At 39.2% G+C, this 72,089-nt stretch overlaps 2 protein-coding genes across 6 annotated transcripts in view; both read right to left on the bottom strand.

Moving 5' to 3' along the window:
* LOC306853987 (E3 ubiquitin-protein ligase RBBP6-like) overlaps positions 1-1,575 on the bottom strand; it is a 13,379-nt gene extending 11,804 nt beyond the window's left edge. For all 5 annotated transcript variants that reach the window (XM_079391742.1, XM_079391744.1, XM_079391745.1 and 2 more), the window contains exons 1-2: positions 617-1,575; positions 128-227 (exon numbers count right to left, since the gene is read on the bottom strand). In XM_079391742.1, the coding sequence (XP_079247868.1) occupies positions 128-227; positions 617-782 (266 nt within the window). In that variant the 5' untranslated portion in view covers positions 783-1,575. The remainder of the gene's footprint in view (positions 1-127; positions 228-616) is intronic.
* Positions 1,576-27,174: 25,599 nt separating this feature from the next.
* cacng3b (calcium channel, voltage-dependent, gamma subunit 3b) lies at positions 27,175-71,519 on the bottom strand. The gene is made up of 4 exons (XM_079401543.1): positions 70,466-71,519; positions 50,704-50,787; positions 29,826-29,966; positions 27,175-29,044 (listed from the first exon to the last, which is right to left on the bottom strand). Exons 1-4 carry the CDS (start codon positions 70,674-70,676, stop codon positions 28,551-28,553), a joined length of 930 nt encoding a protein of 309 aa, XP_079257669.1. The 5' UTR covers positions 70,677-71,519; the 3' UTR covers positions 27,175-28,550.
* Between the last annotated feature and the right edge of the window lie 570 nt (positions 71,520-72,089).

The following is a 72,089-nucleotide window of genomic DNA, read 5'->3' as shown; positions in this document are numbered from 1 at the left end:
GGACCAATTTTAGTTTAGGGTTGTTTTATCAGACCTAGAGGCTCAGCTTTGAGAACACACTCCAAACTGAACTAAATATATACACAGTGCAGATGTTAACAGTGAGATTAAGTATTAATGTACTTACATGACAAATGTTTTGCTTGTCGACTTCAGCCCTCCAATAGGAATTCGTCTGATGATGACAGACGAGTTTTTAGGGATGAGGGCTCCATCATCAGTGTATTCTGCAAACAAGGGCAAGAACGACATTAATCAACGTGGCACATTTTCCATTCATGTGTCTATATACAAGTGCAAGAAACCCAAACATGCAAACGGAGCCTTCACAACACAAGTGAAGTTTAGTCAACGTTAACATTTAATTAATATTCACAAATTTACTAGCAACAGACAATTTACTTGGCAAACAAAACTCAATGTTTGAATACAATGATTGCTGGTGGCTGCCTAACGTTAGTTACGTTAAGTCAGTTAGCAAACATTAGCTTCGAGCTAGCACTGATAACAAAACACTTTATCCAAACAAATATACGTACTCTTTCAAGCCTCGCAAACATTTTAGCTTCAATTAACTCTTAAAATGGTGAATAAACATGGCATTCGTCCAGCTTACCTTCTTTAGTCTGAGCGTTGGTGATTTGCAGGTCGCAATCCGCGGCCTTCAGCTTTTCTCGCCCCATGATCTGGCGTTTCAAGTCACTGAGCGTGATGTGAAGGCCATCAAAGGTGACCGTGTCGTAGTTCAGTTTAGAAGAAAACTTGTAATGGACACAAGACATGTTTAAACAATCCTCGTGGTCAGACACCACCACACACAATCAAACTCAACTACAATTCGCACGATCACCCTTTACTCAATGTCAGTTTATCAGCTGAACAGTTTAATAATAGCCATGTTTGCTCATCATCTCAACACTCTTTTAAATTAAGAGAGTCACCACTAAAGGGGGTCGTGTGGATTCTGTCTCACGTGAATAACTGCGAATTGAAAATATCAAGTGTGATCAAAGTGTAACACGCAATCTTAAAGACGCAAGTGACTTTCAGTCCCGGGAGAAGCCAGAAATACTCCTGCTGTTTCTCAATGTCCCAGGACCATATGGCGGTTAGCCGCGAGCTGTCCAACTCTCTGATTAGGAAATATACAGTTCAAGCAGTGTCCGTATGGGTGAACGTGTAGAGTCCGGTCAAACACGTCTCCCCAATGTCCGCATCAAAATCCCTCCGAAATGTTTGTTCGGTGTAGTCCAAATCTCAACAAAACCGACGTAGTTTGAAGCAAGGCCTGAAACAATGTGGCTAGCAGCTAGTAAGTGTGATCAACCTAAAATGGCGTCCATCACAGCTACAAAAACAAAAGACTACAGCAAAACCATTAGAAACAAAATGATCAAGCAAAACGGGTCTCCTTTTATCAAAATAAAAGGAGAAAATACTGCCGCGGTAATCCAGTCGCCCCGTCCTCAACTCTGATGACCACTCAGATGTATAAAGCACACTTTGATCGTAGTGACTACGTTGGGTTGCGAAAACAACCTAAAGACTCTGCACGCGCACTCAAGGGGTTTCCGCAGAAAGCGCAGGGGCAAAGAATAAAGACGTTACTAGGAGGAGCCACGAGTGCGCATGCGCAGATGCAACCAATTGCGGGAGGTCAACATGAAGGCTAATAAAACAATATATTAATACAAAACAACAGATATAAACTTTACACATAGATTGTATGTTTTTAAATGCACTGATCGTTTTCAGTTTGCTTGGTTTCATTAAAAAAAGCCGGATTTTTAAAAAAAAATTTTTGGTGAATTTACATTATGTGCCACTTTGATAAACGTATTAAAAGATAAATAGGCCTAACATTAAAAATAAATATGTATATAAATATGATAACATTGCTTTTTACGCATCTGTACTTCAGTCATCAAAAATGAAAATAAAACAGGCAAAAAAGTTCATGAATCAAAATAGATCAGCCCACACTTTTTGACTAAATAACAATTTCAAACTAAATGTACAGCCGTCTTACAAAATCTTACAAAAGTCACACTTTGTATAAATCTTTGGGTGATTCTTTGCTTGAAATTTAACAACAGGCTAGTTATTACATTTAATTTGTAATTTTAAAAAAACGCGTCCCTTTTACACGTGCATTCTATTAATTTACTGCTTGTTCTCTTAAAAAAAACCCTACCTAATACTTGCTTTTCTATATATATATTTTAGTATTCTATCTGTTTCTTTTATTTATTATACAATTAACAAAAACAAAAAAGGCCTCTAACACTAGCTTGCTCTATTCTTTTTCTATTCTATCTGTTTTCTTTTTATTTATTATATAATAATAATAAAAAACCTTGCTGTGTACTGCGTTAAGCTGAGACTTGTTATAGCACTTACATATCATTGCTCTTTTGATGATTTTGATTGCTTTCTTTGTCAAGTCGCTTTGGATAAAAGCATCTGCTAAATAACTAAATGTAAATGTAATTATTTCATTAATTAATTTGAAATAAATTGCTTTAATTATATTATTATTTTTATCCTTTAATTATATATTATATTTCTACAATAATAACCTAACCTTCTTCAGTTTACATTACTTCACTTTACTGTTTTAAGGACTTATGATTTATGACCACCAGATGGCGGTCTATATTTACAAATTCTCCTTTTTTTTTTGCTGTTTGTAGCATTATTATTATTATTTTTATTTTTATTTTTATTTTTTTTTGCTTGTAGCATTATACTAGCAGATGCAGACAGACTGCTGACGTGTCTGTCATCTTAATACGTTCAATCAGAAACCAACAAATGAAAGCTGTTTCTATTATAACGCTTATGGTTTTATTATAGTTCTTTGTCAATCATAGGCTACACTGTTAGCAAAATACATAGGAATAGACTTCATTTTTTTAGGCCATTTACAGACAAAGAGAATTCATCTTCATTTTTTCTTTATCAAAATACAAAACTGTTGCACTAGAAACAATGAGTCCCTAACTCTAATATTGTTTTGAGAACATTACAGTAATTTTAGCTCAACAATCTCTGTTCATATGTGGGACTGAATCACAGTCGTGATAAGAAAGCTAAGTCGACCAGCGCCAGCAAATGTTTATTTTCAGAAAGCATCTGTGCACTATTATTCTTCTGCATGTCTCTGCAGTATGGAGATTTACTCAGGCTTAGGCTTATTGTGTTCTTGAGGCATAAGTAAAATATAGAACATAAATGAGAATAGTTTTATTCCCTCTTGTGTGCTGTGATCTGATAAATTACAAATGTGTTCGACTTATAAAGAACCCTTGGGTAAATCAGTCCGAATTAGAGCTTATGCAACTAGTGTTTATATGTGTGTAAATCCATTTATGCATTTGGAGAACACATTTAAAGGTGTAGTACCATTATTGGCGAGTTTCTGTTGGATGCTTCCAAATAGGTGTATAGGCTACTAATGCAGCTAAATACTGGCTACAAGAGCATGAGCACAATACTTTGCTAAACTATCGCAGCCAAACAGCTCTGGCCACATTTGAATGTCTTCAGCATTTATCCCAATACTTTCATTAACACTTCAACTTGGTATCATTCATTTCTTTTGGTAAAGGCTGAATAAAACCAGTCATATTTTCTCTCTACCTCCCTCTTTCTCCAAAGGTCGATATTATCTGCTTGGGGCAGTCTTGACCTATGGTATAACTCATGAATATATGATCTACCTGAACCAAAAAATAAATAAAAAATACTTCACCCACTCTCTGGGTTCACTCAGGCTGCTCACTCATACTTACCCAGATAAACGCGTGAGATTTCTGCAGTGATGCGCTCTCTTCTGTTACCCCTGAGCATAGGAACATTTGGCTCTCTGCTATCACATCAAACTCTAATTTTCTCAGAAGGAAGGAGTGACTGATGGTCACCTACTTGTCTGCCATTTATTATCTGCTCCCCAGCAGCCCCGAACAGCCTTTCAATCCTCTGGTTTCACCTCAGACTGCTTTGCCCAGACAATTCAGTTAATTTTGCTCAAACACTGGCCTTCAGGGGACATAGTGCGTGGATGTGCTCTGAGCTTTAACACATACATGAATTTGATTGTTTGGTTTTTGACTTAGGAAGCCCTGGGAGGGGAAATTTAAATCATTCCACTTCAAAGAATGACATGTTTTTTTTCCTTTTTTTTTTACATTTCATTTACTTTCACTACATATCTTTTAATGGGGTGAGTGGAGTTCCCTGTAGAAAAGAAAGTTTTACTGTAATATATCAGTTGTTTCTGTGTACAGGCAGCAATGAGATTAAATGGAAAGCCGTTTTTTCACTTCTCCTGAGAAAAAGACCTCAATAAAACTAAAGTTAGAAATCAAAAGTAACATTTCTAATCAGATTCTTCCAAAATCAAATGATCTGTGCTGTTACCCAAAATAATTGAATGGTTCTTTACTTTTACTTTATTCCAATAATTGGTATTTGTTTTTAGCTTTATTTACGGAATTTTAGGATAAATGTTGACACAAAATAAATGAGATGTTGATACGCTACACTTCAAAAGTTTGGGGTCAGTAAGATTTTTTTTTCAAAATAAATTAATATTTTTATTCAGCAAGGATGCATTAAAGTGATCAAAAGTGTCAGCAAAGACATTTATTTCATGAATAAAATACATGTATAATATGTAAATATATTTCAAAATATTTATTTCAAAGAAATGCTGTTCTGTTTAACTTTCTGTTCCTCAAAGAATATTGAAAAAATTCAAGGTTTCCAAAAAAAAATTCAAAATCCAGCACTGATAATAATAATTAATGTTTGTTGAACAGCAAATCAGCATATCAGAGTGATTTCTGAAGGATCATGTGACACTGAAGACTGTAGTAATGATGCTGAAAAGAATATAGTAAAATAGAAACTGATATTTTATTAATATCTGACAGTATTATTGTTTTCACTGTATTTTTGTTCAAATACAACCTTGATGAGACATTTCAAAAACATCAAAAATTCCTACAGCATGATAATTTAATAAAATAAATATTTTTGCCATTGTGTCAACCTACGTTGGTTTACTGCTTGTTATGTAACACTTCAGCTAATCCACGTCATCACGCATTTGCAAGATTTCCTTAAAGTTGAGTGTTTCCATTTGTGCGTCTCTTGCTTTGAAGACAGCAGCAGGGTTTGATGAGGTGAAGGGTCCCGAACGCATCCCCCAGAGGCTCTTGTGAAGGGCACCCATATGGCATAACGTTCCAAGAAGAACCTTATCATGCCAACTAATTTGTTTGAGCAGGTGTTTACACAAAAAGGGAAGACAAAAAGGGGGTAGACTTGTTATGTCTTATATAACACACTGGCAGATGACTGTAATTATCGTTATATGTATATAAATACCTTTGCAGTGTTAGTTTTAGTAGAACTCGATTTGTATTACCATTTCCTATTCAGACTTCAGAGACATTAAGTATTGCTTAGAGGAGATGACCGAACACATCTGTCTAGGAGGGAGAGAGAGCAAAAGCATGCAGGTGTTTCCAGAGATAAATCTAAAAGATCCTCCCTGCTGTGCGTCAGGCAGCCACAACCTCGGCAGTCATGAGAGGTAATTAAAATCAGCGCTATCATTGCATGTTTGGAGAGGTGCACTTTGGGGAGGAAGGATGCTCTGGCACTTCAGCGGAGGAGGGAACAGAGTAAAATCATCAGCCATTGTGTACAGAGGCTGCCTCCCACTCAACTGCCTCACAAAGCTCTAATTTACTCGCATGTCGATGAGAGTACCAATGCAAACGCAAACACAAATGCGTGGAAATGATCGCACATGATGTGGACATCTCTGACGTGATGCGGGACAAGCGCAGTGTCCTTGTTGCACATCTTATATTTACATGTTCCGATACGGATGCACAAAAAGGGAGAGGAGACACGAGGAGATTTTGTGCTCAAGGAGGGAGTTTTTAGGTCACTGGCTCTCTCTTGGTTCCCCACTTGGTAGTGACAGCTGGCAGCTGGGAGCCAGCTTTGCCCCTTGGTGAACACCTGGGTAAAATCCCCCTTGGCCCGTTATAAAATCCCAGAAGCTCCTTCTCACCTCCTGAGGGAGGACAATTTTCTCTCCTCTGCTTTTGCCTGTGGGTTTTTATCTGAAGTGAAGATTTCAACTCACTTGTATTTTAAAACAAAATGATTCCCAACATGAAGAATTGGGAGTAGAAGCAATTCTATTGAGATGCACAGATAAATTCCTGCAATAAGCTGATAACTATTTTCATGTAAATGATAAAAAAAATCTATGAAACTTTAACAAAATAAATAAATTAATTAACCTTTGTGTCATTTTTACATGGTTTACCCCTTGTTACGCAACACTTTAGTTTATATTAACATATTATTTATATTGTTATTACTCTCCTTAACTGAGAAGATGTATTTTATGTATTTAATAGAAACATGTGATCATTTTAGCATCCGACAGGAAGAAATACATAGCCAAATCAATAGCTGGTTCCTGAAAACCTGAGCATTTTATCACGCAGACTCATATAGTCTGAAGAGTGGGGCTGCGGGATAACTCCCAGACATGATGTGCATTCCTCCACTTTATCACACCTTGAGAAATATATCTGTGACAAACTTGACAAGAGGAGCCATGAGGGGTCTCATATATATTCATACGCAGCCCAGTGAGAATGGAGATACCTTCAAGCCCTTCATAGCTGAGTGGGATGAAATATAGCTCTGATTCATTGTGGTGTGCTATGTGTGTTGGCAGCTGACATTAACCCATACAGTGAATCATGTGTGTCAGTGTCACATTCCTTGGTGGCTTCAGAAGCCTGTGAGAGAGGAGCAGGACTATGTGGACGGGAGTGATAGAGGGGTCTGGCCCGCTGGAAAATGCGCTGAGAAAACGGCTGCTCAAGGGCACCTCAGTCGTGGTATTGAGGGTGGAGAGAGCGCTGGACATTCACTCCCCCCACCTACAATCCCTGCCGGCCCGAGACTCGAACCCACAACCTTTGGATTACGAGTCCGACTCTCTAACCATTAGGCCACGACTTCCCCCTGTTGAGGAAGGGGTAAACACTGTTGAGTAAGGGTAATCCAGTGTTTATAGGAGAAAATCTGCTCTTGGCATTGTGAAAGTTAATAATTTTTTTGGCCCATGTTCATTGGCATATTTGGAGCCCAGAGCTTGTCATCTTGCTCTTGAGATTTCGCTAACAGCCTTGGATAAGACGGCCGTCTCATAAGACAGATGAATTTGTATCTAGAATAACAAATTACTGTGTCTAACTCACCATGATACAGGCTGTTAAAGACTTGATTTAGTTTGTGTGACAAACATATGATGCCGTAGTCTTGGTCTGTTTATCTTCATTAGTACTTAAGTCCAAAAACCTGTTCCATGTGACTGTTTTGACTGAAAACAAATTGATAATTAACAACTAGTTCACACAGAACGCATCCCACTGAGCTGTTTTGTTCTCTATGTAAACACACAGTCTTTTATCGCGTCTTTCACAGCATCTCACCACTCAAAGTAAAATAAGTTCAACTTAAAAAATGCATCTGAAACCTTGGGTGTGCGGTGTCACACTGCGTCTTGCGACCTTTTGATTGCCTGATGGGACACACTTAAGGCGTTTGCACTACGTAGGTTTGGTTTGATTAAAATGAACTGTGGTGTAACTGCACTATTTGTGTGGTTTATTTGAATAAGTGTGAATGCTGCCTTCTGAACCTTGGTGCGCAACAAACAAGTGTACCGAGACCCTTCTTTTCCAGGGGTCTCTGTCCACATCCAAACAAGCTCTAATGAGGTTCGACTGATATATGAATGCAACCCGGACCAAAGATATCAGAACAAACCAAAAACAGGTTGTGATGTCACAAAGATGTGACCCTAAAAAAGACAAAATGCTTACCTGCATACCTGGTTCTTATCATCATAAGAGCTATTGTTGCCCATTACAGTCAATACAGGCGTTGGTACAGCCGTCTACCTACAGCAGATCTACACACAACAAGCATATTTAACCCAGCACACAGCAGCTTTGGATGTTCGGTAAGTTCCCAAAATACACATCATAACAGCTGTCCAGTCAAGTTGTGAACATATCTTTATGCTTTTTGTTTTATATCTCTATGGTTTGGTGTTAAAAAAATGACAACAACAAGTGAACCATTTATTGTACTTTTTTTTTTATTACCAAAAAAAGCAAGAAAATCAAACTACAAGTGTAAGCACACCCTTATAGAGATGTGAAAATGCAATAAAGTTTTACATATTTTGATTTTTAATACTTTGCAATTTAAAATAAAACTTTTAAAAGTATGTTAAGGCGAGACACTGCAGGTGAATAGGATAAAAAAATTAATAGTTATCACCTTACTTACCTAGTTGATTGATTACATTGATAATTGCAAACATTTTTTTGTATTACAAGCTTTCTAAAATGTTAGGTTTAAATATGCAAATGAGGCATTATTTAATTAAATATGCGCTAATTTGCATACATTTCTAGAACAAAAAATCTAAACACTGGATGAAGTTGGTTTCAAAGTTCTTATTTCATTTTACTGACATATTCGAGTCAAAAGTTTTTACAGAGGGAATTTTGGGTATCTCATTTTGCCACTCCATAATTCAGAAAATACTTAGAACAGACAATACATTTTCACAATTTTGGGGGAAATAAAATGTTGTATATAATCAAGCAAATTATATATGAACAAATCCCTCTGTAAAATCCTTCAGGATATAGACAGGAATAAAGATGAAGTGGAGTGGAGAAGGTGGAGGTGAAGAAGGTGAAGTGGCTACTGAAGTGGAGATATATGGCTCAATGTAGGAGACAAAACTAATTTTGAGAAAACGGCCTTTAAAAATATGTATTGTAATTGAAATCTATTGACACAAATAGATAAAGTGCTATAAAAGAAACACTTAACAGTGTCTTTTGGATGTTTTCTTTCCACTAGTCTGAAAAAATACTTTATGAAAAACCAAAAAGCCCAAAATCTCAAATTTGACAGGTGCATGAAAAACTGTGTTTTTGCCTGCAGTGTCTCCCCTTAAGTAGTCCCTATGTAACAGCCACTATTTGGTAATTGATGCTTCTAAATAAGTGATAAAAAGTCTCAAGTGGCCAAGACTACAAGTGTGGGTACTGGCACAGGCCCTTGGCATCTTTCTCAAGAGTGACGAGTTTTGAAGACACCGTCAATCTAAAAGTTTCGAGACCCTGTGTTCTTTCCATCCTGCTGCGCAGCATCTTTCATTTTTATTCACATATTCTGTGTGAAATAATTGCCATCAAATTGTTTTCTCTGTTTTCTAGGTAACCCCCCCCCCCCTGTGGTTTTTTGTATTGAAACCTATTAGTTGTTTGCTATGGCTCTGATTTTCTCTGATGCAAGTTGAATATTCAGTTTGGAAGTGAGCAGTTTGACAGCATTTCACTCGGTTCAAGGAACTTAAAAAGGGCCTGAAAAGATGCAAATTGGTATATCAAAGTGAATGGGTTGTCCACTGGCTTTTGGGAAAGAGCCAGCCAGATGTTAGGCTAGTATTTTTTTCAATGAGCGAGACCTTCACTTGTTTATGCAGCCCAATAAACCTTGTTAAATGGGATCACTGATTGCAGTGGGGAGTAGAATGAGTGAGTGCATGTGTCTTTTCGAGGCTGGAAGAGTCAGACACCCACAATGTATGCATCCGTGTTCTCCTCACACATCTATGCAGTTGTTCTCAACTTAGCAATCCACTCACACACTCTGTTTAACCTCGGAGGTATATAAGCCTTGTGCACGCAGTGGGGTAACAGGCCCAGGTGTCTCTATCATCTTTCATGGTATGGTGACAGCTGGCTTGAGACTACTGGGTGGAGACAGATGCGAACCCCACCTTGTTTTCCCTCATCCAGATGCTCTGTCAGCTTCTCTAATTCTCATTGACTTGGAAATACTATGAAGTTTTGGGGTCATGCAGTTTATGTGCCTGAGTGATCTGCACATCTAATTAGAATTTTAGATGACAACTGTAGAATTAATTATTCGGTGTAGTAGTTTCAAAGGTTTCAGTCAACTTAAACCTAACAGACATGATAGGAGTAACATTTAAAGGCAACAAGTGAGCAGTAAATAATTTGTAAAAATTAAAATGTTTTCAGTAACAAATGTAAGAGAACTTAAAGCAAAACTTCATAGGTTTTTTTAAAAGTAAAAATAAAGTGTGTGTGTATATGTACATTTTCATTTTACTTCTGATTTTAGTTTTAAAACACTTATTTGAACTTTAGCATAATTACATTGTAGAATGTTGCATTTTAAGTCTAGACTATGGTCTAGCTATGTCTATAACATCTATACGGTATATACACGCACAGGCCAGTCTTAAAGCTAGGGTGACCACTCTTCCTCTTATTTCTAAATTGCCTAAAATGTCTGGGTTTTGACTTTGATTAACTATTGTTTTCATGCTTGAAGGTAATGTCTGAAAAGTAGTTTGCTCAGTAGCATGCAGGCATTGTACATAATTGACCAATTGTGGTGGGATCTACAGAGAATGGTCAACGCAATAATACATGTGCATTTAATGTATATGTCATTGGCTGATGAGGCACAACTTCAGGAAGACGAAGAAGATCAAACAAAAGGTATTTTAATAAGTAAATCCAACAGGCAGGCAATAACAACAACTTACATAGACGAGAACGGACGAAGACTAAGGGAGAACTGAGGACTTAAAGCATGAACCAAACAAAGGAGACTAATGAGATAATTAAAACAGGTGAACTGAATGACTGATTAAACAATGGGGAAACTAGGTCACAGGGGAAACAGAAAACCAGACATATAACAGTTCGCCCCCTCCTGGAAAGGCGCAACCTTGCGCCGTAATATTCAAACTGAGGAGGGAGGGTGGGGGCTCTGGAGGACGTGGAGCAATAGGGGGGCTGAAATAAAAATAAGTCCAAAAAATAAGTCCATGGGGGAGTGGAGGGTGGGAGGAGCCAAGGGGAAGTCAGGAGCAGGAGGAGCCAGACGAAAATCCAGAGACCAGCCAGGATGAGGCCCCAGGGCGGAGTCGAGGGAGGGAGGAGCCAGGGTGGAGAAGACCTTGACGACACCCTGGGGATGACTGACGGAGATGGAGCCGATGGAAGTGGAGCCCAGGATGGAGCCGAACACACGGAGAGCCAGGGTGACATTGAGGGTCCGGAGGGCCTAGGCGGAGCCAGCGGCTCAGGCGACTAAGGCGGAGGCGGGGATCCGGAATGCCGCTGCGGAGCCGGAGTGATGGAGGACGAAGGTGGAGCTGAAGGGAAGGAGGAGCCTGACAGAGCCGGAAGGGCGGAGTCACGAGGCGTAGCCAGAGGAGTGGAGTCGACGACTGACCAAGGCGGAGCCGGAGGGACGAGGGAGCCCGGTGGAGCTGGTGGGAGGATGGGCCACGGAGGAGACGAGGTAGCTATGAGCCAAGGTGGAGCCGATGGTTCAGAGGACCGAGATGGAGTCCAGGGCTCGGGGGCTGGAGGTGGAGACAGGGGATCCTCACACCTTGGCAGAGCTGGAGGCTGGAAGTCCCGAGGCTATGGATCACAGCGCCCAGCTGGCGCAGACTGAGGGTGAGCTGAGGGGCTGACAGGCACCAGCGGGACTTGGGCTGAGGAACTGACTGGTTTAAGAGGAGGCGGGAGAGGGAGGCTGGGAGGGAACACAGGAAGACTTGAGCTGGATGGAACCAGCGGAGACGCAGGAGATTCTGGGCTGGACGGAACCAGAGGAGACACAGGAGATTCAGGGCTGGACGGAACCAGCAGAGACACAGGAGATTCAGGACTGGGTAATACCTCCCCAAACCAGTCTATAAGATCCCTTTAGAAGATGTCCTTAAGTTCCTCAGTATATTTTCCAGTGGCTAGTTGCAGCTCACCCTCAGTGGCAGGAGTGTGGACGGGGCTTCCCACCAAGCCCTCGATCTCCACTAAAACTCCCTCGGGGACGGACGATGTTGCCGGCTCACGCACTTGGTCAGACCACTCCTGAGGCTCAAGCTCCGGGGTGACGATTGGCTCAGTCGTGGGTCTCGGATCTGGCTCATGCGTCACGGCAGGCTCTGGCTCTCCGTCTGGAGTGGGCTCCGGCGAAATTTCCGTGCAGCTGGATGACGGCTGGCCACTGGTTTGGGAGTGGGGCTGGAGATGGCCTCATCAGCGGGACAGACAGAAAAGTATAGTCCATTATTCTCCAGCAACCACTCCACATATGCGGAAAAGTTGTTCCGAGGACCGCTCCCGGGGAGGCATGCCTTAGACCACTCGCTGAGGCTAGAGATGTAGAACACACAAAGCGAGAGGTCTGGATAGTACGCCAATTCCAAAAAAATCCCTGGTGTGAGTCTCTAGGGAGCGGTCCCTCTGCTCCAGGCATAGCAGGGCAACATTGGGATTATCCATGATGACAGGGAGTGGAAAAAAAGGGAACAAAATGCCGCAAAAAAAACCTGTATTGGTCCGTTCTTCTGTCACGGGCTGATGAGGCACAACTTCAGGAAGACGAAGAAGATCAAACAAAAGGTATTTTAATAAGTAAATCCAACAGGCAGGCAATAATAACAATTTACATAGACAAGAACAGACAAAGACTAAGGCTACGTCCACACGAAGCCAGATTTCTCCCTATCCGATCTTTTTTTTTGCCTCAAATTCCGTAAACACGAGTCGTCTCAGGAAATATCTGCGTACACACGGAATCACTGAAACCGACTGAAAACGATGTAGTACACATGCCAGACCAATATGTGGCGCTGTAATTCTGCCATAGAGATACACAAAAAAACAGTGAAGAAGACTTGGACCATGTGCGTAAACCTTGTGCGCTGAATACAAACTAACACACAAAGCAGAAAGTTTTGCTTTAATAAAGTTAATGAGCTCAGTGGGTTCTGCAGCACGAACACATGCACGTAGTCTGACATTGTTGTTGTTGTTGTCGCTATTATGTGACGTAGCGGTGTCTGATTAGGGGCGAGACGTGGGCTGATGACGTCATCGTTTCAGAAAATATACGGATTCGCCATCCACACGAAAACGTGAAAACGGCGTTTTCAAATTTATCCACCCTGGGACCCGGTTTAAAAAATTATCGGTTTCACTCTTCGAAAACGCCGGATTCGTGTGGACGAAACGCCTATACGGTAAAAAATGTATGCGTATACAGCGAAACGCGTCTTCGTGTGGACGGGGCCTAAGGGAGAATTGAGGACTTATAAAGCATGAACCAAACAAAGGAGACTAATGAGATAATTAAAACAACAGGTGAACTGAATGACTAATTAAACAGAATGGGGAAAACTAGGTCACAGGGGAAACAGAAAACCAGACATATAACAGTATAAGGACTGTAAGGCAAGGCAAGGCAAGTTTATTTATATAGCACATTTCATACACCGTGGTAATTCAAAGTGCTTTACATAAAAGAAAGTGAAATAGACATTAAAAATCAATAAAAACATGGAAATAAAAATAATAAAAACAAGGAAATTTAAAATGATATAGAAATTGATTTCAAATGAATTTAAAGAAAATGATTATACATAAAATTCATTGCAGTCAGTTTGGACATATAGCACAGTGCTCATTCAAATGCAGTTAAACAGATGAGTTTTGAGTCTTGATTTAAATGTGGCTAATGTTTTAGCACATCTGATCTCTTCTGGAAGCTGAGAATTTTTACATTTTTTAAATATTGGGTAAAGAAAACAAATGAGTATGTAAAATGTTAGTTGATTAACTTCATTTATCAAATAGATACTGTCAAACCAAAATTTATTCAGACACCTTCAACATTTCTCACATTTTATTTGCTATAGTTTAGAAAATGCTAATAAAATATTACAAGAACTCCAAGTTAAACTGTGTCAGAACAAATTTAGCTTGATAATACCTTTCTATCAATCAATCAAAATTATTCAGACAGCTGTTGGTATGACAATATTTACACAACTATCAATACTTTGTTGGGCCACCCTTAGCCTTAATGGCAGCCTGTAGTTTCCTGGGCATGCTGTCAACCAGGTTCATGAAAGCCTGAATTTCAATTTTTTCCATTACTCGGTCTGAATAATTTTTGGTCTCACTTTTGTATCAATTTTACTGGTAGTCCACTGAATTTTTGGGTATAATTTGTCACAGTTTACTTTATTTTGCTATCCTCAATTACTTAAATTAACTATAGTGTCCTGCACCCACTAGTAAAAAAAAAATAAAAAATAAAAAATTATATCTGGTCTCTGAATAATTTTTGGTTTGACTGTATATCCTTCGGTTATTTTTCAGACTTAATTATGCCCATTAAAATGTAATTTACAATTTTTTGTTACTTTCACTGTTAATTTTTTATTTATTTATTTGCTCTATGATACATCATCTTAAATAGCATTAGAGCTGCTCCATTGCAGCGGCTCAGTGCTGTAACCACGCTTTTTGCTGTAATTATGCAGGGAACCACTCGTTATAAATCAATCATTTTCAGATATAGAATTTTTTTTTTTCTCATCTGAAACATTTAGATTTCAAAGCCATATAATTGCAGAAACACGCATGAATCAAGGAAAACACGCACAGCGCGTGCACTTATGTGTACCGGAGCAGATGAAAGGGACAAGTACAGAACAGCCTATAGCGCATTTCACACAGGCTGATAGTTTCACTTGTGTTTCACTCGTGTTCAATGCTTAAGGTTAAAAATAAATGATGTTTAAAGTGAATGAATGCCCCTATATGTTGTCATATATTTACGATTTAGTTTTAATTCAAATGATGCGTGCTGAGCGAACATCAATAAAGATCACACCACAGAAGTGCGCGCGCGCTCTCTCTATCTCTCTCTCCCTACTGTTAAGTAACTTGTGCATTGTTTTACATACTCGTTTTTGACATTTCCGACCGAAGTACAAACTTTCCAGTGATATCTGTGAGAAAGGGATATTCACTCGACAAGCTCGCACATCTGCGCCGCCGCGCGCTGGAAACACTCAGCGTGTTTTGCTTATCAGTTTGCTCACATCAGCTATAACAGGCATTAATACTGAATGTTTAACATTATATTCATTGCATGTAGATTTTTAGACATCCTTAATCTCTAATATCTACATTCTGCTGTCTGTTTTTCTGTTGTTGGTGTTTCTTTGTCTGAATATGGCACTGATCACATGCGTGGTATCGGCGTTTAGTATCGGGGCATTTTAACGAATACTAGTATGAGTACATGAGCTCAGTATCGACCCGATACCCAATACCAGTATCGGTATCGGTGCATCCCTACTTCTAAGTATGATCTGAACCATTTGAGTGCCATCCCAGAAAGCCCGACCCAGTTTTCCAGTCTCTCTAAGAGTATGTTATGATCGACAGTGTCAAACGCAGCACTAAGAGTACCAGCACTGCTATTTTGCCAGAATCAGAATTGAGGCGAATATCATTTATTATATTAATGAGTGCTGTCTCTGCTGTGATGTGCTCGGAAACCCGATTGAAAATTGTCCAGATATCCATTTGACTTTAAGTAGTTGTTCAGCTGATTAAAAACTACCTTTTCAATAATCTTACCTATGAAAGGAAGATTTGATATGGGTCTATAGTTGCTCAACATGGTGTTATCAAGATTGCGCTTTTTCAGAAAGGGCTTAACAACTGCAGTTTTGAGGGAGTTTGAAAAAGTCCCAGAAAGAAGTGAGGCGTTCACCACTTCTAAGAGATCAGCTTCTAAACAGTAAAGCACATTTTTGAAAAAGGATGTGGGAAGTGTGTCAAGATAGCAGGTTGAAGATTTAAGGTGCTGTACTATTTCTTCCAATTTTGTTATCAATTTTTAAAAAAAACACACATAGTCACTTCTTTTTGAAATTGCGGTCGAATCTGTGTGACCTCTGCATAACTTGAGGATGTGCCAATCTCCTTTCTGATATTATTGATCTTCTCAGAAAAGAAGGAAGCAAACTCATTGCATTTGCTGTCGGAGAGCATTTCACTGGGAATCTGACTTGGGGGGTTTGTCAGTCTCTCAACAGTCGCAAAAAGAGTGCGAGTGTTGTTTAAGTTACTGTTGTTTATAAGGTTAGAAAAGAAAGTCTGTCTAGCTGTGGCTAGTTCCACATTGAAAGCATGAAGGCTGTCTTTATAGACGCTATAGTGAATTTCGCTCAGCTTTTCTGCATTGTCTTTTCATGCTCTGAACTGCTGTTGATTTTCTCCAAATTGATTTCTGTTTCCCCGTCTTCTTGCTGACCTTTATCGGGGCAATATCATCAATAACATTCTTAATTTTTGAGTTAAATGACTCCAGGAGAAGATCAACAGGGTCTGCAGAAATGCTTGGTGTTAATGACATTGCCTTCATAAATAGCGCACTTGTGTTCTCGTTAATGCATCTCTTACTGATAGAGACAGATCTAGATTCAGTGGTGACTGAGATCAATATATCAAAGAAAATACAGAAGTGATCAGATAGTGCTACATCCTTAATAACAATGGATGCAATGTTTAGACCTCTACTGATGAGTAAATCTAGAGTGTGTCCACGATTGTGTGTGGGTCCGCGCACATGCTGACTCAGGTCAAAAGTGTTTAAAATAGTTATAATTTCTTTTGTAGTTTTGATTTCCGCATTATCTATGTGAATATTAAAATCCCCTGCAATAGCAAAACAGTCAAACTCTAAGGAAATCATTGATAACAGTTCAGTGAACTCATCATCAAAGGCTGGAGAATATTTTGGAGGCCTGTAAATAATGATAAACAGGGTGCGTGGAGCACCTTTCAGCACAATACCTAGGTGTTCAAAAGACAAATACTGACCAAATGACATTTGCTTGCACTGATAAACATCTTTAAACAGAGCAGCTACACCTCTACCTCTCCTAACAGTCCTGCAGACACTTATACAATTAAAGTTAGGAGGGGCTGTTTCATTAAGGACTGTTGCACTGCAGCTGTCTTCTAACCATGTTTCATTTAGAAACATAAAATCCAGGTTGTTTGTGGTTATTAATTCGTTGATCAGAAATGATTTATTTTTAAGTGAGCGAATATTTAAAAATGCTAACTTGATGGAATTACATTTTGTCTCTATAGCAGTCTTGGATTGATGCATTATAGGCCGCAGGTTAGATGGGTCAGCCGTACGGCTTGAGAAGGCCTTAGATTTTCTATCACGTGATAAAACAGAAATAGGCATGCTGGGTTCCCGCTTTTTCTGTAAACATTTGTGAATGTTGTGGCTAATATAGCGGGGACCCGACACATATCACTGAGAGCTGTTATCAGTTGTTTTTGGTTCACCTACACCAGATGGAGAGGGGTTTGGGCCCTGGCGTTGTGGCAGCGGCCGGAGAGCTCTCGCAGGAGGAGGAGGGTGAGCTGGGCCTGCAGTTTTTGGTGGTTGTGGGGCCCGCCATTTTTTAGTTGATATCTGGGGGCTTGCAGCGAAAGAGTGGGAGAGTTTGGTCCCAGCATACACCAGTTCCTCCATTTTCTGTGAGAAGCTTCGAAGCGGGGATGCTGGAGAGAGGGAAAGTGTGTCTGGTGAGCCGGGCTCTGGCTCTGGTGTTTCCGGTGACTGTGAGATGTCGTTCTGGCTTCCCTGGCTGTTTTCCAGAAAGTCGTCCTTGGGTGCTGAGTCTTGGAGCTGTTGTAATACGTCACAGTCTGCATGTGATGAGCTCTGTGGGCAGGGTTCAGCTGGGATGTCCATGAGCAGTGCTTGTTGTGGCTGCGTGGTGTTATCAGTGTCCTTGTGGGATTTGTCAACCACATGTTGACTCAAAAGCTGACATGAAGTCCTGTGGTCACTCATATTATGTCCAGGTGTGTGTGTGCCATTCAGGCCGAGTAGATTGGCACATACCGCTGAAGGATGACGGAGGGAGAAATAGATATTGTCTTTTAGCACTCTTGCACCGAGTCTGTTTAGGTGGAGGCCATCCAGTTTAAACAGTTGTCTGTGGCCCCAGAAAAGATTGAAGTTGTCGATGAAGTTGACTCCTTTTATACTGCAGGTTCTTTGTAGCCATGTATTTAGCCCAAGCAACCATGAAAACATGTTAGTTCCCCTTGCTGGGAGTGGTCCACTGATGAACGACTGGACTTCAAGACTTTGAAGAGTTTCAAAGAGTTCACTGAAATCCTTCTTAAGGAGTTCTGACTGCTCCTTCCGAATATCATTCTTCCCCACATGGATGATGACTCGATTTGCAGTCTTGTGCTTCATCAGAATGTTCCGAAGTTCTTTGTTCACATCAGAGACGGTTGCTTGAGGAAAGCAGTATGTAGTTGTAGTCCTGCAACTGATGTTTCTGATAATAGCGTCACCCACTATCAGAGTCCTGGGCTTGGCTGCGCTCTGAGCTGAAAGCCGCTGTCTGCTCGACCTTGAGCGCCTGTTAGTAGCGATGTTAGCTGTTGGCTGATTCGATCCGTGTTTAGGCACATTTGCGGATTCCTCACCCACATTCATTAATGCTTCAAATCTGTTCTCAAGATGTATTGGGGGTGGTAGGATACCAGTGTTTACAAGTCTTGTCATAGCCGTATCTGGGGTAGAGGATGCTACGGCAGCAATACGAGATACTCGTGATAATCTGATGTCTCGATTGCCTTTGGGTCTCGCTCCCTGTTTGTGCCATCGATTTGTCTGTCGATCTGTTTCGGCTTTTTCCTCTACATGTATAAACTGTTGAGATTCACTAGATTCACAGGACTCACCGGCTGTATGCTGAGGGGGTCCGTGATGACCATCTGCTGCGCGTTCCACCTGATTTGGAAGTCCAGCAAGTAACTTTGTTTCAAGAACCACAATCCTTTGTAGAAGTCTGTGACAGTTTCTGCAGCAAGTAGATTCCACGGGAGGCATTTTCTCGCGTCTGTTTGGATGTAGACAGCTGTGTTTTTCCGTCTCTGGAATGTAAACTGCTGGGAAAGAATCTTAATTTTCCCCAAAAAATGTGTTGTCTGAGCACTGTGCTGATCTGCTGAAGTTAAAATCTTAGAGAGATCTGAGAAAAGTGCAAAAATAGGGAGCAAAGCGCAGAGCAAGTGCAAGAGCGTCCGAACAGTAGCAAAGCCTGTAGCGAACACGTCAGTTGGAAAACAAGGCCAAAACCCAGACATTTTAAGCAACTTGGAAATTCCTCATAGGACTTGTATCGGGAAAGGAGGCTGTACAGTCACCCTATTAAAATACAACACTTAGTTTTATAAAATATCTAATTTTATACAGTATGTATCAAGGGATCTTTAGTCTGAAAAAGGTTGAAGACCCTGATGTACACTGATGGATTTGGGTGAAAGATAAGTAGATTCAAAAAGGAAAGTAAAACTCAGGTCTTTGCCCTTTCATATGGGAGTGCTTTTAGTGCTTTATACCTGCCACACACAAAATACAGCAGATGAACTACACTAACAAAATTAGTTCAGTTTGTTCCTACGTCACTCCCATCTTTTTTATTCTGTCTTTAACCATGAACACATGCTTAAGGAGGTCTTTACGCTCAATCACTTTTATCTCTAGCAGGGACCATTACGAGGAAGAACAATTTCACCCTGATTAAACACGTACACTCTAAATTAACTGCTGCTAACCATCGAGCTCTTATCCTAGGAATCATAGAGAGAGAAAGCTTTCATAGAAAACTGTACTGAGAGAAACATCTATCTAGATCAGTGCTTTCCAAACCTGTCCTGGAGGACCCCCTGCCCTGCACATTTTGTATGTCTCCCTAATCAGACACACCCAATTTAGTTCTTGCAGTCTCTACTAACGAGCTGATCAGGTGTGTTAGATAAGGGAGACATACAAAAGGTGCAGGGCAGGGGGGCCTCCAGGACAGGTTTGGGAAGCACTGATTTAGATGTTCCTTGATGCATTCAGTGGGCCCCAAACTTGAAAGCAAAATGACTGCTGTCCTACACAATCACTTCAAACGTTTTACATTTCTAATGAGACAATTAAGAAACTGAGATCCGATCGTACAATTAGCATGCCCACAAAACGGTGTAAATAATTAGATCTAAACGTTATAGTGTGCATTAGTGAGAAAGAATGGAATTAGGCCTAAACTAATTGGGCAAATTAGTCATTCACAAGGAGAATCATGCATTTCAAATTGACCACCCAGTGAGAGCTTCTGTAATTTGGTGTTTTGTTCCTACGTCACCATTTATAAATATGTATACGCTTTTCTCAATGCTTCGCCAAGCTCTCAGCAATTAGCTTTGTTTTCCTTGAATGCCGCGTGATGTCCTACATGTGTGTCTTTGTTCTTTGCCGAGTGTTTGCGAAAGCACACACTTCGCCATTAGGCTTCAAACACGAGTTAGTTCTTGTCTCTTTGCGTGATAAATTTGACGACGCAATTGTTGGCAACATGTGGGTGATTAATCTGAGTGCCGCATCTCGTGTGTTATTTTTTTATTATCCCTGTAAGTGTGCTGTCAGTGCACACGCTACATTGCTCCTACGTCTATACGGTAAGCGGCTCTGGAGCCAGTGGCTCAGTCATTATCTGTTTACACCAATTGACTCTGCCATTTCCTCAGCCCCTTATCTCTCTCCGTAGCAATTCAAGCCGAGTGTGAATAAAATTATTCTGGTAGTTATGAATAGCTGCTCTGAATGTTGCCTTCGTACTAGAGGAAGCCTATTTAAATGAAGTCGTGCTCAGCTGTTCCCCGCATTACTGTCGCTGAAGAAAATGAATAAATAAATAAAAGTCTAGAAATGAGAAAATAAAACGTGGAACTGAAGTGTTACTCAACAAAAAGGAGACGAGAGAGAAGGATGTTCAGCACACCCACCGAACACGAAAATCGGGTGAAATGAAGAGTCACGGTAAAGTCAACAAAGAGTCAAAGCTTTAGCCAACGGCCATGATGAGATCAATCTGAAATAATGGGTTTCCACCACAAGAAAATCATTCCTAAGCCGTTTCCCCATTTTCTGTTAAGACAGCATCACGCAGGGTGGCTTTTATTCATAGATTGACTGCTGTCACAATGAGGGAGTTCATTGGCCTCCGTCTGTGTGCCCTGGCCTGTCTTATAGGAGGAAGTTGAATATGTGATTGAGAAGGTCACGCCAAATCTGATCCTCCCGCTCCTGTCTGGGCCTGTGTGAAATAGTCTGGGCGGATTTGAGTCCGGGCCGGACTCAATCCCTGCACGTTAATAAATTTGGGCAGGGTGGAGAGATAAGGCGTGTTTTTTCGCTAGAAGAGGTTATTTTAAAAATGTTGACACAGCAGCTCAGATTAGAATCTTGCTGGATGAGGCCTGCATTGTCTCTGGCCTGTGATAAAAGGTGCTCTAAATTGTTGTATAATAAAGACTTCAAAAATAGCTGAATTATGGGCAGACACCCTAAATGTTATGATTGCTTAAGTGTGATGTGTTGGAATTTCTGTGGGAGATGTGTTTAGTGTGCATGGGTGTGAAAAAAATTCAGTGGTAAAAAAGTATGCGGACACTTACTGTCAGGCTTGTTTCAATGCATTAGATACAGCATGTCAACCAAATACCATTGGCAAACACTCAGACCTAACCTCACTTTCATATAGGACACTTTTTTTTTTTGTTGATGTTTGAAGTTATCATAGTTCATCATATAAACATGTTCCACAAAGTTTGACAACCAGAAAGTGTCTGAGTTTTTTGAACAATCTATCTATTGCTTAATATTTTGAAAGAGCAAACTGAAATGTGTTTGTGTTAAATGATCACCGATTTACTGATTCACTGACTAACATTTTGGACAGAATGAAACATAATTAAAAGTCGTGACGTATTGTCAAGTATGGTGACCCATACTCGAAATTGGTGCTCTGCGTTTAACCCATCCAAGTGCACACACACAGCAGTGAGTAGTGAACAAATGCACACACACACACACACACACACACACCGTGAACACACACCCGGAGCAGTGGGCAGCCATACACACACACACCGTGAACACACACCCGGAGTGGGCAGCCATGCTGCGGCGCCCGGGGAGCAGTTGGGGGTTCGGTGCCTTGCTCAAGGGTACCTCAGTCGTGGTATTGAGGGTGGAGAGAGCGCTGGACATTCACTCCCCCCACCTACAATTCCTGCCGGACCGGGGACTCGAACTCGCAACCTTTCGATTACGAGTCCGACTCTCTAACCATTAGGCCACGACTTCCCCCTAAATATTACAAAATACAAAAAAAATACAAAATATATTATAATTTCAATTATAATATAGAATATGAATTATATAAATACTGTGTATGTAATTATAAATATATGTATATAAATAAGCCATATGCTTGGGTGGCTACTCAGGTTTATAAAATTGTATTTATATAGATTATATTATATTTAATATAATAATATATAATAATATTTATAATACATTTTTATGATTTGTAACTTCATTACTCTTCTATAGCAGCTATCTACTGCTATCTGTAGACTGCTTGTAATGATTCACTTATTGACAACGTCAGACTTGAGCAGAAACCTCGCCTGTAGAGTTAGTGAGAGTTAAAATGGAGGAAATGGAATTGACAGGCAGAGATTAAAACATTGTTATGGTGAGGATGGCTGACTATCTCCAGACTCAGGCTGAGATGAGCCAATCTGCAGCCTGCACTTGCTCCTGTAGATAACTCACCCAGTGAATCATCAAACCCTGTTTAGAAAGCACACATCCAAAATTCTCTTCATCCTTTTCAGCGCAGAAATGAGGTTTTCATAAATCCTCTTGTTTTAATTTTCATCCATCAGTCTTGCCGCTGCTTAACAGGCATGCTCAGGGAGCAAAACAGTCGCTTTTTCAGACAACAAGAAATTATGGTGTTTCTCAAAGTTTCCACGCCTTTTCTTTTCTTCATTGGAAAAACGTTTCTCTACCTACAGTTTTACAAAACCCCAAAACACATACAGAAAATTCCCTGCAGCTACTCGCTGAAATGAAAATCAGTGGCAGCCGTGTTTCCTTGCATAATCCCACATGAAAACAGTGTTTTTGAACCATACTATAGTGAAGTACTTGAATTAGTTTGTTGTGATAATTTTATAGTTGCTGTGGTAATATAACAACTATTGAAATATAAATAAATTACTTTACCCAATACTGTACTAAGTTTTATACAGGGTATATTATACAGTAAAAACTAAAGTATACTACAGTACTTATTACCGTTTATCAGTTCACTATAGTTAATACTACAGTATGCTGTAGCATTCATTAACAAAGTGTTGTAAATAAATACTATAATATATACAGTATAATACACTTTACTATAGTATGGTTCAAAAAAATTATAGTATTTACTATAAATTACTATAGTATTTTTTCATGTGGTATAGTATGCATGACCTCAAAACAAGTTAATACAGAGCATGATTTGTAAACTAATGCATTGTGCCTTTGCATCAGATAACCGGCTCCATGGCTTTTCTAACATATAAAAGGTAACTCAGTAGCTCACCTGGTACAGCGTTTCACTTGGATGCGGTGCGAACATGGCATTATTGTTTTAGTAAATAGACTACATTTTATCTCACGTTTGCTTTTTTAAAACTATCGGTTAAGTTTGGGCTAGGTTTAATTGGTACGCTATTTTCAGGCACGATAGAACACTAACCTTTTAGTGCCACTCCATATATTTAATTTCTGAACTATCTCGATACCACAACTAATGTAATGAAACGTCACCAGATTCACATTCACTTGTTTCAGATAAAAAGGAAGAGGCTTTTAGCGCCACTCACTTCTACCAAAAAAACCCAAACAAAACAAATTTGGTTATTAAACCATAGTAATTGTAACACCAAACCAGCAGAGGGAGCTCTCACCAGAGTACTGACTGCTTGCCACTCCCTCTGCTTCCTCTACTGCCACTTCCTGTTTGTTGCTTTATAAGCCAGAGACTGAGCACATGTCAAACTGCGAAGTATTGACTCAATGGACTCAACTGTGATACTGGTGTAGACCTCTTACCTGACTTCACGTTTCTGTTTGTTGAAACCCCTTTTAATAAACTTCTGCGAATGGATTCTAACTCTGCCTCAGCGCTATCACTACAGTAACAATAAATTAACCATAGTTTAACCGTCAATAATACCACAGTTTTATTACAAATATTTGGTATTTGTAATAAAACTGTGGTTATACAAATGGTAATCAATCAGCCAAAAAACAAACACTTATAATAAAACTATGGTTACCCATTAAAAGTTATTAATTAAGGGAATGTACAACTCTAATATCATTTTGCAGAACTGTAGCCACAGGCACGTTTTTTCCATTGTGGTTGAGGGTTGCATAAGAATGTAGATGGTGTCAGGTTAAAGGACTCAAAAGGGGCAAACAGGTGAAGAGGGAGGGAAAGGAGAAGCATTGCCTGAAAAACATGACCTTTGTGTCATAGTTATCTGGCTACTGCTAGGTGGGAGTGAGCTGGTGGGCGCCCATGAGGAATAGCAATGCTTTTGTTGGTAATCTTCGCACGATCAACCTGTCCTGTTTTGTGTCTATGACTCAGATCTCCCTGATCTCCAAAAGACACTCACTCAATACTGCCTGCATGGATGCCCTCGCTCACCCCTGCGAGGGACCAACCTTAGGGCCGCAGACCCTCATTCCTTCCTATCCACCAAAACAGCCTCTTGAGAGACTCGCCTCAGGTAATGTCAGTGACAAAAAAGCCCACCTGCATATTCGTATTCAGCCAGTCGCACACCTGAGATCTTCTGTGCTTTTATTTGGCGCCGTGGGATGATTTTCTCTGCAGATGTGAAGCTATCCACTTGTCTGGAGGTCCAATATGCTACTCTGACTCTAAACCTGACCAATGATCTAACAATTACCATCTATATTTATATATAATGTTATAGAAAGAGGGTTATAGCCCTGCAGGCCTCGAGGGAATTCTTCTTCCTGCTGGGATCCAGCTCAAGTCTGTGGTTGACTCTGGCTCAGCTCTCACTCAAACTGGCCTAAATCAAGCGGCACTGCCCTATTGAAGATGAAGAGGTGCAGCCTGGAGCTCATACACCACAGACAGGGCTCCTATTGATTTTATAGCACAAGCTGCTGGTAAGCTGTGCTCTCTCTGGCATACTAAATTCCCTGCCCTTCTAGGAGGGCTTGATGAACTGCCCAGATAGCTCTCACTCATTCCTCTTGTCAGAGGCACTTGAGCTAGATGAATGTCTTACCTGTGACTCATGTGCATGCGACTCACTTAAATGTTACACGGCAACTCTTGAAGCTTTTTACTGCAGTCTCTGATGATGAATAGCTTTTTTTGTAAGAAAATGTTTTAGATGCTTTTCCAGTTTTCGCTGTGGAGGATTTATCTTCTGATGTATGAAGACAGGGCATTTTTAGCTGGCACACATGAACTCAGTCAAGATAGATAGATAACAGTTAAACATCACGAAGCAGGATGCCATTGTTTTGCAAACACACGGAATGGATGTGCCTTCATTGTTAAAGTCAACATGAAATAACTCCAGACTGGGACTAAAATAGTTTTAAAAGTTTTTACATTTAAAAAATTAACATTAGCAATAATAACAACAGCATATGTTTGTTGCATTTCTCCCTCTGAGAGGCAGTTTGCACAGAACTTTCAAAATGTAATGATTATTTCTGACTTAATTATAATTCTCACTTCACTCATAGTTTTGATTAAAATGCATAACATCTGGTTGGGCAGTTGCATATAGTATAGCTGCAAAAGTTCAAATATTTCAGTACACTAAAAGTTCATATCAGATCCAAGAATTTGCATAAGATTTTGCATATGCATGTGATTGGAACATTAGGTCTGTTGTTTGTCAGTTGTCAGAGATAGTGAAAAGGCAACTTCAGAGACAACATCTGAGTTTCATTCACAGCACGAGCCGTGATGTTTGATTCATGAGCAAATGACTCTGATTCTTTTGAAAGAGTCAGCCAAAAAAAAAAAATCCACAAATCAGCCTTTAACTCACTGCCTCACTGAACAACGAGTAATTTTTCCAATTATGTCCAATTTAAAGTGAACTAGGCACTATGCAACATAAGAAATTCTAAAAATATTTTTTAGCATAGTTTAGCAATTGTGGTAAATAGTTTGCTTCTATTAATAACTTTGGAATAAGACTTGGAATGTGTATTAAGAAAGTAATTTGGGTCAAATTTGATTTCATGTTGACTTTGATCTTCTTCCATCCCTGATTCTGAAGCAAAACACTGTAGTTATGATGCATCAATGCCATTGTTTCCTCATTATTTCAAATTTGAAGGTCAGTTTGCACACATTTTGTGAAGAAGACAAAGAGTGCATTGTTGGCATTCTTAAAACTGACTTTATTTTTCTAAATCTTTAAATATCTCTCCGACTATTATCTTTATTGATGTAAACTACTTTATTTAAAAGGTGTGCTTTTTTTCTACAGCATGTTTCAAGCTGAGACTGCTGTTTTCATTGAGAGGTCACATACACAATGTTGCAGGCCTAAGTGGTGAGTGATAGGGCCTAAGACTCTATGGATGTGATTGGCTGAGCAATAACAGTCCTGGTAAGAGGAGCTGATGTGAGGCTGTGATGGAGATGAAGGAGCAAGCGAGCAAAAGTTAGAGACCCGGCGACAGGCACTCGGAGTAGGCAGAAGAGACAGGCACTAGGTGCTCTGAGAGAGACTTGAAGGGTTAAACTGTTCAACTGTGCCCAGTGCACTCCGGTGGACTCCTTCAAATATGAAACACTTAGTTTGGGACCCAGAACAGCACAATTTCACAACATAAAGTGGATCCAAATAAAAGGCAACATTTACAGTTATATTCCCAGTGAGGTGGCAGATCGCTAGCATGACTTTGGTAAGCTGAATGAAATAAAACTGGAGATGAATGACTGGCTTGCATGAATCTGGAGGCTAAAGTACATGCACGTCAGCTCTTGGGTGTTCTGAAATGAGATGAATTTCTGGAAAAACTACACTATTATAGATGTTTCAGGATCTACTTCTGTTTCTACCTAACTGACAAGGGGATTAATAAGTGTGACAGATGCGAAGGAAAACTTACTGTATACATTATATCATTACATCTGGATGTGTTTTGCATACATGGTAAAGAATTTTTCTTTTTTTTTTTCAATGTAACTATTTTGAAGGGCAGATCTGTTGTTTTCTCTGTTGGCTGAACTTCTTTAAAGCCCTTGTATGCTTGTTATTTGAAAACCAAAAGCCCTTGGAGTTTATATTCATCAGTATGATATTATAACATTAACTAAGCAACTAAATTACAGTATACATTTATAAGTTCAGTATAGCATTGATTTAGCATTAATGTAGATAGAATGAGCAGTATATATGTTGTATGCATGTTCATAAACATAGCGTTTGTTGTTGTTTTGTTATTGTGTATAGACTTGAACCTGAAAATCCCATCAGCCCATTTAGAGGCTTGTCTATTCATGATATGTGAATGGTCCAAGTACTCAGGGCAGTTCCTTTTGATTTCATAACATTCTGATTTTTATAAACTCTTGATGCACAGCTTTTGGTAAATGTATGAACAATATTTTCTCCAAAAATATTTTAACTATAGACAGTTAAGAAATCTACATTTGGCAGCCAACTGCTTTTCTTTCGCTAACAGACGAAAAAAAAAGAAAAACCTCTATGGTATAACAATGACCACAGTATCCATATTAATAAGCACAAGAGCCTCCAGTAAACCTCTTATCAAGGATATCTCATTGTAAATCACAGAAAATTGTAACTCATTAAAATCTCAATGAAAACAATGTAATACCAAAAAACTTTGGTGGGCTAAAAGATCATATTTAATAACAAGCATTTTAACCCTGTTATAAAAGTTTCTGCAGGGGTTTTTGCAATGGAAATAATGGGAGTAAATGTAAAAATAAAAAATAACAGAACTGTGTGTATGGCATGCAGAGCCCGGCCAAGTAGCTTGTGGGCAGCGTGTAGGTGGGATGAGTGGGGGGTGATCAGCATGAGACAGTGGCACTAGTTGTGGGCTCAATTGCCGACCCGGGAGAGAAACCAACAATGTATACAATCTTGTGAGTGTGAGGCAGCACTCACCAGCTATGGGCTACTGAGCTGTGCATAAGGCGAGTATGGGGACAGCCTTTCGGTTCATCTGTCAGAAACGTTACAATCCTCCCCCTCAGAGGGCTTCACAGTTTCGCTGGGCTACCACTTCAGGAACTCCAGTCGCAGAACAAATGAGATTGACGAGAGGACTAGAATTCTACTCGAGTAGCCCTTAGGGGGAGGGATGTGTGAGTCAGGTGAAACAACAGAAACAGTGACTGAAAAATGAGGATTAAAAGGAAGCACCAATGATCTAACAATTACCATCTATATTTATATATAATGTTATAGAAAGAGGGTTATAGCCCTGCAGGCCTCGAGGGAATTCTTCTTCCTGCTGGGATCCAGCTCAAGTCTGTGGTTGTAACGTCTTGGCCGTGGCACTTCCTCTGTGCTTAAACTCTCTCAGACTGGAGTGGTCCTCCTGTTGGCCGCATCTTTGAAGTCCTTAGCGTTGGAGTTGTGAGCCTGCAAAAACTCCCTCTCGGAGTTGAGCAAGGCACCCATTGCCGCCTTGGAGGGATCCCTGGACAGGGTGTACATGGAGATGTCTGCCGCAGCGGGGCCCGTGTACCCGCTCTTGCCCATGGGCGAAGCGTCACGCGAGGCAGGCTCGCTGGAGCGGCAGCTGGAGCGCCGGCGGAATCGGTAGCGGTAGCTGGGGATGCGACTGAAGGCCGACTTCTTGATCAGCTCGGTGCGGGACTTGGTGCGCAGCTTCCGGTGTTTCTCGATGAACATGTGCACGGCAAGCACGCCTACCATCTCCGCCATTATGAAGGAGAGTGCGCCGAAGTAGAAGGACCAGCCGTACGAGTAGCTCTTCTTCGAGTCGCTCTGGCCGGGGTCTCCCGAATTGGCAGATATGTACACGATAATGCCGATGATGTTACTTAGGCCTGCGTGAGGAGTAACAGCAGAGGAGAGGGCAAGAGAGAAAAGAGAGAGAGAAAGTTACAGCTCAGCACGCAGCTGTGGCTCATCATTCCGTATCATTACACAAGAATGAATCGCATCTCAGCCATGCAGAACACAGAAAAAAAATAACAATTGAAACATTTTAATTAGCTTTTTATCATCACCATCATTTTGAAGGGTAAATAATTAGCAGTTTGCTGTCAAATATTTAGATCATAACCAATAGGATATAGCGCATTGTTGTGTACAAAGCAACGCTCTGTCATCGGCAGTGCGTTCGCTGCAATCATGAGGACTGATTCACCATAATTCAATTGTAACGGAGGGAGTTGGGCTCATTTGTGTGCTCATGAGGTCCTAATGGGGTCTTCTCTAAATATTTGACCAACATGCAGTTCTGTTTGAGGATCCCCGTCTGTCACCCTTTCCCAGGCCAGAACTACAGCAGTGGGTCAATATGCTCTCCTGCTGTTTATTTACACTGCTCGAGCTGGCCCATCCATTTCCTTTGTCAATAATCAGAGTTAATCTGGGAAGTCAACACGGATCTGCGGAATCTACGGGGAGGATGACATCCTAACCTGTCTGTGAACTAATCCATTCACAACATGCTGTATTCTGAACCCAACGATACTCTTCGTCTTGTGGGGAAACCCTGGTTTGGACAACTGACTGCGGTTCGGAAAGACGGAAGTATGCTAAAGCTAAAAATATAAACAGGCTGAGCACGCTTACACTGATGCAGTGGGTTTAATCTCTTACCAGCAGAGACAAAGAAGATTCCAGCACTGAGGATGACATTGTGTCTGCTCCTGTAAAACTCACTGGCAGCCACACACAAACCTCCCATGAACAGAAGCCCAACGCTCATGATGGGGAAGATGCTGGACGCTCTCACTGCTCCTGAGGGAGATACAAGCAAACCCAACCACATTAGTGTCACTGTAAATAGTACAGAGGGAAACTCGAAAGAAAATATTTTTTATGTGAAAGACAGATCATATTCAAAAGTCCATTTATGCTTAAATTGATTATTTAGAAAACAGAGCATTGGATGCTAGTTGGACGCACACTGTACTAAAATAAACAATATACTGCACCTATGCTCCACCAGCTACTGTTAATCACTGCACAGCACACATACAGGCCAAATATTATCCCTACACTAAAAAAAAAATGTAAAAAAGAAAAATGACTTTATGTAGGGTGAAATTTGGATAAGTGGTAACATCTTAATTTGCTTATTTTATCACTGGGCACTAACAAAAATAAATTTAAGGGTTAGACTGGATAGAAATACATCCTTACCTTAAGGTAATAAGGAGGTATTTTTATGCAATATTAATTGACCGTATATTTAAAATGTCAGGAAATATATTGTATATCTAACAGAAGAATGTCAGATTGAAATAAATCTTTTGTTTTGTCTTTAATATTTTTTATTATATACTAAGCATTTTAAATAAAGCTCTCAAAGGGCTGCAGTTTTGTGAGTATACCATTCAAAAGTTTAGTGCCACATGATTCTTTAGAAATCATTCTAATATGCTGATTTGCTACTCAAGAAACTTTCTTATTATTATCAATGTTGACAAAAGTTGTGCTGCTGAATATATTTGTTGAAACCTTTTTTCAGGATTTTTTTTAAATAGAAAGTTCAATAAGAATATCTTTTTTGCATGTGTTTAGCATTTTCTTGTCACTTTTGGTCAATTTAATTTTTACTGACCTCAAACTTTTGAATAATAGTGTAGAGTCTGCTCCACTGCGTCATGCCTAAAATGGTCTTTATGTAGAAATATTTGTAATATGATGTCCTCTCATACTTTATTTCTTAAATATACATCTGTAATTCTGTGATTGTCAATTTACTTTATGCAAACACATAAATATATATGCCATACTTTGCTGTGTCGAAACCAAAATCAACCTGGACATTATACTCATTTTATGTTTTACTGAATAAAATGGCACGTTGGTGAAAAAATTATGACATTTTTGGTGAACTATGCCTTTTATATTTACTGATACAATGACTTTTAATGGTACACATATGTTTTTTTTGGGGAGGGGCTTATGGTGTAAATCAGTCTGTCTCGTATTTGGTCTAATAACCCGGCATTGGAACATTTCATCCGAGCATCATCTGATGGTGCTCTGCAGATAGAACGTCTCCTTAAAGCGCTGTGTTTAGTTAAGTCTTCAGAGATTTGAGCACTGCAACAGACAGCATCTGTCCAAAATGCTTCGTACTTCCTTCCGATTATTTGCGGACAGTTTTGGATCAGAAAATGCAGCACACACGGGGCTTCTCAGACTGACTGAACTCCTTGTTCCTTCACTCTGCCTCAGATCAAGCTTGATCAGCCTCTTCAGAAATAGGATAAAAGCTAAAGGAGGGGCGTCTGAGAGTGTCAGAATCAATGTCAATAGCCTGGTTGACTGTCCTTATCAGTACGCTATTGCTATGCATACCGCAGCGCTGCAGCATTTGCCCTTCTGTGCGCCTCTCCTTTAAGAAATAAATATTTTGGGACAAGAGGGGCAATCATGTCTACAGATGAAATAACCAGTGAATGTGATAGGAAAATATGTCAGTTTAGCTTTTTCTGAAATTTAGCCTATACATTATCCTTTACCCCAGTGCATGTAAAAACTGACAGTTATGTTTATATAACCAACAAAACACTGGTAGCTATGTAAACCAACTCTTTCTAAAAACAATGCAAATCACTGAACACTCATGCAAGAACATCACGCTTACATGCCTTTTTTGTCCAGTCTTGAAGAAAGAAGTGTTACACAGCCATGCAAAATGTTGTGGGTCAGAAATGAATTTAGAATGCATTATACATAATACATTTTAATTCCTTAATTTAAAATGAGGTTGCAAACAGTAGGTAGAATAGAAATGGAATGAAATTAAATTTAAATTTAAAACATTTAATATACAGGGTGGGCCATTTATATGGATACACCGTAATAACATGGGAATGGTTGGTGATATTAAAGTCCTGTTTGTGGCACATTAGTATATGTGAGGGGGCAAACTCCTCAAGATGGGTGGTGACCATGGTGGCCATTTAGAAGTCGGCCATCTTGGATACAACTTTTGTTTTTTCAATAGGAAGAGGGCCATGTGACACATCAAACTTATTGGTAATGTCACAAGAAAAACAATGGTGTGCTTGGTTTCAACGTAACTTTATTCGTTCATGAGTTATTTACAAGTTTCTGACCACAAATGTGTTCAATGTGCTGCCCATTGTGTTGGATTGTCAATGCAACCCTCTTCTCCCACTCTTCACACACTGATAGCAACACCGCAGGAGAAATGCCAGCACAGGCATCCAGTATCCGTAGTTTCAGGTGCTGCACATCTCGTATCTTCACACCATAGACAATTGCCTTCAGATGACCCCAAAGATAAAAGTCTAAGGGGGTCAGATCGGGAGACCTTGGGGGCCATTCAACTGGCCCACGACGACCAATCCACTTTCCAGGAAACTGTTCATCTAGGAATGCTCGGACCTGGCACCCATAATGTGGTGGTGCACCATCTTGCTGGAAAAACTCAGGGAACGTGCCAGCTTCAGTGCATAAAGAGGGAAACACATCATCATGTAGCAATTTCAAATATCCAGTGGCCTTGAGGTTTCCATTGATGGTGCACCACCACATTATGGGTACCAGGTCCGAGCATTCCTAGATGAACAGTTTCCTGGAAAGTGGATTGGTCGTCGTGGGCCAGTTGAATGGCCCCCAAGGTCTCCCGATCTGACCCCCTTAGAAGAGTGGGAGAAGAGGGTTGCATTGACAATCCAACACAATGGGCAGCACATTGAACACATTTTATAAGTGGTCAGAAACTTGTAAATAACTCATGAACGAATAAAGTTACGTTGAAACCAAGCACACCATTGTTTTTCTTGTGACATTACCAATAAGTTTGATGTGTCACATGGCCCTCTTCCTATTGAAAAAACAAAAGGTGTATCCAAGATGGCCGACTTCTAAATGGCCACCATGGTCACCACCCATCTTGAGGAGTTTGCCCCTCACATATACTAATGTGCCACAAACAGGACTTTAATATCACCAACCATTCCCATGTTATTACGGTGTATCCATATAAATGGCCCACCCTGTATATTTAATTTTTCAGTATGAACTGCTGATTAAACAATCAGTCTTTCTGTAAATATTTATTTCATAAAAATATTTTCATTATATTTCATAAATGATTACATTTATGGTGGAGGTCCATTTAATTTTCAAGGATGCTCTAATTAATACCAAAACATATTTATTTCTATAATATCTGAAATTCACGTGGCAGACATTTTGTGGTGTTTTTTTTTTTTTTGACCATTTAAATGGATAAATGTAAAAAAAGTATTATTCTGTGCATATCATGGAGTGAATAGTTGTAACAAGTCAAAATTAATAGGAAAGCTATCCACTGTAAAACAAATAAATACATGGATGATCTGCTGTGGCGAGCCCTAATGGGGGTTAAATATCATAATAAGTCAAAATGAATGACAAAATTATTAGTTTTCTTGCAAAACTACTAAAATCTCATCGTGTGACTGTGTTGAATATCTTTGAATTGCAATTCATTAATTCCTTTTTTTTGTCATGCCAACTGAAATTTCAATTAAATGGCCTATTCTGAAAAGTAACAAGCAAAAACCTTTGATTTAACCATTTATGAACCATCTCCGATGACTTTAAATATCGTTTGATCATTAAGCAGATGTACAGGTCAACGCATTCATTGACGATCAGTTGGTAAGTTGTTTGCGAAGAAAATTGCACTATGGCTTCATTGTCTTTCTCTAACAAATGCCACTCTCCTTCCCTCTCCTTCATTTCTCTCTCTCTCCTCTGTGGATCAGCAGTCTCCCATGGCACACCTCATTAATATATTCATGCCCAGGGGAAGACAAAATACTCCTCCATCATCCAATTTTCCTGCCATCCTTGAAAAATGGATCAGTGGCCGAGCCGTACTTAATTACAGCTAGAAACGGGAGATATTTATTGAGGAGGATTGTACAGAGCATTAGCATGCAACAAAAAGGATGACATCTGCGTCCTTGATGGGTCCATCCTCTTGCTGACAGTTAAGGTCTGCGTAGGGTAAGACCTCTGTGGGACGACTGAAACATTTTTTCGTGCTTGGCTGAGACTTTTCAGTTTGAAAACTGGACGGATGGGCCTCTCTGGTTAACAAGTTGAGGTTATCAGTCTCGTGAATCCCCTGAAGTCTGTGTGGTGGGCATTTTGCACACAGAGATGTGCAGGGCAGAATGTGAAATGCCCGTCTGAACTTGCATGCAGAGCCTGAACTTGAAGGCCCTCTGCTTCGAACAAATAACAGAGAAATTAGAACAATGCTCACAGGGAGAAACAGCCATCTCAAGGGCAACTAAAGTACGCCATGAGAGAGACAGATAAAGATCGAGAGAATCAAAGGCAGAGAAACAAACAGAGAAGGGAAAAGCTTTTCAACTGCATTTCCCTTCAAAATCTGCTCTATTTTTTACTCAGAAATTTATATTTCTAGTGCTCATGAATGTATTTCATTGCATTGTTCTGAATGACATGCCAATAGCACTATGAACAGGGCAGCAAATGGAGCTGTAGGATTTTCTTAGTCTGGGTAGGATTTTCTTAGTCTGGGTAGGATGGCTGTATCTGTGGCTTCTCGATTATACAAACAGTCAACATGCCGACACCGATCATGTTAGACTTGCCCCCTGTGAAACTTGAGTCTAAGATGTCTAGTGTAAATAGTTATTGGCAGGAACCCGCGGTTCCAACAAGCGTGCTGTGGTTTATTGTTTACATGCAGTATGATCTCACAGTCTCTCCATAAAGCTAAAGTGTGGAAGGCTGCTCTTGGACTTTGTTAAAGGGATATTTCATCCAAAAATAAAAAATTACTTTCTGTCATTCCAAACCCATATGCTTGTATTTTTCCCCATAGAACACAAAGTCTTTTTTTTATTTTAAACTATTTTCACTCTCTACACCTTTCCATACAAAAACAGTGCATAACCACTAACTGAAAAAACACAAAAAGTGCCTTAAAGTCTGTATAAAAATATAAATTCCTATCTATTTTCTAAATGTAAGATTCATCTGTGCATATTTTTCTTTTTGGCTTTTTTGATTTTGAATTAAAAATCACATAACTCAAACACCCCAAATGATCTCAGATCCCCCTGAGCAGACCCAAAAAGAAACCTCAGGAGGTGGTCTGAGTCACTTTTTGGTTCACTTTAACTAAACTTGGTTTGGTTCATTTAAAGTGATAGTTCACCAAAAAAATAAAAATTCTGTCATTAATTACTCATCCTCATGTTGCCCTAAACATGTAAGACCTTTGTTCATCTTCAGAACACAAATTAAGATATTTTTGATGAAATCCAAGAGCTTTCTCACCCTCCATAGACAGCAACACAACTGATATGTTCAAGGCTCAGAGAGGTAGTAAGAACATTATTAAAATGAGGTGCAGGTGTGTGGCGTGATCAGTCCCAGGTATGAGGGATGATGGAAAATGGAGTCCAAATAGAAATTGACTAATACTAAGGTGAAGGTTCCCTCTGGTGGACTGGAGGAGGCAGTACGGGAGCCTCCTCTGTAACAATATCAGTGGTTCGACCTTAATTTTATGAAGCTATGAGAATACTATTTTTGAACAAAGAAAACCAAAATAATGACTTCATTCAACATTTTTTTTTTCTCTTCCAGTCAGTCTCTGCTGCCTACTACGTCTCTGGGTCTTGAACATGGTTGTTTCCTCACTGTCAGTGGAGGGACAGAAAGCTCTTGGGTTTCATCAAAAATATCTTAATTTGTGTTCCGAAGATGAACGAAGGTCTTATGGGATTGGAACAACATGAGGGTGAGTAATTAATTACAGAATTATCATTTTGGGATGAACTGTCCCTTTAAAGTGTAATACCTGTATATATAAAACACCATTAATATGCATAAAACCCCATCCATTCACCATCAGCTGCAAGCTTGCATTATTATTATAATTTTTTTTTCCAGTGAAAGCCCACATCTCAATATCTTCAATCCCATAAACAATTGAAGAATAGAACTCACTGCCCTACATTTTTCCCCCCGATAATCCATTACACTCGGTTGTACATCGTAATATGAAGGAAAAGTTAAAAAATAATCTATACAAGATAAACATCACTACATTCTACACTAACATTTGGGATTAACCCATTATACATTTTACATATCAGAAATAAAAATTTTCCAACCCTGTTGAATGCATAACTCTTACTATTTTCAGGTATGGTCATCATTTGCCCACACTTGACTTGTACAGTATATTCGCCAAAAGTGTATATAATTTAAAAACCATTATTATTAAATAATTATTATGCAAATAACATTCTAATATAATTATAATATAATTTATAATTGTTATTATCTCCAGGCACTTTTGCAAATATCAAATTTGACGAGGGATTAGAACAGATACTGGAAGAGATATGTAAGTCTTTACACTCTTTTCCTATTGAACAGTTTAACATCTAATAACAACGATAATAATAACAATCGTTATCATTTATACAGTTGATGAAGCGCAACTAATCGTTGACGGTGGTGACGTAGGACTTAATGGTGAGTTATACAGACATTAGTTTTTTTTTTTTTTTTTTTATTAACACATTAAAAAGTTCCAGGATCTCAAACAGTATCTGCTAAATTTGACAGACGAGCGTAATGATGATAACGATGGTGTGATAATATTACCTGCAGAGAACATGCAGCAGGAGGTTGTGGCGAGAACGGACTTACATCATGAAACAGACAACGTCACACAGCCCGACCCCACCCACGGCGCATGTTCAGCAGAAAGAGTTCACACGTCTACGGTCTGTGAGAGCACGCACACGATAGAGACCCGTTCTCCCACGCGGCGAATGTACGGCTGCAGACAGGCGGTAAAACGTGTGAGATTACCCGAACAGGAGACGGGCCCGAGCACTAGTCGTTTAAGGACTTCAGAAAATAATGGTACGTATTAAAACAGAAAATCAGATTATTGTGTTTACGTTGGACTTTTATCTAATAAATTAATAAAAGTATTATTGTTATTCTTTTTACAGAACAAGATCATGACAAACGAGCTCTAACAGCGTGGACTGATTCCATGATTAACACTTGGGATCAGGTGTCCTTCACCGATTCGGAGGCCGAGGAAGAGGAGGAATTACCACATGAAATACCTCAGGAACTGTTCCGTGAACGTGATTTAAATAGAAGACTTGATCGCGACGCGCTGAACCGTGTTAACCGGTACTTTGAGAGAGTCTTTGACCTGGCCGGCCAGCCCTTATCTTATCAGGAGGCAGAAGAGATTGTGGTTAACGCGCAAGGTGATGTAATTTCGATTTTAAGAAATATCATAGCGTGTCAACAACAACACACCGAGGCCTTACGACATGCTGCTGAATTTTGGAGAAGTTGTCACGAACAGTTGTATAGCGAATTCAGAGAGTTTCAACAAGCCATGAGAGGTGTACCGGAGGATGTCCGTGAACTGCGAACTGAGCTAAGGCTTTCAGTTAACGCATTATCACTGATTTCTGAACGTTTGAATCTTTTACAAAGAATGTTAGTAGATTTGCATGATCGAATGATGGGTAGGAGATAATTTATTTTTAAATTTTTTTTAATATCTTATATTATTTGTAAGTTACAGGTATTGGATTTTTTTCATTCAATTATTAGTGTTTGTTATCGTTTTATACATGTTATTAGTAGTTCATGTATGTTGATTTCTTCTCATTGCTGATTGTTTGATTATATCATTAGCATTTCATATGTGTTGATTTGTAACTAGTTATTATTGTTTGTTTCTGATTTATATCATTAGTATTTCATATATGTATTGATTCGATTTTACCTGCTGTTGACAAAACATGATTCTGGTTTTATATTGTTTTGACATATCTAGTTATGTTACGTTGTGAACCGCTGTGGTGTTTTCAAGGGACACGTTTGTCTTTAAGGTTGAACTGTTTTTTATTTTTGTATTTTCTGATTTAAAAATAAATTTTCAAAATGGGCAGTAAAAGATGTCACGTCGATTTGCATAACCATGGATCAGAAGATGATCAGAGAGCATCGAGACCTAGACATGATTTTCAAAATAATGCAGATCAGTTACGTGATCTGATTAATAATCAGTTACAGATGTTACAACCAGATTCGCTTAACATGATCGAAAGATTACACAAACTCGTAGATGTACAGGATGAATGGTTAGGAATGTCTATAAATGACTGTGAACAAATTGGTGCAGGACCATCTAATGATGATGCCTCAGGCTATAATCCGTCATCTCCAGAAATGGGTCTCAGTTAAAATTTTAGAGACAGACTAATAAATGAAGGAGGTCGCGTGGGTGATTTTACAATTATGCCTAGACCGAGATTTAATGGTTTAGAAATTCGTAGAACTTTAAATTCCCGCGAAATTGACACAGATGATTATGCTGCTTATAATATCTTTTTGCAAGATATTTTGAATGAGATTGTTGATTTTTCTCAGTTGATGGCTGGCGAAGCCGGATTTATGAACATCTCTCTACAAGGTGAGAGTCTACCCACAGACATTAATGCGGTTCTAACACCGGATAATAATCATGACGTTGCTACATTTGTCGATCAAATCGAACGAGCCGCTCAAAGCAATGCGGATGTGGCTACCGATTCTGCTCTACAGTTATGTGTGTCGGTGGCGAGAAATAATCAAGGCGGCGGCCATAGAAAGTTAAATGATCTGGCACATAACATGGTCATCCAAAAAAATAAGATGAAACTTTTCATCCCAAAAAATATATCAGACAATATGTGTTTCAGTATATGTCTAGCACGTTTTTTAAACCCACATAGTCCCGACATAGTCCTGAAATTGCGTTTCATGATGTATATAAATTCGAAATGAAGTTAGACTTGAAAATAGTCATCTTTCACAGATCGTGCTCAGGTAAATTGGATGTGTATAAAAATACTAATGAAACACATCAGAACACTGTACATTTATATCTGCATGACGAGCATTACTACATGATAAAAAATTTGAAAGCATTCTTAGGATATGGCTATGTCTGCGAGTACTGCTATCAAGGCTTTAACGATCGTAACTTACATTATTGCAAATTTACATGTAATGCGTCTCAGTGCTATACACACCCTAAGAAATGGTTGCAGTGTCACGACTGTGCAAGATATTGCAGATCCGACTTCTGTTATGAAATGCATAAACAATCGCAAACAAGCGGTGTGAGATCTAGGTGTGACCTTGTAAAATACTGTGACAAGTGTTGCAGGCAATACAAAATGGTCAGACGATAAACTATTACCACATGTGTGTGCACCGTCCAAATGTGCGCATTGCAATGAGATTCTGGTAGATGAAGATCATCACGCCTGTTATATTCAACCCCTAAAACCTGACGAGCATAGCGAAAAGTATATCTATTTTGACTTTGAGACGATGCACGAAAACGGAAAGCATGTAGCAAATTACGTGTGTGCTATTTCACAAGACGGCGAGGAGTTTACAGCCGGAGGTGTTGATTGCGTAGACAAACTGGTTAAATATTTCAGACGACCAAAATTTACAGACTTCACATTTATAGCTCACAATGCATCGGGTTTTGATTCTTACATACTGCTAGAGTATTTTACAAATCAGGGATTGACACCAAAAATCATACAGCAAGGATCCAGACTTGTATATATGTACGACTGTGCTTTTAAACAGAGATACATTGACAGTTACAGCTTCTTGCCTATGAAATTGTCAAAAATGCCCTGGCCCTCTGCTCTAAACCTAAACACTGCTCTAAACTAAACACAGACGAAAAAGGTTTCTTTCCCCATCATTTTAATCGTTTGCAAAATGCAAATTATGTGGGTTCGTATCTGCCTAAAGAAGATTACGGATACAGTACCATGTCTGGCTCTGACCAGATAAAATTTGATGGGTGGTACCAGAGCGTAGCAGGACAGGTGTTTGACTTCAAAAAACAACTCGAAATGTATTGCGAGAATTATGTTGTTTTGTTGCGAGAGGGCTGTATGAAATACAGAAACGAATTTATCGAATGTACAAACGTGGACCCCTTTGGGTGCGTAACGCTTGCCGGTTGTGCTATGAAGGTGTTTAAAACGCGTTTCATATCTGGACTTTACGTCGCTGTATCCTTTCGTACAGTCACGTAAAACTTACCCGATCGGTCATCCTGAAATCATTTTTAAAGATTTTGAACCGATCGAGTCGTATTTCGGACTTTAAATGCACCGTACTACCCCCGCATAAACTGTTACATCCGCTCATCCCTTTCAAATCATCACAGGGAAAACTATTGTTTGCTCTGTGTCGCACATGTGCAGAGCAGCAACTACAGGTGCGCTGTCAACACAGCGAAGAAGAAAGCCTTTTCAGGGGTTTGGACAACTGTAGAACTCACACGTGCCGTAGTTAAAGGGTATAAGGTAGTCAAAATTGTGGAAGTGTGGCATTTTCTGCAGACGTCAGACACTTTATTCACCGATTACGTTAAGACGTTTCTCAAATTCAAACAAGAGGCTTCAGGTTTTCCTCCGCACGTGGTGACAGATGAGGAAAAACAGTCCTACGTCAAATCATATTTTGAGAAGGAGGGCGTTCATCTGGACACTGACAAAATCGACCTTAACCCCGCGCGTAGATCTATAAATACATTTTTGTTAAATGCTCTTTGGGGAAGGTTCGGGCTTAGGTGTAATTTACCAACAACAGAGCTTTTAACAGAGCCTGAAGATTTCGCTCGTTATATCTTTGGAAACAGTCACGACATTAAACATTTCTCATTCGTGTCGGACTCGGTAGCCCTGGTGCAGTGGTGTTATGTGGACATGGACCCCACCCCCGTGAGCAATGTTAATGTGTTTATCGCCTCATTCACCACCGCGTACAGCCGGTTGGAATTATATGATCTTATGGACAGATTAGGATCTCGCGTTTTTTACGTAGATACAGACAGCGTTATCTTTTCATCGAAATAAGGCGAATGGATGCCTCAAACAGGATCATATCTCGGTGAGCTGACTAACGAGCTTGACGTAGATGATACCATCACAGAATTCGCAGCGACCGGACCAAAATCGTACGGTTATAAAACTGCAAAAAATAAAGTCACCCTTAAAGCTAAAGGGGTAACGTTGCATTCTTCAAATTCGAAAATCGTTACCTTAGAAAGCATGATCTGTCTGGTACATGGTTATGTGACATCACGTGACACGACCCACCTGCTCACGCATACAGAGACCATTGTACGTGATAAAAGGAAATTCACATTGCATAATAGATCAGTTTTGAAAAGGTTCAAAGTGGTTTATGACAAACGGGTTCTTTTGTCCGACTACACAACTTTAACTTATTGGATATTAACAACATGTCCGGATCACGCGATGTGTATATTGAAGAAGGTTTTGATTTTCGTTTTCAATTTCCTTTCTCCACGGTGATCTTTGGCCCTTCGGGGAGTGGAAAGACTGTCTTTGTAAAAAATTTGTTGTGTAATGCAGATAAGCTGATTGATGAAAAAATCGATAATATTGTGTTTTTATACAGTTGTTGGCATCCTTTGTATGATGAACTCTTGTCATTGTTTGATATTAAATTTATTGAAGGTATACCAAAATCTTTAACAGATGAAAATGTATTACCTCCTAATAAGAAATCTATTTTATTTTGTGACGATTTAATGGAATTAGCATATTCAAACTCTCACGAGCATTCACAAAATATGTTCATCCTAAATCATTTTCCATTATATTGATAACTCAGAATTTGTTTTTTCAAGGTAAAACCGCCAGAACTATTACGCTGAACACACACTATATTATTTTGTACAAGAGCCCGAGAGATTCCATGCAAATTATGGTTTTAGGTCGTCAGATTTTTCCAGGGAATACCAAATATTTTATGGAATGTTATCAGGATGCGACCAATCAGCCCTTTGGTTTCCTTTTGATCGACTTTAAACCAGAACGCTTTCGTCTCAGATCGGGTCTATTTTCGGATCGCCAGGTGGTGTACGTGCAGAAAAGAACACGATAAACTTTGGTGAAAAAAAAAAGAAAATGAGCGACAGACTTTGTAAAAATCTACCTCTTTTAAAACTGGTATATAAAGCTTCACCTAAGCAACGGTGCATCATTTTACAGTCGGCGTCAGATCAACTGATTTTATCCTTATGTGAGATAGCTCTTAACGTACTCTGCGGTACCATACCTCTACCATACCGGTACGAACACTGCCCAGTTCCGAAGATTAAAAAAGAGAAAAGAGGAGATCAAATATGTGGCGAGTAAAAAGATAAGTGTCATAAGAAAAAAACAGCTGATTAATCAAAGAGGAGGTTTTCTCGTACCCCTGTTAAGCGTTGCCATACCATTTATCACCAGTTTAATAACGTCCAGACAATATTAGGAATGGAATATGCTGAAAAGCATTACGTAATTCCTCAGAACCAATTGGATAAATTAAGGTCGGGGAATGTTCGCGAGACAATCCAACAAGTTGTGGAGAACAATTTGGACGAGGCTATAAGAAAAATATTACAAAGGACCGATTTAGATCCACACGGAAAAGCTAAACTTTATGCCAATGTTCTGCAGAGGTATTTAACTATAGTAAAACAGGGGGATTTGGAGAGCGGGACTTTAACTCTTACGGTCCCGAAACAGGATACCGCGCATGCTGATACACCTGCTGACGCACCTGTTACAGCGCCTACAAATGCACCTGTCCTGCCGGCTAATAACGATGATGGAGAGGATCAAATCGTCAACGAAATCTTAAACAATGTACCACGAAGGAGTTGAAAAAACATCAAATTCATTTTGAATAAAATGTCTAATGCTAAATTGTCTTCATGGACAGAATCTGGAGAGTTTGTGTTTAAAGGTTGTGTATTATTGCACATATTGTATTTGGTTAAAAGTATAACAGCTCCTCACACGATCCGTGATGAATACAGACCTCACGGTTGGAGCGAATTTCTGGATGCCTTTGCCGTTTTAAATATACCGTTTTCAACTATAAGTAATCCGCAAGTTAAATGTGCGGTCGATGTCCTTAAAAGAAAATCACCCACACACAGCCAGCAGATGTCACCAAAGACCGTCACCCCGTTGAAACAACTTAGAGGTAAAAAAAAAGCGTACGGTTACGTCACAACCTAGTACCCCCATCGGAAGCATGTTTAATTCACCAGCTCTTGATGCTAGCGCCTGGTTGTCTTTTTAACTTTATTGTTTGTAAATACATTTCTAAACATGTTTGAAACAACTGTATTAAATCCTATGTTGAATTATTAACATGACTGACTGCGTATGTCTTTTATTTATACATCACGCACGCACGCGCACACACACCCACACACACACAGACATTGATACATTTGTGATTACATCTTTTATTTATTAATCACATCTCCTTTCATTTATACAGTACGTGTGTTAATACATTGTCTTTTATTTATTAAACATGAAATTATAGAAACGTTCTAGATGCTTTACAGAGATTTACAGATCTGCACACACTGAATACAACTAAATGTATCTAGGTGTGAGAGAAAGCCAAGACATTCCTGAGAACCTGCCACTGAGTCTGTTCCTCAGCCAGTTGAGATCCTCCGCAGTTGGTTCTCTTGTCAGCGGGTTATAAGGCTCATTTGGAGAGAGGTACAGTTCCTCTACCGAGTGTGTGCTCTTAGCTGCCTTTGGTTTCTTCCACTGACATGTGGTGTCTGTGCAGCTGAAATTGTGAATGGCAAAGATAGCCAATTCTGCTGCATGACTACATTTGTAGTGTCCACGTGGGCATTCACATTGTGTGGACATAATGCCGTCATGGCAAGATTAATGTTAATTGTTGACAGAATATAATTTATTTTAATAAAACAATTTTATGACAATGTGTCAGTTTTTACTTATGTATTTTTTAACATTTGAAAATACTGATTGCTATAGTGCATTTATTCGTCAGTCTAGGTCTCTTTACAAACAACCATGTCATAATTTTTAAATGGTTCATCATAATACATTTTAACAATATTTTCATAATCGAGACCTTTTGACATGTGATACAGAAAAAACACACATTGTTGTCCACAAACGTCTGATGTGATGTTTTGAACCTGTTTGTTAGAGTATTGCACACAAATAGAATGGTTTTTTAAAAAGTCTCGGACGGTCTTCGGAAAACGCTGATCTTTAGGGTTTCCACCAAAGCTGTCAAAAAAACAACTAATGCGGTCGTTGTTTATGTAGATGGCCGCCCAGTGTTGGCCCGGTTCTGTGGATGGATCGGTATTGAAAATAAGCATAGCCGGTAAATTCTGTAACGGTGTTTTGGGGAGGTGATCGCACGGAAGCACTCCTAAAAAATACGTGTTGTGTGCAATTTTATCCATGACTGTCGTTAGTTGGACCGATTAGAGATGCGTGATTTGAACAATCTTCATCGGGTGCTAAATTAAACCCGTAGAGGGTGTATCCGTTGAGAAAATCCTGACGATCTATTGCCAGAGGGTGATTTTTAAGATGTCTTCCGGTAGATAACACGAGTTGATAAAAGTCCCTCATGGCAGATCCGTTCTCATACTCCGGCTGTAGGGGTTTGGACGGTATTTGGATACCGTCACGATATAAAGCCAAAAATTCCAGATTAAAATGTTTAAAAGCAAAGGGGTTTTTATCATACGCTCCTGAAAAAGCTGAATTTTCCATCATTGCTAAAATGACGGATTTCGGCAGTGTTCCGCAGTGTTCGGAAGTGTATCCTACAGGGATAGAGAAATTCTTCAGACACACGCGTTCTATAGGATATTTAGCGATGGTCGATAAAAGAGCCTGCGCGTGTCCTAGCCGTACACCCGGCGAAACCGAAACTATTTTCACAAAAAGAGATGCTGATACAATATTGAGTTTATAAGCGGTGGCGTCATCACGCATCAGACAGAACTCATCTTTACCTCTCGTCATCCGTATTTTTATATCTACGCCGTTCAACATTAATTTTTCTGGAAAGAATATGTCGCTATGGATGGGTGCTAGTAATTCTACAACGTTGCTAGCGTTGGTAAATGCAGCTCGCTTCATTAAACCCACATTCTCTCCAGCAGGGTCTGTAGCGTCCATGTGACCCGCCGTATCTCTGTAAAACAATCCTGCTGAAAAGACGCTTTCGAGGGTATCTTTTCCGAAATTTATCAACACTTCAATCAAACACCTATAAGGATAAGTGCTAGAACTCTGCGTTATCAGACGATCGCCTAGAGAAACGTCCACCTGCGAGAATATACACGCACCCGGGTAATTTATTAATCCGACAGGTGCACCGTCTGCAATATCGCTGCCGTCTGGCCTGGTTATTTTGATCCGTGTATATAACAGAGTGTTATTTATATCGATGTAATCTTCGCCTGTCCCCGCAATAAAAAATTCTAGTGGCGATGAATCCGTTATCGCAGATAGCGGTGGCATTTCGCCGTATCTATTTTTTTCGATAGATGTCTGAGTCATAGGTACTGTAAATAAATCCAACTCGGATTTAATACACTCCTCCGACATGTTGTGGAATAGAGACATGGTTTAGAAAATAGTATTGAGCGGTCTTTTGCGCCGGACAGTTTTCTTTACACGTTTCGCATGGGAACGTCGTGAGCGTTTTGCGACTGTACGTTTCTTACTAGCGGGTTTACCCTTCTTCACGCGACCACTCCCCCTACGCATTCGCACTCCGGGCGGTTTAAAAGATCCGCGTGACATAACCATTAATCCGTTACCGTTTTGGACGTCGTTGTTATTATCGTTATACGACCTCGATAGAGCTGTGGTTACTACGCCGCTAGCTATATTTCTCGCAGCGGCTTTTAGATGTGGTTTTGCTATACTAAAACCTCTTTTCAACAGAGGTAGTGCGGTTCTGAAAAGTGCTTTGAAAATTCCACCTATTCCGCCGCCGTACATGACAGATCCACCGGCATAGCCGGGTAATCCGTTACCCGCTTGGTTACGGTAGTAAGCAATGTATCATTCGGGATCCATAGTCGTATAGTTTCGTTAAACAAAAAAACAAAACAAAACTATTTCACAGGTCTAAAGTGGAGTTTGCGCACAACTTTACCGTAAGTGAAACGGACGTGTTTGTTCTGATCGTCTTTGACTTCGATGAAAATGTCAGTAATATTAGACTTATTCACAGGTGCGTAATGCGGCTTATCGAATCTAACACTAACGATGTCGTTAGCCGTACCCTCTATATGTACAGTTTTCAGTAGCGGTACATACGCATCACCGACTGATTGATATTCGATCATGTCTGTGTATATATACATGCTATAAAAGCCCCCTCTTATGTCGGCCTGATGCAGTGCATACGTCCCGACAGGTATGTCATCAGTATGATCTTTGCAAGGTTGATTTACAGAACCTAGAGACGTGCCAGGTTTTAAACCTAAAATAATAGCCAACTTTCCATAAAAAAAGGGTCACTCTAGGAGGCAGATTTGCATTTATTTCTCTAACCAGAAACAACACATCCTCATAATATCCTGGTTTTAAGGTACTACACACTTTAGATATGTTTTGAAGTTTTTTTTCTTTAATATAGATAATCATGCCTTCAGTCTCTTCGTGACGATCCTCATCATACCCCAGTATGCCGGGTGTCGTGTTGATAACAAATGCCGCATCTTCCTCATTAAACGTATACCAGGATATAGGATAATAAAATTCGATCAAGCCCGTCTCCCATTGTCCTTTAAGGTTCATACTTCTGGCAAGTCTTGTTTTGTAATTAGAAATACGGTTGTCAGGATACACGTCCATTGACACGTTGCAAGGAAGTGTAACGTAAAATCCGCCTTCGCTCATGATATAGATTTTCACGAATGATGCTTATGACAGACTCGTTGTTACTTTAAGGGGTTCTGTATGTCCAAGATGTCCCGTTCTGGCAACCATGACGACAATTTAGTCGCCCATCCCCACCATTTCACGGGACAGTACATCTGTTTCCCCCTCTTTTTTCGATCTAAAATCTTTTCTATTTTAAACGATTTATCTTGATTCACGATAATTTTTTGTAATTCTTTTTCATAAAAACATCCTTCGATAATATCCCCGTCATAGTCTTGTAACCTGTACACCAGCGGGGTCAGGGGTATACAGGCGGCTATAGTGAAAAACTCTTCCGTGTAATTTTGCGCATATCCCTTAGAAAAGACATTTCTGACTTTAGACACGCTAACCTGCGTTTGCGAAGGATGATCCCCCGTACAACCATAACAATCTTTTTTTTAACTGTCTGTCTACCAGATATTCCAGAATGATCCCGACAACCGCATTAATGATTTTATGTCCGGTTACACCGATACATCCGTCGACGTTGTCCGAGACGGTATCAGAGGTTGTAACATCGTCCGCTGCAGATTGAGACGGTCCGTACTTCGCCAAGAATGCGAGGTTATGGTATCCCAGTTCTTTACAAAATTTGTCCAGCCAGGCAATGTTGTCCGTAGACGTCCATGCGGCACATGCGTTGTCATCGCATACACAACTAGGTGCCGTTGAAACGTTTTCTTGGGACATGTTGCTGTCGTTAGTGGTCGAAGCTTATTTCCTCTGAGAGTCCTGCCGGGGTCTGTTTTTAATGGTTGTAGAATGTAGGCGGTGCTACGTGAACGCCTCTCTTCACTTTTATGCTGTTGTATCTGTCAAACGCTTCGCACCACTTAAACAATTTGTCAATCTTTCCGAATATGTCTTCTAATGCAGGCACATCTTTCCATTGAAACAAGAATTTAATGTTATAGTATTTGAGATGATCCTCTTCAGATAACGGCCAAATGCGTTCAGGAAGACCTTCTGTGGTATCGCTACAAAGTATGTAGATGTAATCATCGCTGTGTTTATTAACATGATCCCCTAACACTCTGTATCGCATTCCAGGTGTGACGCCGTTCCATTCCCCTATGAATAGAGGGTCATCGCATCCGTCTTTTAAATCATGCCTAATGTAGTTGTAAAATAAACACCAGTCTTTTACTGCGAAAAACAATTCGGGGTCATCGCTGGTGTCGTACGTGAATCTTTCATTGGCGTCCACGGTGCTCAGCCTGACCTCTCTGTTGGTCTTGTCAAAGTCGTAACCGCATATGCGATTACCGGATAAATGAAACTCACGCTTAACGTTATCCAAAGGTTCGTGGAGGAATTTGGTCAAACACGGTCCGTGTTTCATCTTCCTAGGCACTAGAGTGAGATAGTCCATAGCATCCACAACGGACTTCTCGGGGGTTTTAGGTATTGATGCCTCAGCCATTGTAGAATAATTTTTCTGTTTTTCCTATTCGCAAAACCTTCGTACGTATTTTATGTCTAGGTGAAGATAAGTTATCATCAACACAGCTTTTTAAACACGTCGTTACAACAGGGAGGCTATCGCTACACCCGTATTAGGGGGCGCGGTGATGTAGGTGTGGCCTGGCAGCGGTCGTAACCTCATTCTGAGTCTGACACAGAAGCGAGAGGTTCTCTGACGGACGCTGCGTAAAATAGTCTGTTCTTTTAATTTTCTAAGTTGGGACAAAATTTAGCTTTTAAATTGTAATGTCACAAGATTTTTTTATCTTGTACTATTGTTTAACGGTCTGATATTTTTTATTTCACACCACGGTAAGATAAAACAATTCTATATTATTTAATTTTGTTATAAACTCAAAACTTTTTTAAAAGTGCAACAGATTTTGACATGTATCTTATTGTTTTAACTAACGCGTCTGATGATTTTTTTTTGTTATAGATGAACGAACGCGCTCACCTCTTCTAATTCTTTTTAACTATGCCAAACAATCTAGTTTTAAATTCTAATGATAGAAAAACTACCGTATCTAATGCTTTTTTTTGTTTGTTTGTTTGTTTTAGTTTCTACGTTTTTCCTAAAACTGTTTTAACAACATTAGCACGTCTCGACTTGTAGGGAAAAACAGTCTTTGTACGTTTTACGTACATGTTTGATATTTTTTCTTGATATGTATGTGAAAACACTTTAATAAAAACTTCCCTTAACTCCATTTAACACAATTTCACCATTTAAAGTTTAAACCACATAACATCGGCCCCACACACAAATAACACATTGTCATAAATTCCTTAAGTTCACTGGGGTGGATAACCAGATGGTCACTTAGACGGCGGTGGGGGTGTACAAAACAGGTGTCCAAACAGGTGTCCAGTGATGGGAGGGGGGTGGAATTTTTATGAGGGGCAATAAATCAAATATTTTGACACAACGTATACTACCATCTCTCTCTTGTGGGTAAGCATGATTTATCACTAAGCATAAACCATGACATGCTTGAATGCATGCATCTACTTTGTTTAGCTTCAGTCACCAAGCAATTTCAAGACACGCTGCACCTAATCTATAAGATGGTAAAAGTGTGGAGGTCATTGCAGAGACTGAAGAAACTCAGCAGGGCTAAACGAGAAAAATCCATCTGACCAATATGACACTTCTCTATGCATATCATCAGTTTGGGTGATTGTGAGACGTTTGAGATGTGTGGGGAAGACCGTAGCAGTCGGGGAGCTGTGACTGTGAGTGTGGTGGACTTGTACAGAGTCCTCTTTCTGGGTTTGAGTTTTTAGTCCAGTATAAATTCATGTTTCATTTGAGGTTCATATGAGAACACAGTTTTATCTTAAAGTAGCAATATGCAACCAATACTATAACATTACTGTATGCTTGCACTACCGCTCAAAAGTTAAGGGTCTGTAATATTTCTGAATGTTTAAAAGAAGCTTCTCATGCTCACCAAGGCTCCATTTATTTGATAAAAAACACAGAAAAGAATTGTAGTATTGTGAAATATTATTACAATTTAAAATATCCATTTTCTACTTAAGTGTTTATAAAATGCCATTTATTCCTGTGATCAAAGCTGAATTTTCAGCAACCATTATCCAGTCTTCAGTGTCACACGATCCTTTATAAATCTATACTGATATATCTATAAAAATATACTGATCTGCTGATCAAGAAAAATTTCTGATTATAATCAATGATGGAAATAGTTGTGCTGCTTAATATTTTTGTGGAAAGCATGAGATTTTTTATAGTTGGTTGTTGTTTGAGTCTATTGTTTGTAATTAGACAGTTTCCACAATTTGGGCCAATTAAGGCAATGTGTGGGCCACACTAGGTGGGTATTTTTGCACTGATAACATCACCAGCCAATCATAGTTACGTGGAGGCAATTTTACCATCCCCTGCCCTTACATTTACATTACGCTATAGGAACTCAATGAGAACCAAAAGAAGCCAAAAAAGACACTGCCTCCCTTTTATCTGCTGGTATCACTGTTGGTGCTATTTCATATAAATGAGTGATTTGCACAATATTTCAGCTCATATTTTGAAATATTTGTTTTACCTTTTTATATTTATTTTCTCATCCAATATATTTTGAAGAGGTGCCTTGCCTCCTCAGAGAAAACGCCCCTGACGTGTGTTGTTTTGACAGACTTACGTAGTAAATACTCTGCTGCATCCTGCTCATAATCTGCATCCTCCGGAAAGTGGTCAATCTTCTTACAGACACCTCGAAATGTTCCTGCAGCCACGAAGAACAGAGAGCAGAGGAGAGAGTCAAATACCATTAGTACCATAAATACCATTTTTGTGTGCATGTGTTGGAGCACATACAAATACACACACACACACTACAGGAGTCCATTTTATGTGTAAATACAAAAGTAAATGTGTCTTGGTGTGTTTATTTTGCAGCATTTTCTTATGCATTTATCAGGTCAATGAGCACAGTCCTAGTAAGCTGCTTGCTATGTGTATATGTGTGTGTGTATGTGCACATATGCATGCCGTCTTGTGCATTCACTGATAAACCCTGTTCACTCGGCTGTGCGCTCAAGATGACAAATGAACAAAAATAACGCTTCTGCCTTAGGGTGTAACATGTGACCGGCTAATGAAGAGGTTTATCGTACCAAATACATGCGCCCTATGTAGGGGGAAACCATTCTGACACATACTGTCACATTCTCTGCTGCATTAAAGGAGGAGTACACAGCTCAAATGCTCGGTTTGTGTTTTAAATGTTTCCATTTTAAGCAATACTCATGTATCAGCTTCTCTAGTATCAGTGCACAGTACTGTTAAAACTGTTAAACTGGACGTATTCCAAGATGCAACCCCTCATTTTCTGGTTAAATATTTTTCCCCTTGATTTACATAATTTAAAATTAAATCAACCTTTTATTTTCCCTTCAGATTCTTTTAATATGCTCCTTGGACCAAATCAAAACCCATCTGACAGATATTACTGAAACATTAAACCTCTGTTTTATCATATAATTATCATTTATATTCTCAAATATGTGACTGGCATCCATTCAGGCTCAGTTTGATCATAGCAAAACACACTGTGGAAAAATATAATAAAATACATTTAAAAATTATAAATTAATCAAATCTAACTTAATAACTTGGAAATACATTAAATGGTATGACAAAACAAATATAGATAGACAGATAGATAGACATAGACAGACAGACAGACAGACAGACAGACAGACAGACAGACAGACAGACAGACAGACAGACAGACAGACAGACAGACAGACAGACAGACAGATAGATAGATAGATAGATAGATAGATAGATAGATAGATAGATAGATAGATAGATAGATAGATAGATAGATAGATCTTACAATTAAAAAGGACAGAATGACATTTCAACCAGATCAACCAAATGTTAGGTATCAATCAACATTTTGAATAAGAACATGTGGTTATGGCTCTGAATTAATACTGAACAAACAACACCTAATGAGGCCACTTAGACCAACTTATGGTTTTCATGGGTATGTGCTTGTTTCTGTGAAATGCTTTAAACCATTTTGTTTAAGAAAGTGACAGAACAGGTCTCTGTGGTGGATGGTGAGGGCATTCAATGATTCAGAGTGAATCAGGGCACTCAGGCTTCTTCAGAAATCCCCTCTGGCTCAGCCCGCAGCCCACCATCACTGTCTACAAGTAACCTGACAGACTGGCCACTCAAAGCCATCCAGCTCTATTCACTCCCTCAAACACACACAGGCACACAAACATTGCCTGCTCATAACACAGAGATGGAGGGAGATCAGAAAAGGAGTAGGCGATGAAGACTCGGAGAGAGGGGCGGTTATTGTCATGGTGACTGTGACTGTTGTGACGTATTTATGCTTTGAGTGGGAAGGGCTTTAATGTTATGTGAGTCCTCGGATATAAAATCATTTGAATTTTGACAAGATCGAAAAATTGCGCTATAAAACACCCCATGAATCAATGACTTCCATTGTACCAACGAATTACGCAGAAGAATTATGCAGTGTACCATTGCATTTTTTTGGCACTTTATGAACACATCCTGTAACAAAGCACCACATTTGCAGGTAGGGCTGGGTGGTTTTATATCACAAAATGAGTCATTTTAACAGTAATGGTAACAGTGTGTATTATTATTATTATATTTTTTCCCTACAAATTCATTAATACAATATTGTAATATAATTAAATATATTAAATAACAATCTACTATATAAAATAGATTTAAAAGAGGAAAAAACAGTAGTAAATCTGAAAAAAGGGTTAATTTCACAAAACTTATCAAGAAATGGCCAACATTAAAAATAAAAAAATGAACTCCATTTTAAATAAAAAAAAAAATTAACATTTAACATTAACATAAAAATACATTTTTAGGACTATTAAGATTTGTGATTTTGCTAAACAGTTTTTCCATGACAACTAAGCATGTCCTTAATTCTCTGTGTGCAATCAATCATCAATAAATGTAATGACTTTTTTGGGGAAAATGTTTTAAATGTCAATAAAATATTACAATAATGTAACATTATATATTTGAACTTTATGAAACATATACTTTATGCTATGTTGCATAAAGTTCAAATATATAATGTTGCATTATATATTTATTTATTAATATTTATTGTAATATTGTATATTTTTATTTTTAGGTGAAATGATCAAGACTTCTTTGTGAGATTCACCCAATAACATTATAAAACAAATAATTTTAGCTAAATAGATACACACACACACACACACACGTTTATTTTTGTGAAAAGTGGGGACATCCCATAGGCGTAATGGTTTTTTTACTGTACAAACTGTATGTGTTATTGCCCTACACCTAAACTTAGCCCTCACAGGAGACTGTGCATTTCCCCCCAAAAAACTCACTCTGTATGATTTATAAGCGTTTTGAAAAGTGGGGACATGGGTCAATGTCTCAATGTCCTGAAAAGTCACCTTCACCTTGTAATACCTGTGTCATTACAAATTTATGTCCTCATTTGTCACAAAAACGCGCACACACACACGTTTAATTAGCTATCTGAATGAGAACATTCCACAGACTTATGCTGTTTTTATGTATAGCGAATTACAAATACAATAACCAAATTGTAACCTAACAACATAAACCTAACAGAACAGATAGCCTTCTATATTTTTCACAATAATAAATAAAAAAGTTTATTTATAAATAAAACTTCTTTTGGGTACAAATTTCTCCCCAAAATATGATGAAGTAGATACACACACACACACACACACACGAGTGCCAGTTTCTAGCACTCCTGCCTATTGGAATGTCAACTGAAAGACAGTCATCTCATATCATATTTCAATAAATCACCTGTCCACTGCCCGTGTCTACACTTATCTGTCTAGCATAGTGTGAAGTACAACCAGGCCTCTCCATCCTCCAATGAGCTGCGATGGATTACAGCGGCGCTAAAAGCATCATAAGACCCAGCAGCTGCTTTAACCAACAATCACTCAGATTTAGAGCCCAGCTCTTTGTCTCCATTTACATAACACAAACCTGCAGAATGACTGCGTGTTTGTCACAACTTCAGTCGCAGACCTGTCAGAGAGCTTCACCGGAGGATGGGTGAATGCATTAGCGAGGAAGTATTTCATTAGCTTTTATCTCTATGTTTGCTATCATTACAAACAGCCTGTGAATAAATAAAAAGAACAATGATACTATTAGCTGAAAGGGTCCCCTGGAAAAACGCCTGCAAGGAATACTTTGCATTGGAATTAAAAGTCCTAATTTGGTTTCTATGCTGACAATGCAATGATTTAGAATAATCTGATTAGAAAACTCGAAAGCTGTTTCCGTAAATTCACACACACACACACACACACACACACACACACACACACACACACACACACACACACACACACACACAAAAAGGTGAAACCTTTTTTTCCGGTGTTGTTGTCCGCAGTTGGACAGATTTGTCTTCATCACACTTTGAGGTCTCATTGGCCCTTTTGTCTCAGGACCCTCTTAAAACAATTAGTCACATTTGCGTCTGTGTTTCACACTTTAAGCTAATGGAGTGTTCGTGCTCAGATATCAATAGAGACGTTGTGAGAGAGAGAGAGAGAGAGAAGTAGGAAAGCAAGTAGTTTACAGTCAATATTGAGGTAAAATCACCAGAGACATGTTTTCAATTAAAGGCTACCTTTGTGTGGATTAGAAAACGGTTGTGTTGTGTTGATTCAAGCCTCTAGGTCTCCGCATCGGAGAGAAGGTGAACAGAGTGGTGAGCGGCGAGTCCCACGGGCTGGGGGCTGTCGCCGCACCGCCACACCTCCAGTTTGAATAATTCAACAGAGATCTCCTCAAAGGTGACAGCTTTGTTGGAGGAGACCAGAAAGATTAAGAACTGATGGAGACATTTTACACTCGGCCCTCCCTTCATCCCCTCCTCTTGGATTGTGTAGCTAGCGCAGCTCTCTCGCCTATTCAGCGCATAACAGATAAAGCGACACTTTTATAAAAGGAAAAGGAGAAAGGGGGATGAAAAGAGGCTTTTGTGCTGCTCTGAGCTTCGGCATAGCCGCTCTCCTCTCTCGGTCCTGTGTGGCCGGCGGTGGGTGGCTGTGGGCACAGTGAAGAGCTCTGCCGCTGGAGCTCCTCTGATAGCACACAGGCTGCCTGCCTTGCTCTGACTGACACATGGTTAGTCACACTTCAGAGAAATACATGCTCAGCTTAATTTGCCTATGCATTCACCCTCAGCTTAAAGGGAACTTACAGTCAAAGTGTAAAGACTTCATTTGTGCTGAACCGAGCGACGGAGCAGAAGTCAGCATTTCCATAAAATTTCCTGTCCAGGAAGATTTCACCCTGTTTCTGGAATATGATGGCCAAATCCATTGACAATGTATAAAAGCCTTTCTTTTTATAGCGTGTTGTACATGTGAAGAATATTGGAATTTTATTATACATCATTATAGCTGTGTTCCAAAATCTAGTGAGCTACCTATGGTATCTAGCCATATCACCCTGCAGCCCAAGATTGGTTGCCCACTGAAGCTAAGCAGGGTTGAGCCTGGTCAGTACCTTGATGGGAGACCTCTTGGGAAAACTAGGTTGCTGTTGGAAGAGGTGTTAGTGAGGCTAGCAGGGGGTGCTCACCCTGCAGTCTGTGTGGGTCCTAATGCCCCAGTATAGTGACGGGGACATTATACGGTAAAAAGCACCCGTCCTTCGGATGAGACGTTAAACCGAGGTCTTGACTCTCTGTGGTCATTAAAAATCCCATTAAAAATGTCCTGCGAAAAAGAGTAGGGGTGTAACCCCGGCATCCTGGCCAAATTTCCCCATTGGCCTCTGACCATCATGGCCTCCTAATCATCCCCATACACTGATTGGCTTCATCACTCTGTCTCCTCTCGACCAATAAGCTGGTGTGTGGTGGGCGTTCTGGCGCAATATGGCTGCCGTCGCATCATCCAGATGAATGCTGCACATTGGTGGTGGTTGAGGAGATTCCCCTCCTTCTATGTAAAGCGCTTTGAGTACCCAGAAAAGCGCTATATAAATGTAACAAATTATAGTGTTTCAAGGCATTATAGAAAACTACGGGGCCATTCACACAGAACATGCTTTTATATTCCACTAAACTGCTTTTCTATTGTTTTTCTATGTAAACATGCTAGAGAGACGTTTTTGACCCCTACACTCGTGTCTTACGTTCAAAACTTCAATTTCAAAACATGTGAATATTCACGACTATGAACAAGACTATTACTGATTCATTTTTCTGTGGGAAGCAGAAGACTTTCATTTTGACTCGCAGAGAATGCCCGTGCCTGAGCACAGACACACAGGAGTGCCCATTCTCCATATTTATTAGTTTATAGTCTTTGTTTAACAGCTCTGCCAAATAAATGTGACAGAACTGTTAAACAAATAAAGTAAATGGTATATGAAAAAGTATTATACAGTTTGCCTTTCTATTAATAGCAGAAAGACAAAAGCTATCTTACTCTCTCTTATACCATATGAATTCAGCAAATAAGCATTTATATAATTTGAACAATTCTTCGAATCTCTAATAAACACTTAATTCCACAAACCTTGTAAACATTGGTAAATCCAGCTGCTCTGCATATAATATTACTCATACTGATTCTGTCAAATTTAATTTAGCAAATATTACGGGAAATAAACAAAAATGTAAATGCAGTAAATGCATCTTTAAAGTGGACAGACACACACAGTTTCTGCCAGTTTCATGTGAATCTCGAGTACCTATGGAGTATTATTGCATCCTTCATATCTCTGAAGAGTCTTTAGTTTCATCAGATTTATAAAAGACAGATACAGCTTTACGCTTCTCTCAGAAAACAGTCGAGCTCCTGGAGGTGTGCTGTGGGCAGAGCTAAAGAGTCACATGCATGCAAAGTTTTTGCGTAACAATCGTTCACAAGCTGTGACATCGATATAAATAGAACAGGAACAAAAACTTTATTGACTTAAATTAACCATGGCTAAAACTCAGATCCCGAAGACTTCCGTAACCTGAATGAAGCATTTAGATGGACGAGCTCTTGCTCTCGTTCTGGTTGATGTGTGCACACTCTTCCTACAGAAGCACCCATACAAGGAATCCCACCCTTTATGACGTCATGCAGGGCCATACTCGAAAAAACTTTCCTAAACATATACGAACCTTGAAGGAGTGTCTTTGGCAAAGAAATACTGTCATACCCAGGTGAAAAACAAGTGAACAACAACTAAAATGCACTTTTAACATACTATCTTTGTATTTAAAAAAAATGTAAACAAGTAGTAACTAAAAAAGATTTTTTAATACAAAGATAGTATATTAAAAGTGCATTTTAGTTCATATTCACGGTGTCTCAAAATAGCACAGGTGAGTACACTTAGATGATCTTAAGTTTATCTTAAGATGTACTAAAGAATCATTTTTAGTATATTAAGTACAAGATTAGTGTGCGAAAATAGAGCACTTTAAGTATATTATGAAAGTGTACTTGTTTTTCACCTGGGTACGTCTAACTAGTTTTTTTTAACTTTCATGATTAGCATGAGAATCTAACTCTTTATCGGTGTAAATAAGTCAGAATGCATGAAATAGCATTAGACCTCCCCTTTCAATTAAAGAGTCGAATACCTGCTATATATCGGTAATTGTCCATCCTGCTCTCTAATATTGTAACATCAGCCATTAAAAAAAGCTATTTTTTCTGTACACTCGCCATACATACTGTATAGTTCCATACTAAACAGTAAGTGAAAACCAGCATGTGAAAAGATTATGACCAAATTCATAGTATTCAAAAAACAAAAGTACCCGGAAAGAGTTCTCACTCCATGGACACGTTCACTGTAAATTTACAGTAAAATACTGGCAGCTGGGTTGCCAGCCACTTACTGTATTTTTACAGGACTACTACTGTATACAAAATGTACAGTTCTGTACTGTATTTACCAAATACATTATTATACTGCTATATAACTTATTCTTTAGAGTATTAGACTGTGTTATTTACAGGGAATACTGTAATTCCTGCTTTTCTTTCAGTACAAAATTAGAAATATTATACTTTTTCATAACAGTAGTGACAACAAAAACATTTATTTATTTAGAAGAAAAGACCAGAAAATTGCCTTATATGAACATATTGGCTGAAATGCCAGCTGTATTTAAAAAAAAATTAATAAATTAATATAAAACATGTAAAATGCAATTAACAATTAGCAAGTAATTCATAGTATTCAAAAAACAAAAGTACCTGGATAGAGTTCTCACTCGATGGACACGTTACTATCCCATGAGGCCACAGGAGAGGATTTGTGAATGGCAATGAAGTTCACGTGACAGTAACAACATAGTGAATGTAGCATGTCTGAATTTCATTCACACTCCCCATATTCATACCATATAGATCTTTTTATGTAAGTTTCAAACCATATAGTACCAACTAGACCTACTGGATGCAGCACCGGCTTTTTTATTCCATCACATTCAGTACACGCTACCAAAATTAACTTCACAAAGTCATTGAATTAATTTGCCGTGGTGCTGAAGATTCATCAGCAGTGGCATTGATTCAGCAGTGAAAAAATGTTTTCACATGACTAATGAAAATTTTTAGAGTGAAAGGTTTAGAGTGAAAGCTCGACCTAGGGATTTCAACTGGAGATCATTTAAATGAAGATCCTGATTATTTTTACCCAGCCCTATGCATAGTGCTATTTGCTATTTGTATTATTACATCATGCGGAGTTGTTCCAAATAAGTCGCTTCACATTTTGTTTAGGATGCTGTCTTCAAAGGCAGCTATCTATGCAGGCTTTAAAAAGCAAGGCAGCTAATCTAGGTTTTGGAAAGAAGCTTAAAGCACATTTCCGTAGCCACAATGAAATTGAGCTAGCAGTGGCTCATGCCAGTCAGAGTGTGACACTAATCACTGCTCCGGCAACAACATTGCACCTTTCTGCTGCTTTTAATGACCTGTGTGTGTTTAATTTTGCAGGTAGAGTCTGAAAATTAAGGCCCAGCTTGCAGAGAGACTGATTGGCCTAATGGTTTTGACACGGTGAGTCATCCACATTTATTAGGCATGGTTTTAATGATCCTCCACAGGGCACGATATCTTTGCACAATAATATTCCTACCAACACGAGAGGCTCACTTAACAGCCCTCTAATTCAACTAAACATAACAAGGCAAGGAATGCTTTATTCGAGCTCTGCGATAAGCGGAGACATGGAGCGTCCATGTTAAATCATGTTTCTGGAGAATGGGGTAATAAATGTGCAATGTGGCCTGTCCAAGACAATCGGGACGGGGCTGAAGGACTTCAAATTGTACAAGAGGCAATCTTCTTCCACTTGTGGCGTTGCATGCCCCCTCCTCTCTCCCGCTCGCCCGCACACTCGGATGCTGTTAGCTGCTTATTACTGTTGTCTCAGCAGGGCCCAATAACTATTATTGTTTGTTTAAGTTGGCTACGTCTGCTTTGGTCTTTTCCATTAAATGGAGTCTTTTCAAACGACAGCACACTTCAGAAGACGGGTAGAGGGGTTGTGCAGCAGCTGATACGGGCAGCCACTTCCTCAAGAACAGCAGGGACTCTTGAATGCCTCTCAGGGGCTGAATAGTCTAAGCAATCCTGAGGGGTTCAGGTTTACATCACTCCAGGACAATATCTCTTCTTTTCCTTCCAGAAGAGTCAAGCCCAATCAAACTGAGTGCCCCCTCGGAAGTGGATTAGCAATGCAATTTCCGAGAAAAAAAATCATATTGTATCATATTGTTTGTATATTCGATAATTAGATTAATTTTTTTTCTCCAAGGCTCATCAAGGGTGCATTTATTTGATCATAAATACAGTAAAAACAGTGTTATTGTGAAATATAAAATACCTGTTTTCAATTTGAATATATTTTAAAATGTCATTTATCCTTGTGATGTCAAAGCTGAATTATCAGTAGTCATTACAGTCTTCAGTGTCACATGATCCTTCAGAAATCATTCTAAAATGCTGATCTGAAACTCAAGAAAGATTTCTTTTTACTTTTGAAATGTTGAAAACTGTGAAATGCTTACATATTTCCCCCCCCCCCCCCCCCCCCCCCCCCAGGATTCTATGATTAACAGAAAGTTAAAAAGAATAGCATTTATTATTATGTTGTAAGATAATAAATGTCTTTACTGTCATCTAGTAATCACATTATAATTTACTGAATAAAAGTATTAATTTGTTCATGCAAAAACAAAACAAAACAAAACTAAACAAAATAAAAATCTTAATGGCCCAAAAACTTTGAACTGCTGTATATGTCAATATATTTACTTTCATGCATCAGGAAAAAAACATAGTGACAGTTCACCCAAAAAGTATAATTTTTTTTAGGTAAGTAATTCATCATTTCCTCACCTTCATGTCATTCCAAACCTGTATGACTTTCTTTTCTGTTCAGTACAAAAATTAGTAAATGATGACATAATTTCCTGTCTTTTATTTTGGTAACTTACCCTAAAATTCCTAAAACAATTCTAAAAACACCAGTTATACATGAAAATCTGACCCAAACCTGGCCTGAAATTCACCAGTTTGATGGGTTGCAAACTGCTAACTCACCCCAGCAAGGCCAAAGTGCTTCGACAGAGGAATGACAGTATTCATCTAAAGTGGGCTGCACTATCTATTTGTAATTCAATGAGACCATCTTGTCTTTTGGTTGCCAAAGAGAAAGCTCATGAATATTTGGGCTTATTGCACAACACATGACAGCAGAACCATGAAAGTGAACACATTTTGTGTGGGGGTAAATCCTAAAAGGCCGTATGTTCGGCCGATAAACATTTGCCCGACACCATTGGAGCCTGATCCGAAGGATGAGGAGCGTTCTGCTACGTATGGGAGGGACTAAAGGCCAGCTGGTACATACATGTGAGTCAGCCAATGCCGATGCTGTGATTGCTGTGAAAGCACTTTTTTCTGACACACATCGAATGGCCTTCATCTCATGGCTGTTCTTCAGAGCCAACATGCTTGATTTAGCTTTCCATGAAAAGGAGGAAGCTGCCTGCGCAAGCCAGCCAAAGGTTCCTGCCAGCCCCTTCTCCACAGAAAGGTCTCCTGAGGCGCAGGCCAACATTGAGTTTAATGGACTTATTTGGCTTGTTAACAGTCCATAAGCACTGCCCGTATTCACGCAGAGGTGAAGTCGACACATACACATCAATATTCAGTTCTAGCCCTTCCTGATCCCTTTGCTTTCCCACTATCCCTAATACGTATCACACAAGAGCTCAGGAATAGCGCTGGACATCTACATGAAATGTGCCAAAAACTGTTCCACATGAGTGAATGCAAGCGAGTAAACAACCAGGGCTTAAGGGAGATAACGGCACTTAATAACACAGGGGAGGAACACAGCTTTTTCAGCGGGCTTCCTAATCACAATACACCAGGAGATCGGAGAAACACAAGATGGATAGCTCATAAAAACAGGGACACAGCCATAACTATTGTTCGGCGGAGAGCTTATGAAACCCCGCATGTGGACATGCTGCAGATATTGAAGACACTTACTCATTGCCAAAGCCACAATAATTCTTGCGGTGACTTGTGTGGATGGGCCAGCGTGGGTGCTGCTTTGAAGAGCTATAGCGATACTATTGAGCTCTAAGTACATTAAGAGAAACCCCCTAGAGGCCAGCGCAATCAATGCTTGCCCAAGGAGTGTGAAAGTCTGTGTCTGACACCGCAAAGGACCTTGGGACTGCTGGACCTCTATTGTTGTTAGTGTCAGACAGTATTTAGTGTCAGACAGTATTTAGATGTAACGATTGTGTGGGCCTTGAATGCAAACTTGCATATGAGTGTTTCTTCAACTACAGGCACTTGCACAGTACATTCCAAGGGTTGAAACTAGAAACATAACTTTAACTCTCTTGTTCTTTTATATGAAGGTCACATAAAAACTATCACGGAAAGTGCCTTTTATGTAGATTTTATTGTTCTGCTCATGTCCCTAACCTAGTTGTAAAATTTTGATGAAACAGAGGTCTTTATTTTGTCGTACATCCAAGTGAAACAAATTACTAATAAAAAAATGTAGGACAGGACTTTGTTCTATTCATCGGCTGTCGATTGGATGGAGGCAGATCTGAATGTGAGTTTGCAATCTACTGTAAGAAAGGGGCGGCTTGGACAAAATGACTAGAGAATTCCTGCATACGTCACTAGAGAGAAGTCTGTTGTTTCACTGGAAGATCAAGTTATAACACATTTAATAAAGATTTGTATTAAAACACAAACACACACATATATATGTATACATATATATATATATATATATATATATATATATATATATATATATATATATATATATATATATATAAAACATGGGGGGAAAAATTATTAAAAATAGTAAATTATGTTTATCTGAAAGTGTAGCACTGCAAACAGGTTTTCTGTAAGGGGTAGGTTTAGGGTTAGGGAATAGAAAATATAGTATGGCCAGTATAAAAGTAATAGAAGTCTATGGAAAGTCCCCACAATTCACTGAAACAAACGTGTGTGTGTGTGTTTGTGACATATGAGGACACAAATTTGTTTAATGACATGGGTATGACATAGGTATTACAAGGAGAAGGTGACTTATGAGGACATTTCCTCTGGTCCCCATATTTCAAGAGGCTTATACATTTTTGTGAAAGTAAAAATGCACAAAGTTTCCTGTAAGGGGTAGGTTTTGGTGTAGGGCGATAGAAAATATGGTTTGTACAGTATAAAAAGTAAAAACAATAGAGGTCTATGGAAAGTCCCCACAATTCACAGAAACAAAGGTGTGTGTCTGTGTGTGAAAAACAGGAAGAAACAGATATTCAGTTTCTCAGCCTTAATAATTTTATAAGCCAATAATTATTTTCATGGCTCATAATCAATAAATGGACAAAATTAAAAAGAAAAAAATAAAGCACTTTTTTTTTTTACATACTCAGAACACAGTAACAAGGATACTTGCAGTAATGAAGTATAATACTAACAATGTCTTATGATCAGCATTTATTAATGTCTATCAAACTATTAATGCATTCAAACACTTTGCCTTTATGACAGTCTCCTTTGTGAGTGACAACAAAGTGACAATACTAGTGGCAGAGCACATGGGCCATACACACAAAGACGGATTGCCAGCAACACATTCTCAGAAGCCCTGTTATCACCTAAATCAACACTCATTGAAAAGTGTTTGCACAAACAGATTTTTCAGGCCTGCTTTCTCTTGGCACCCTGTCCCTCTAGTCAATATAGTACAGTCTCTTACTTTATTCCACACTCTCCCTTTCACAGTAACCAATATGAAATCCATCCTAGCCCTGGCACTTCATCTCAAGATAATGTGAGCCACTCAGTATCTCTGGCAGGTCTGTGTGAATATGTGTGTGTATTTATGTACTGTATACAGCAGGCACGTGTCCAAAAAAGAGTGTTTTGGGTCAGCAGAGGGCCTGATGACATACAGAAAACTATATCACACTCCTTAGTGAATGTCTTTCAAATAACAGCACATATAATATAAACAATCCCTCCTCCTTGTTGAAAACCCAGTTATGGGACAACAGTCTTTGATCAGTGATGTGTAACCTTTGAGAGTAGTTAACCCAAAGCTAAGACTAGTTAACCCAAAAATGCATTCTCATAAAATCTGGCGCAGCTCTGTATGAATGTAACCACACTTCCTCCTGCTCGGCCCACAGGAGTCGGGCCGGCCGTGTTATCTCTGATCGCTGAGCCTCTGAGATGGGGAGGAGACATGGGGAGCTATTTTTGCAAGCATAACCAATGGTATTAGAGGATCTATCAAGAGTAATTTGCCTCACAAAGGTCATCGCAGCCAGGGGCAGAGGCAGCATCACAGGCAGGAGCCTGGAACAGCAGTGACTCACTATGGTCCACATTCTCCTGCCGGCTTCACAGGACGCCATGTACCCACCACATCAAATCAACACACTGCCACAGAGGGATAAAATACCATCAATATTGTATTGATTTTGCATGGCATTAGATATTAATACATCGGTTTGCTAAACGTTGCATGGTTTCAGAAGCCCAGCCTATACAAAATTGTGCTCTTTTTCAGTTTGTCACAGTGCATGGTGGGTAAGCTGTACTTTTAGAAATGCCTTACACTCCAAAAACAGTGAGGAATATGGGACTAAAACGGTCCCTGAGTTTCCCATCGTATAAACATACTAGACAATACTCTGGAATAGACAATGCGTCACTAACTGTGCATATGAACGTTTTCACAAACAAATCATGATTCATTATTCTTTATTCTAAATTTACAAAAAAAAAAAAAAAAATGTAGGAGAAAACTGAAACTACATGCATGCCAAATTCTAATTAAGTTTGGACTTTGGAATAATTAAGATTTTATGTTTTTGAAAGAAGTCTCTTATGCTCGCAAATGCTGAATTTACTGGATCAAAAATATTGTAAACAAACATAATATTGTGAAATTATATATTATTCAAATTTAAAAGAACTGCTTTCTATTTAAATTTTTGTGAAATGTGATTTATTTCATTGTCCATGACAACACTGTATGTACTTTAATTATCATTGCCTTATTTACAGGCTGATTGTTTTGAATATTGTAATGAACTAAACCACAAGTCAAAATTTCAAATAATTTCAACTAATCGATATTTAATATCCACATATTGATTTATTTGGTGGGTATAGCTGTGTTATAAGTTGGATAATGTAAAGTCAGTTGACCATTATCACAAAAAATAAACCCCAGCTCGGGGCAGAGTACATTATCACATATATACTGCACCAGAAAGAATAGGTTGTTTACTTGTCGTCATTTAAAATCAGGAAGTCTCTTCACATTCCACCATAAGTCTTTACACAAAGACGTGTAGGAGCTCATGTTAGTGCACTAAATGAAAATGGTGAAAGCATACCTGACTGTTATACTGACTGGGCTTTAACACAAAGAAACATTCATTATTAATTTCTTCTGCTCAGTCAAATTGCCACCAAAAAAAAATAAAAATTCTGCTAGCGTATAGATAAAAAGTGTATTTCAACAATGTACTGCAAAGGGCTGACAAGTTTCTTCCATTACCACTGCCATAATAAATGAAGTCCACTGTAGCTGTGTGTATTAGCCCAACCTTTTGTTCCCAGTGTAACAGCCCTCACTCGCACCTTTTGTGCACATTAAAAAGGCAAAAACACAGGCCGCATTCCTGCGAAGTGTCCCGAGTGGCAGTGTAAGTGCTTATGAGGTAGTATCACATCCCAGCGAGCCAATCGCACTGTCCGTTTCACAATATGTGCACTCATGCGTGTGCATCTCTCCATGCAAGTTTGACACATGTTTGAGCAGCCGTGTGACGGCCGGCCAGCATTTTGTGTTTCTGTTTCTCCAAAGCTTATGTGAACTAGGGGAGGAGGTTGAGGATGGGGGAAGGTATGGAGATAGAGCAGTGGGCCTAGCTCGCAGGCGGGAGCGGCTGGTTTCCAAGGAGATGTGTGTGTGTGTGTGCGTGATGAGAGTGTATGAGACAGGCTTTGCTTGGGTGCACACTTGGAAGGAAGAGTCCCTCTTCATCACTCCCTGCTTTGCCTCTCTCTCCCCCTCCTTACCTCAGTTCCCAGGTCATCATTTATCTTGAGCACGGCCAAACCGTTCCCCTGAGATTCACCTGCACTTGAGGACGTACTGCATTAATCTTACACCTCCATTCAGCATATGAACCCGTGTTAAATTCCACCAGAGCGTTCCCTTATTATTACGTACATAACCGCTAATGCGTTTCCCTATGATGACATGCGATGCAACACGCCATATATTTAACCCTTATGTTCTGTTTGGGAGGCCTCGAGGCCAATTTAACAGCTTGAAAATTATACTTCATATTAAAGGATCAGGCTGATACTTCTTGATTTTTCCTAATCTTCTGAGAATTGATTATGAACACAATTTTAACTTACGCTTCAAAAATTCTCCTCTGAAAAATGTTACATCATTTCTGTTTGGGTCTCACAGACCCAAGATATAAAAGATGATTACATGTAATGGATTTTCACATGCTCAGTTCTCTGACACTGTACAAATAAACTCCTGCCAGTTGTTCATTTTGATATATATTTCTTTATTAGAATTACTGGAATTAATAAAAGTCACATATCTAAAAGTGCATGTCTACTTTATGATAAAACAGATGGTTAAAGCTTCAGAATTATCTGATGACTGGGTTTTTGATTAGATTAGAGGAGCATATTAAAATAATTCTGAAAGGTTCATTTTGAAATTACTATTATTATATTTAGACATACAATACCAGTAAGATTTTTTAAGTTGCACATATCTTATGCTTACTGCATTCATTTAAAGAACAAATACAGAAAAACAGCAATATTGAGAAACACTATTACAATTTAAAACAACTCTTACTGTATTTTAAAATGTAATTTGTTCCTGTGATGGCAAAGCTGAATTTTCAGTCTTCAGTGTCACATGATCCTTCAGAAATCATTCTAATAAGCTGGTTATTCTAATATAATGGATATTCTAATGTGCTAATATTCTTAAGAAACATTTTTTATATAATTTCTTATTATCATTTTTAAAAATGGTTGTTTTGTTTTATTTTTTTTTGAAAACCATGATATTTTATATTTTTAGGCATCTTAGATCAATAAAAAGTTCAAAAGAACAACATTTTTTGGTTTGTAACATACATAAAAAATGTACCATCACGATCAATCCCTTTATGAAAAAGGAAAAGTAAAAACAAATCTTACTGACCCTTAAACTTTTGAACAGTAGGGTAAATCACAGGGGTCTTTGTAACCCATAAAAAACAATAAAGGATAATCTGGAAAAGAACAGGGCTAATAAAGTTATGCCTTTTGGTAACTGTGTGTTTCAATGAAAAATTGGAGCAGTGAATCACATTCTCATGCTGATTCATCATTCATATGAATTCTAATGGTCTGATATGATGTTTGCTTTAAACATATGACTGTACCATCAGCCTTTGGCATTTAAACTGTAATTATGTGGTAAGAATCATGATGTTAAGTGGCCCATCAAATCCAAGTCATACTTTATTTCACAGCTTTTCCAGCTTCTCGATCAGTGCTGCTGTTTAGACCTCCTGCAGAGACACAGCTATTTACATATTGGCACACAGAGCAGTACTTGATGAACTCCCCTAGAGCGTTTAACACACCTGGCTGCTGGACATGTAAGTAGGCTGAAGACAAAGACAGTGTGACTTGACAGACTACTAAAAACACGAACACAAACATACACTCCCTCCCTAACACTAATGCTGCACTCATGGCTATTCAATAGTAAGCACCGGTACACCTGTTCAGTTTACTTTCTCAGTGCAAACAGCTCTCTTATGATGCTTTACTCGTAAATGTATAAGCATAATAAACATAACAGTTCACGCTAAAATTAAAGTGTTTCTCAAACACGTCATTCCAAACGTGTATGACTTTCTTTCTGGAAAATAAAAAAGAACATATTTTTGTCAAAGTCCAAATAAGGTCTAAAAAAGCTGCAGAGAAACTTTCAATTTATGTACAAAAACAAAATGGTTCTTCATGATATCTTTGTGCGTGTGTGTGTGTGTGTGTGTGTGTGTGTGTGTGTTCAGCTAAAAAATGACTTGAGGGTGAGTAAATGATGACAGAATTTTCAACTATCATTTCAAACACAAGACCAATAATCACAAAGAAGCCAAATCTCTCAAGAGCAATAAGTCAATGTGTATAAAGGAAAATATTTTTAAAGTCGGTCTGAATTGGTTTTCGCAACCCTTTTTATCTTCATAATTCAACATTTACATTTTACATTTAGTCATTTAGCAGACGCTTTTATCCAAAGCGACTTACAAATGAGGACATTAGAAGCAATCAAAACCAACAAAAGAGCAACAGCATGCAAGTGCTATGACAAGTCTTGGTTAGCCTAACGCAGTACACGTAGAAAGTTTTTTTTTTTTGTTATAAGAAACAAGTAGATTTAGAATATAGAAAAAAGAAACCTAGTGTTAATTTTTCACGAAAAGCTAGAAGTCAGAGAATAAATATGCAATTGATAGACGGTCAAATGTGTGTGTGTTTATTTATTTTTAATATAATTAGAATAGAGAGTGCTAGAGTTAGAGGGTCAAATAAAGATGGAAGAGATGTGTTTTTAGCCGTATCTTGAAGATGGGTAAGGATTCAACACATTTCTGATCAAGAAAGACTATTTAATGAGGGCAAAAACTTGATTTTATCAATTGAGAATTAATTGGATTGTGATAAGTAGGCATTTCATACCAGAATGGAGGCAGACTGAATGAGAGTTTGTTAAAATGTGTGTCTACATACCTTTTTGGCTATTGGTTAACACTATCAAATAGGTTGCATGGCCTAGGTAATGTCATCACAACAGGAAAGTTGTTTCCATTAAGAGTAAGTAATGATATTTAAATTCAAGATTACTAAGGCCAACATTTTTTTTTTTTTTTTTGCTGAAATAAGACCAGAAATGTGAAAGCAAAAAGGGTCACTGTTGGTTACATGTTGATTTCAAAGCCATCATGCATGAAGTGATGCACACCACACTCTCGAAGGTTATATTCAGAGAGTAGTCATGTAGCCTTGTCCAGCAGAAAGCCTCATTATTACCTTCCTCAAAGATTTATGTACAGACAAGCCTAGACCATGACTCAGAGTGATAGGTTTCAACTTAGAAGGATCAATCCCTCATTGATATTAAGCAAATAAATCATGAGAATCTTTTTGAGATTTAAAGTGGATCAAATATGTCTGTGGGTATCTGCGCACTGGGTGACAGTGACATACACTTCAATTAAATTAATATTAAAAAGTCAATCACTGGATTTGTGTAATCTGCCATGGCCACATCTATTGGATTGCGCCCATCCCTTTCAATTAAAGATGAGGATCTTCCCATCACACTGCAGTCATGTCACCTCTCTGTGTTCCCTGGGGCAGGAGATTAATCAAAGTTTGAAAAGACATTATGAAGTACATTATTTCGCTCCCAGTCAAGTAGTGTCAGGGCTGCCAAAACCTAAACTGCATGGAATTAAAATGAATCCGTCCAGAGGACAACAGCAAGGAAAGAGAGGGAAGATAAGGAGGAAAACGTGGAAAACAGAGGAAGAGGATAAGCAAAAGGAACAAGCCATCATCATGTTCTGGAGGTATATAATGTACATTTGAATAACAGGGTATGTTTTAAACTCCATAGGATGTTTTGTTGAGCTCACTGTACTGGTGTAAGGCTGGAGGCTTCTTGTTTGAATTGACTTTGATTTACCCTCAAAAAGGTTTTTAAAGCTGCTTTGTGTGAGCGGTGAGACAACAGTCTATTCAGAGCATCTTGATTGACATAACGGACGGGTTGATTACAGCTTTATGAGTGAATACAATTCACCCAAAAAATATATTTTTCTTAATTTTAAGGCTTCTAGATTCTTTCCTTTAGGTAAGGGACAGATTTATTTATGTTATCTTTATTGGTAACATTATTGCAATGACAATAACAGCATTAGCCAAGTATTCTGTTCCGTGTCAACAGCTTGCAATACTGAGACATTTATACTTCACAGAATAGAGTGCTTTTATTGAACTGCAATATAAGGTAATCAATATGATTGCCTATCTTATTTTGAATTGACAAGTGAGTAATTAGACAATTTAGCCCTGATCTATTGGTTATATGATAGCTGCAATCATCGTGCTGCCTATGTAGCAGAGGCCAGCGGGTAAGTGCTGTGCAGGTTAAACCTCACTCCCCGATCTGACGTTAGATGCTGTGGCCTTTAGCCTCCTTGTTATAGCGTCCGCCTCCCATGCTGGAGGCCGCGGTTCGAATCTCGCTCGGAGCGAGGCGAAGTAGAACCGGTTACACCTAAGTAAAAGACTCGATTTGTGAAAAAATCATTTAAACAGTGAGGACTGAACTAAATACTGTAGTATAAAAATTAATTCTGGTGACAGGCTTAGATTAGTAGTGCTTCCAATGTGTCACATTAAATAATCATCAGTTATATAGACTACACTCTTTATTGGCATCAGTGGTTCCACAAAGAACCTTTACCATCCATGGAACCTTTTTATTCCACAAAAGATTCTTTACAGCAGAAAAAAAATGTTCTTTATATTACTAAAATGTTTTTCAAACTAAGAAAAAAGACAGTTCTTTTAAGAACATGTCAACAAGGTTCTTTGGGGAACCAAAAACCAGTTCTTCTATGGCATCGCTGTGAAAACCCCCTTTTGGAACATTTTATTTTTAAGAGTGTACCAGAAAAGCAAGTCTACTCGAATCTAGATAGATAGAAATATCTTACTTACCTTCTAGACAGCAGGTTCTCCACAGTCCGGAGTGGGTCATGACTTCCTCATTCTTCCTGCTCGTCTCGTTCTCGTTATTACTTTTGACCCGGCACACTCCTCTCGAGTACAGCCAGTAGTCCGTTCCCACAGCGATAGTCATCAGGCTGAACGCGGCGAACGCGCCCACTGTGGTGATGAGCATTTGGACTCCTCTGTCACACATCAACATTTTGACTCATTTCTGGATGGGGGGTCAAAACAGGGTTCTTAGCGTGTCTCGTAAAATCTCCTAGCCTGCCTGGTGCGCCGACTCCATGCTCCAATGGACTTCAGAAGCCCATACCATTATTATGTGCTGATTTCTGTGGTGTCGAGACTGTTGCTGTCGCTGTTGCTGCTTCTCAAGTTCAGTAAGAAACCTCACAGTGTTTCCATCGCTTAAGCGGAGAGCTATTTGTTTGTCATTCTGGGTTGTTGAAAAAACTGTTATCGAGGAACAGTCTCTCATCAGCACCACAGCAGTTTGCAATCCGAGGCACCAGGCTAAACGAAAGACACGATGTTTCGCCTGTGACTTCACAAGAAATCAGAGTTTTTGCACGGAGAGTAAGTATCAAAAATACTGTCCTTTGTTAACCCAGCGGAAAATACCTTCGTTCAACGGACGCATCCAGTATTTTTCTCTAAAACACAAGAGAGGAGTAAAATATCCCACTTCATGATCAGCTTGTGTCTGTCCAAAATTCCCCTTCAGATCTGGCGAATCTAAAGCAAATTTAATTTGATTATATGTGCAGCAGCATGTTTTGAAGGCACCTATCGAGATGTGATCGTTTAAATGAACGTAATCCCAGCACTTGTAATTGCTGTCAACGGTGATGCTGGTCTCCGCAAATGTGTTTTACAGCAATGACAGCTCCCATGTTCCTCGCGAATCCGCTCGTTTGAAACACCGCCCACAGAGGGAGCGGAGCGCGCTGCTGAATGGACGAAGCCTCTCGTCTAATCTCTGAGTTTCTCCCCGCACAGCGCCCCTGGCTCAACCAATGTGCTACTTAAGGCCTTCATATGCAAAGATATGGGCAAGAAGCGATGCATGAAAAATCGGACCCTGGAGAACAAGAACGTCCTTAAAGAGCCACAGACATTTTCGATGATTTCCTCTATGGAGACCTTCACATGGGCAATTCCGGAGAGTTTTATAGATCATTAAATTCATAGCCCAGGGATATGTTGATGACAGTACAATCGAAAGTCGCACGATTTGCATTGATCTGGTTTTTGAATCAAGTCGGGAACCACTAAAAACTGTTGTTCTAAAGAAAATCCTGAATCTATGCGAAATGTAGCTTGCAGCAACTAGCAAATTAATCTTTTCTCTGTTCTTTTTAGTGAACAAGTAAACATGCTTGACCAACATGGTCCAGTTCTCAGAGAAATTACTCTTATGTGCCGATTCTTTTTAGTGAATCAAAGCGCTGAATTTAATCGGTGACTGACTCACATAACTGTATCAGAACCAAAAACTGTTGCCGTATTATGCCGTGAGACTTGGGTAGGGTATATTTACAGGGCAAAGCATTTTTGAAAAGTTTTGCAAACAGCTAATAAGGCTGTCAAAATGATCCCGTTCACATGAATA

The sequence above is a fragment of the Barbus barbus genome, assembly GCF_936440315.1.
Source record: "Barbus barbus genome assembly, chromosome: 3".
NCBI lineage: Eukaryota > Metazoa > Chordata > Actinopteri > Cypriniformes > Cyprinidae > Barbus > Barbus barbus.
Note: the sequence above shows the minus strand (reverse complement) of the source record. Positions and strands in the feature narration are given on the sequence as shown.

What these genes read in the sequence shown, in the direction of transcription:
- cacng3b (XM_079401543.1), bottom strand. Translation starts at nt 70,676, where the DNA reads ATGTTGATGTGTGACAGAGGAGTCCAAATGCTCATCACCACAGTGGGC. An exon ending in GAGAACCTGCTGTCTAGAAG is followed by an intron (nt 50,788 to 70,465) that starts GTAAGTAAGATA and finishes TCGTGGCTGCAG; the next exon opens with GAACATTTCGAGGTGTCTGT. An exon ending in AATCTTCTTTGTCTCTGCTG is followed by an intron (nt 29,045 to 29,825) that starts GTAAGAGATTAA and finishes CTCCTCACGCAG; the next exon opens with GCCTAAGTAACATCATCGGC.